This window comes from Lichenostomus cassidix, chromosome 1Aa (assembly GCF_008360975.1).
Source record: "Lichenostomus cassidix isolate B80296 chromosome 1Aa, HeHo_3.0, whole genome shotgun sequence".
Classification (NCBI taxonomy): Eukaryota; Metazoa; Chordata; class Aves; order Passeriformes; family Meliphagidae; genus Lichenostomus; species Lichenostomus cassidix.
Window position 1 is genome coordinate 29,993,284 of NC_139480.1, and position 72,089 is coordinate 30,065,372.

The window sequence follows — 72,089 nt, forward strand, 5'->3', positions numbered from 1 at the left end:
CTAAGATAGGAAGTAGAAAAGGTCGAAAGAAATAGTTTCTGAATAAGTCATGTCTCTCCAAATCCTGCTGTTTCAGTGGCAGAATTAACTTTTCCAGACACACCCTATCCTTCTTCTGTTGTGTGATTCTTATGCATATTGGGCTGGATTGCTGATATTTTGCCAAGAGATAAGACTCATTTGCAAAATAAATTAGAATAGAAAACAAAGAGGTCTGACAACAACTCTCCTTACTTGACATTTTCCCACCCTATCACCTAGTAAAATTCCCAGTTAGATGCTATGCTGGCTTCAGGCAGTAGGGTTTACATTACCACGGGAAGAGCTTAGGGCCAGTCCTGTCTCATGGGTCTGTAGGACTACATCAATAAATATACTTTGGTAAAATATCAGCAAGGAGGAGGTGCTGTCAGACACTGCTCCTGGCATGGTTTTGGCGCAGACGTGGTGCCTTATATTGTCCCAGGACAGTGTCAAATGGAGCTGGCAATGGCAGCCTGACTGCAGCCAGGCTACTGGGGAGGAAGTGAATTTGGCTGTCACATTGCAGTATCACCTAGCTGCACAGCAAACAACAGATTCCAGACTATATTTTGCAACATAACCATAACTCCCACCCCTGGTATGTGCCTGGAGTTTCAAACTGATAGTTCTGCCCAGCTCCCATTCAATCTTCTGAATCCTACTCAACACAAATGGGTATTTCTTATTCTTCACTACCACTCAAATGCAGCAAAGTGAATTTTGTCTTATTTTCACCTGAGGAGGTATACAGTTCTCAAAGAACAAAACAAAACCCAAAAAACCAATCCACTTTGGAAATGCTGTACTTGATTACGCTCCCTGGCCACGCAGAAAGGTAGATGGAAAGTACATTTCTTTCTCTTCCAGTGCTGGAAGCCCCTGTTGGGAGTTCTAACAACAGAATCATTATTGTGCAGCCAGCTCATATAATATCTACTATTTTTAAGGGTCCAGAAGACAGAACTTAGCATTGTCTCTTTTCTTAAAAAGATTTTTAAAAAAGGAAAATAATATTAGTTTTGCACTGACTAGCAGCTATCAGCTCAAGGGTAACTTCTCATTACTAGCTAATGTAACCTACTCTTTTAAAAAAATAATGTAGCCATCTAATTTTTGGGTCTGTAAAGTCTGCATTGGGTATTTAATGGCATTCTTTTCTCAGGCATACTCTTTATGTCAAAGAGGAAATACCTTATGTATTTTGTGGCTATGGAAATGTCTGTTATTCCTTAGTCATGTTTAGACTAGTCACATATCCCACATTAAAAATTTAATTCCCCCAGCACTGGCATAAACAAATGTGGAAAATGTATTCTGGGTGATATAAGGAGATATTCTTTTCAGGATTATTATCTTAAGAAGCTAATATTTGTTATATGAGACAGAAGAGGTTGTATGAAATGACTCATTTTCAGAGTTTGAAGGTTTAAAAATAAAGTTACCTGGGTATCCGCAGGCTTTGTGAATCAAGACAAATAACTTGTGAAGTAGCAAAGTTTCAGAAGAGGGACTCCATTAATTTAAAGATTTCAGCAAAGTGCAGTGAACAGACTTTCTTCACAATAAATAGAATTTATAAATTGTAACCTGACAAATACAGAAGCTAGAGGAAGATTTAAATATTACCTATAGAAGTAATGTCTATGTTAGAGTATCTTATCTTGTATGAGAGCAATAGCCCAACATTTACAGTTTTTAGGTAATGGAAGTTTATTAGGGAACACCTGGCATTCTCTTTTTCACATCTTCACTTGCTCCAACAGTGTTAAACAAGGAGCTTGTTTAGTACTGACACAGAGCAGCTAAAATAAATCAGAGAAAAAGACAGCATATACTTGGCTGGACAGGATTGTGATTTTGAATGAACATAGCTGATGCACATTGTGGGATTACAAGAATTAATAGTCACAATTTTAGACAGAGTCTTCCATTAGATCAATCCCTCTGTTATGTAATGGCTCTCAATTGCTTTTTTCAGTGGTTTATGTCATGATACACCAGAATAAATGCAGTCCAACCTGCATGCTGATTTAACTCACTGTAAGAGCAGCCAGCAAGTTGCACAGCAGGGATGGAGGGCTTCCTCCTCCCCTGCTGCCATCAGGCCTTCCATGGTGCTAGGCATTTCCTACCAGATGGGAAATAACCAAGGATCTCACTGTAAAAGTGCTATTTTTCTTGTTTTTCCCTTCACTCTGTGAGTGTGGGTGGTGATTTGCACACACTCAAGCAGGTTAAAATGAGATGGCTGTGTACTGTGCCTGTTTACTCACCAGCCCCTCTCGTGGTCATGCCACCTCTATGGCAACAAGTGAATTGTGTGTGTAGCTCTTGACTGTCAGCCCACACAACTAAAGCAAAGCTCCTCATGGGCTGTGTGAACATGCCATTCTGTAGGCTGAAATGGTTCAGGAGCTGCTCTGCATATGATGAAATATTTCTGCTGAAAGATAACTTAGTCTAATAGCTGCTGGACAGCTTGAAGCTTCCCAGCATTATCTGAAGTCCTTTAGAAATAAGTTCTCCTTCCTATTGATACTCACAGTATCAATATACAGTTGATATACAGTTGGCTACATTTGTTTAACAGTTTGACAGGTCTGGTGATCTGACTGGAAGAAGTTTGGTAGAGCATATAAGTTTTCTGGCTTCATTTCTCACATCTTACAAGAATGACATCCAAATATATTTTGTGTTGGCACAGCAATACATTACTTGAGAGCAAACCTGCTCCCACTGAGACCATTAAAAATTCTGAGTTGTGGGGAATAACTCAGGAATGACATTTACTCCTTCAATAGTATGCTAAAGAAATTGCAATATGAGGGTTGAAAATAACTTTCAAAAAGTCAAAGAAATGGCTGTGGAATTGCTTAGGTGTTTTTGGCCAATGTTGCAGATTCTCCAGATAGATAAAATACTGATTTGTTTTTAAATCTTACAAATAGTTCAGGGAAATAAGGTTTCGGTTTTAACAGCACACTATTTCAGAATAATTTCTGTAAGGTTCCCTTCACAATTATTTTTACAAAAATTAATTTTGACATGAAAATAATATACAGAGGCGGTGTTTCTGATATGTTTTGGGAGCTGTTTATTACACTGTGTAAAGTGAAAATTGCTCGTGAAGTAATCCGATAGCACCACATATAACAGCAACGCAAAAACACTTAAAATGGGCAAACTACATGTTGGTGAAGGGTAAGAGATACAAATCAGATCTGGTGACAAAGATGAGCCTACTCTCTTGGTTTGTGATCTGGTTTATTTTTATACCATTTATTGCTTGATCTATTTCTGCTCTTCCAAATTATTTTGTTTTAATTAAGCAGACCTGTTCTGTCAGATAGCAGAGGGTCCTTAGCCTGTCTCCCAAACCTCAGACCTAAAATAATTGTGTATATCATGAGGACAGCAGGATGCTTTTCTAAAAATACCCTTATGAATGACTTTCCTTCAGTGAAATTTTTCAATAATTACTATATTATAGCATTAATCATATGGAGATGTCTTAGTGAGAAATTTGCTCTTGTGAAGAAGACTTGAACAAATATATTTAGTTTCAGGTCTGGTCTGGGTGTGATGAATCATCTGACTGGAGAAAAGCTCCAGCCAGGGTGGGCAGTATGGAAAGATGACCTTTTTTTATTTTCACTTGTTCTGTAGTGAGAGGAGTCACACAGCACATGAAATCTCTAGACTACTCCCTGTTTCCTCTGAGGAAATTCAGTTAAATTCAATTTCCATATCTCATATGATCACTGAGCTATGATACACCCTGACACACAGGGCAGAGAAAGAGGTTCCTCATTTCTTTTATTAAATGCATCCCACTTTGAACAGAGTAATTGAAGCTTTATTAAATGAAAGGAGGAGAGAACAGTTAGACAACAACTAGGACATTGACCTGGAAACTATGAGAAATTATTTTCAATTCCTACCTCCCAGGACAGAAGAAAGATTTTAACTTCTTCTCTACACTCCAGCGATAAAAGGTTGTGTGTTTGTCTTTGTCATACCTTGTGGGAAAACTGTTACAGGAATCCAAGTCTGAAAGAGGCTCAGGGTGATGAAACCAAACCTTCAAATGGAGGAGAAGGGTCAAGAAGGGAGAAGTTTTCTTGGTCTTTTCTGTGGTTCCTGAGGCTTCCTACCAACCCTGTCTAGCCATCTGTCCTTTTCAAGGTGCTGAACAACAAACCCTGATTACAAAAAGACTGTAGTTTTTTCTGATGCTAGCAGAGAAGCCCAGTGAAGTGCTGTCTTTTTCTGGGTTGGTTCATGGCATCCATATGTTGATTAATTGAAACAGAATGTTTCTTCCCACCTGAAGAAACACAGTGATGGCTCTTAGTGTGGGAGACAAGCTCAGCACACAGCTTAGATTAAAGGCACATTGCCCCATGATGTATGTCAGCCGTTCTGCTGCTGTGCATTGTGTGAATTATGAGACGTATTTAAAAGATAGGCTTCACACTAGTCTGAGGCTTTTAAGACCGAATGCAATCAAATATGCTTTCAACTTTATCCCTTACTTAATTTCTCATCTTATGTTCTCATACAATAAACTCAATTATCTCAATGGTCTTTTTCAACCTAAATGCTTCTGTGATTCTATGCTCCCTGACAAAGTGAACCTATTATGTTAAATATCAAAATGTTGTGGTCAAAAAGATGTATGGAAAGACACTATAGGTGGCCATCAAGCTCACCAAACTTGCCAAGAGAGTTTAAATATCACCGATGAGAGCTCTGGTGAGACTAAAATCAGAGGTACTTAAGAGTTCATTGATGTACCTTAATAAAAACCAATATCTGGGAGTTAAGATGTAATCCAGCTAGAGCTTAAGTACTGCTAGAATGTAGGTAAGTCAATTCAGTGATGAACTGGAATTTGGAAACCACAATAAAAGTGCAGGCATTTCTCCCTTTCCTGCCATCTCCAGATCACATCCAGATGCCTTACTGTCATCTGCTCTGTCTGAATATAATTGCTGGTCTCAACACAGAAACAGGAAAGATAAATCAAGTTTCCTGTATATGGGATATCTCATGGGGTGATAGGAAAAACAAGAGCAGTCCTGAGCCACACAGCTGCAGCCTCAGTGGCTGAGATTTACTGGAATGATGTACAACCTTGAGAAGAAACTGTGAGAACCAACTCCAGCCAGGTGTGATGATGCACAACACAGAGACAGACTCAAGCCCTACAGCCAGCCTTGCTAAGGGAAAGTGGGCAGCTGCCTCTGGCTGCCTGGGTCAGAATGCCATACTTACACTGCTTCAGGGGTCAGGGTAGCACTTTTGGAAAGTATTCATGTACCTGGTGACAGGCTTCTTTAAAAAGGTCTTCAAATTCCCCCTATACTGCAAAAAAAAAAGATAAAACTAATCTTGAATTTAATTTATCACATGTAAACAGAGACTGGAAAACCATTTATGTAGCCATAAGTGAAAGTCATCTCATTATTTTTCATATTCAGTTGAAGACTAGATTTCACCCACAATCCCATAAGCATTTTTAGAGGTATGACAAGTAATGGTGAGCAAGGGGAGAAAGAAGCTGGATGTTTTTGCTATCAGCACAGTTTAGAACCCTTCTCCTCTCTTCACAATGGGTTCCAACCAATGGATGCACACAGAGCTTGCATTTTAACTAGGAGGGATGTATTCTTGTATATTTATACGTGATATTTTTTTCATGCGAGCTGCAGCGTATGCCTAAGAAATTAATCAAAAAGATGAAGTAGTTTTGGTATCCATTCAGGAAATCCTACATTAATCACATATTTTTATTTACACTACAAAAAGAAATTGTCTGAGACCTGACTTCAGGCATTCAGTCAGAATTTCATACATTTGTTGCCAAGAGTCTAATAAAAAGAACAAAATTGGTTCTTTTGTTTTGCTGTTATCCCACACCAGTCTATTTCTTCAAGGCAGTACCTGGCCTTGTATTTAAATCAATATTTTTGTTCCACTTACATTTGAAATGAAATATTCAGGGACTTGACCTATTATTCTGAGCAAAATGACTGCTTCAGATGCCTCTATTAAAATATTAATGAAAATATAACATTTTCTTATAACTTTTGTCTGCACTTTTGATTCTAATTAAAAACAGTAAATCTGTCAGAAAAATCTTATTGTATAACTCCAGAATCATCATAAAATGGGAACATTTCATACCTCAATATTGTTTTCCAGACATTCAGCTTTAAAATAGGAAATAAAATTGTTTTAAATGACATAATCATAAAGAATTCATGTTAGTCCTGTTCTTAAGAGTCCATTAATAGTAGTTTTGCATACTAAATCATCTATGGATTTTATTTGAAACTTTTTCCATTAAGTTTGTCCAATGAATTGAGGCAAAGTGGAAAAAAGCCCAATATGTTCACAGTAGCCACACTCATTGAGGTTTTAGATAACATTTTCAACAAAACTGTAAGTAAACTACCCATTTTAAACAGCTTCTCCTACAATGTCTGAGAGGAAGGGTGTTAGGAGGAATTAAAAATTATAGTTGCTTCTCCTGCTACCTTGTTTTGTATTCATATTAATTGTTGCTGCTATGTATTTATCATCTGTGACTGTCCGGAGAGCATCTTCAAAGCCAGATGGGGTTAATGTGGAGAAATATTTTCCAGAAACTTGAGACAGAATCATAGAATCATGGCATTATTAAGGTTGGAAAAGAGCTCCAAGATGATCAAGTCCAACCTTTGACAAACACCACCATGTCAACTAAACCATAGCACTAAGTGCCATATCCAATAATTTCTTGAATACCTCCAGGGACTGTTGTTTCACCACTTCCCTGGGCAGCCTTTTCCAATGCTTAATCACCTTTTCAGTGAAAAAAATTCTTCCTGATGAGTTCAAGTGTGTTATCTCTACTTTTGAGGCACATCCCACTTTTGAAGCACATCCACTTAGTGCAGCCTTACCATCCAGGCTACATCTCTTGAGTGTGGCTACAAGAAATTTTGCATTCTCCACATAAAGAAGTCTGGCTTCAAGAAGAAAAAATGGAATTGCATCATTCCTCCATTGATTTCTCCTGTTTCTTTCTGTCTTTAGTGCACATCTCTTATTGTGCATGAGCGCTGTAGCCCCTTGGCCTTATATGAAAGGTGACTGACAAAATAGAATTTTGCTATATTTTTTGAATGAAAGAGACTGTAATTCTGTGCTGTTGCTGTAAATCCAGGGAGGTCTAAGTACACTTACAGTAGTAAAGACATCTGCTCACTGTGCTATATTTGAGCTATATTGAGGCTCTCCCACACATTGAACATGGCTTTGATGCTGAGGTATTTTCTCTCTGATAATTTATGTCTATACACGAATTCCTACTGTGCCTACAAACACATTGGACAACCCCTACTCTTGTCTCCAGCATGTTTGAATTTTTCATCAACCCTCTCAATTCACTTTTTTCAGTGATAGATGAGGGAATCTACCCTGGGAACGTGGACTTTGTGCTAGAATACAAGTGGAGACTTCAGTGATTTCCCTAAGAAAATTATTTAACAGGTTTTCTAGCAGAGGATCACAATACCTAGTAGTTTGGGACTTGACCATCCAGATTGGAGGTCTGCCTGGAAGTTACTGTATGTTCCTTTCCTCCTGAATCTGGGTTTTATTTTCACATGAGGAAGGAGTGAGATGGGAAGGAAAGATCGTGATACACAAGTCAAAAAGCCAATATGCACACCAAGACACACAAGCACAGCTAATATTAAGGCAAGAGAATGTTCTGCAGATAACACCATGTTTTGTTTTTCTCAGTTTTAGCACAGGAATTACACATGATATGTGGCCCACTTGCTGGAGATTGCTCCTGTAGCAATCAATTCAGTATTTATGCAGTTATAAACTAGTTATGAAACTTGTTCCCAGCAGCTGAAGAGAGATCAAGTTCTGTATCTGTGTATTCTACCATATTCTTCCACATTTTCTTTGAAGCAGACAGTAATCCAATGATCTTATTAGGCCATTCAAAGTTGAATTTTCAGGGGCATTTAGGACCCTCTGCCTAGGATGTTCTAGGGCACTGGCTTGTGCTGTAAGGATGAGAAAGGTATTTGAACCAAGATTTTCCTTTTAGATGCTCATCCACTGTGCTCTTAGGGAGTGCATAGGGGCACCAAGTTTTCCCCTGAGGTATGGTTAAACTAAGGGATTAAACCCTGTTGGTATGGGAGATGTACCTCAAACTGGTTTCAGCATCAGCTAAGTGTTGTGCAGCTCTACCCTTCCCAGGTTTTGGTGGTCTGTGTGTACTCACTGAGAGGAACTTAAGCTATGAAAATTCAGTAGTGAAATTGATATGCTGATGACATTTTACCTCATAGGGTGGAAGAGAAGACAACCTGATAGAGTAATTTGGGTCCCAAATTCTCTTTGGGCTGTTGAACCTCCAAAAAGCCTCTCTTTCCATCATTATTTTACATGGAGAAGCCAAGAAGACTGAAGACTGTTTATATTTCCTCTGCTGATGAGAATACACATATATCATACCCTTCAAATCCCCAACATGCTGCCGGACTTGCTGAATGCAAATTGCAATAATTTCAATAATAAAACCACAGAATTATTAAACAAATTGCAAGACTCCAGCAGGAATATTGTAATTTTAATGCCTTAGGATAAAAAACCCTCTTAAATAAGAATGTCAAATAGCAAGAGTTGTGCTCATGAGTGCACATTGTTCAAGTCAAGAGTGTTGGACAGTTTGAAAAGGAAAAAGCCAGACTTTATTTTTACTTTAATTTGCATTCAAAGTCTGGAATTTTGGGCACACTGTAGTGTGTTTAGATTGTTTTATTGGTTTTGTTGCTGTGTTGCTGTTTTCATTATGTCAGTTTTTCTGCTGATGATTTTTAATTTACCTTTTTTTGGTCAAGAAAATATTTATTTGAAATTTTTATTTATTTATTCTGTTTATTTTTTATCTATTTCTTGAAGAAGATTCAGAAAAAAGTTACAGGCTACAAATGTAATTATGAGGCTGGCTGTCAGGTTATTCTGACTGGACATTCCTCTCTGTGTGTTTATTTTTCAAACCAGGTTTAAAGTTCGCTTTTCCAGCACAGCAGCCAATCAAATAGAAAGTCACAGCATACTTCTTGGCGTGACCACAAATGTTTAATCTCATCCTCCTCTTTTCTCTTTGGTGGAAGATTTTCTATAAAGCTATTCATTGCTTTGCTTTTCTTCCATTAATGTTCACACATAAAAGAGCATTATGAGAAAAAAAAAAACAGTGTTGCTCTAACCTTGTTTTCCTTTGTGTCATGAACAAGACTGAGGTGTGAAGTCCAAAGAAGCACCAAAGAATCATGAAAGATTCATATTTGTCATGTTTTCACATGGTGTATTTAACTGAGGAAAAGTGATATTAAAGCCAGAAGGAAAATACGTGTGTTGCATACGCTGTTGGAAAGTCTCAGCTGGTGAGGGGATTGGGTGACATAGCTCTGTGTCTGAAAGCAGGGTTTTCATTCATTCTTTGTGGTTAGGAAACACGCCTTTGCACAGGAAGAATTGCTGTGATTTCAGCAAGTAGTGGGGTGTAGAAAAAGTCAGATACAGAAGAAGAAGCACAGCCTGAGGGATGCTCTTTATGGCTCTTTCTGTGGACAACATGGAAGAACTACAGAAATTTAGGAAAGGCATTTTTCAGCCCCATGAAACTGACCTCCATTCTTGCAGCTTTCCATCAACCTATGCCTATTTTACAAAACAGTCATTCCTGTGGCCTGTCTCAATGAAGTGCATAATAACTCAAGCCAGTTGAAGAAAAGTCCTTCATGCAATAGAACTGCATTTGCTTCATTTGCCTTGAATGAAAAGCAGGGACTTCTGCAAATCAAACATCCATTGTTTTTGTCTGTGGTACACAATGACTCACAATAACAATTTCAGTTGGTATTATATGAAACGATTTTAATTTCTCCAAATGAAATCCATTTATATTCTTTCTTCCCCATTACTTTTATATTAAGACTGTAAAGACAGTTCAACATGGGATCTTTTCATACGGAAAATGCATAAAAAATAAGGAAATAGTGTGAATTAGATGATTTCTTTACAGTGCCCTCTTTTGCCTATTATGTTGCAGAATGTAAAAGCTCTGAAGAGCTATTCTGTTTTTTTATCTTCCTGAAAAAGAAGGGATGGAGATACAGATGCATGTAATTTTCTGTTATTATGGAGGCAGTAAATCATCTTGCTTCTCCCATTTTGCCTTCTCCCAGAAAGGACTAATCCTTCCTCTCCATTTACAGTGCCTTTTCTGTGAAGGCACTCCCGTGCACCCCAATTACACTAGCTCCACATCTTCCTGCTGAGTTGGCTCTTCCCTAAAACATTTTCTCTTTACTCTGTCCTCAGATGTTTTTCTTTTTTCTTTTTTCTTTTTGAATGTGGTGAATTTTTAGGAGACTTTGGCGGGCCAAGTCCCAAGCCAGAGCTGGCACAGCTTCAGGAGGCCCGGAGGAAGCCCCTTTCCTCCTGCCACAGTCTCCCCTGTGTTTCTCCTAGCAAGGTACTCACCCTCTCATGGCTGCTGTGTCTGAGAACTGCTGCTCTTGCTGCTTCGAGGCTTGATTTTAATTGCACAGCTCCAGCAACTCTCCAAAGGGCTACACTAAATGGAGCTGCTCTCAACCTGACTGACATGAGGAGATGTGCTGCGTTTGGCTCAGCTGGAAATGTTTTTTTCCATGTCTTTTAGGGTACTTTCACAAGGCTCATGGCTTGTTCATTAGGAAAGCGTTATGGCTCATAGGCACAGTTAATTAGTACTTATGCATAAAAGAAAAGTAGGAAGGAAAATTAGAGGAGTAAGAACAACAAAAATGATAGAAAAACAGTGAAGGTCTATGGGAACAAGGCACTCAAAAATGAATTAAAAAAAACCATTGATGTAGATTTTGCAGTGATTTTTCATTCCCAGTCTAACATGAAGCAAATACACACGTGGCATGTGGTCCACCTGAACAAGCACACGTGTCTGTGCATGTCTGTCTGTCAGACAGGTGCCTCTCTGGTGCCTAACAGCGAAAAAACAGAGTATTTCAATAGGGAGAACAGGGTAACTCTGCATGGCTGTCACCAATGCTATCATGAAACTTTTAAAACCCAGCTGAGGAAGGGCCTCTTGTTTCATTTTCCTTTGCTGCCCGTGGCTGCAACTCAGCTAGATTTTTTGAACTGTATTATAAAATGCTTAAAAGCATGAACTGTGCTGCAGATAGGTTGCCCTCTTCCATGTTTGGAAGATAAACACATTTCAAGTGTGGCTGCTAGAAGGTAAGAAATGGGAAAAGGCATGTAATTAAAGATTATACTATCATATGAAAAAATACACAGATGGGCAGAATAAAGCTAAGTATCACTTTGGGCATTATTGGCAATTTGAGCCCTTTGAGTACTTTACTTTGCCATTCTGCTTGTATTCTTTTAAGAAGAAGCATTGTTTCCATGACCGTGTTCAAACATGATTAATAGGCTCAGTACAGCCAATGCATCCTATTTGTTAATAAATCAATACACTTTACATTGAGAGAATGAATCGATGATCCGAAGAAATCTGCATCAGCTAGTGTGGCATCTTGAGGATTCTGGGATAAATCAGTGCAGAAAGAACAAGGAGGTCTGGCAAACTTTGCTCTTTCTGTCAGAGTAGAAAGCTGTGACTCTCTCCTGCCTTTTTTATTGACTTTGAATAGAGGCAGTGAGTAATTTCAGGGAAGAAAATCTTCCCTTGAGCCAACAGCTAGCCACTCCTGTCTCTTTCTATCTGTTTATCCTGGCATTCACACCCTCCCTGCACACCTAAGCCTCTTGCACTCCTCTTTTATAGCAACAGCTATATCCCAAGACATGTTACCCCTGGAAGACGTATTTCCAGTTTGTGCCCTAGCTGTCTGGTATCAGTTTCCCCTGATATTGGATATTCTGTGAATTCTGGCAATTCTGTGAAGTTTCAAAATTTCCTGTCATAAAATGTCTTGTTGGTAGGCTGTTGAGTAAGGACTTTTAGCATTTTAAATTTTTAGCATTATATAGAAGAGGAAAAAGCAACCATGATCCTATATGACAAATCAGATGATCCAGGACTGGGGGATAGGGAGCAAATTCCAGGATGGCACTGAAATAATTGAAGAGTCAGAGGTTTTCTTTGCTGGCAGAAATAATTCATTGAAGATAAAGGCCTTGTGCTCTCTTTCCCTGACACCATTTCCTTTCTCCCAAGCTGGGTCAGATTCGGAGCTTGTCAAATAAATTAAACAAATCAAATATAGTTCAGAGCTTTCCCTTCACAAAATTCACTTCATAGTCCATGGATTTTCTTGAATCATTATGCCAGCTGTATAATTAGGAAGCAGAAAGGGTATTTCTTGTAAATTTCATCAAACACAATCTTCAATGGGTAGCACTCTTAGCTGTAACATGAGCCCAAATGTTACACAGAGGTTTTTCCTTCTAATTCTCAGTTTCCATCTGACTTCTGACAGAATACTCCCCCACTGAGAGGTTCAGTGCATCTCCCTCTGCCCCAACTCCCCTGCAGACACAAAGCTGCTTCCCCATCAGAAGAAAACATTTTTGCCTTCTGCCATTGAGAAGAATCTCTACACTTGGACAGCAGCCTCCTAATTAACTCTGGAAGCCTCAGATGTTCCACCTCCAGTGCACAAGAAGACTCCAGCTGAGTTGCTCAGAGCATGGTGTTAATAATGCCAGGGTTTTGGACTCAATCCCCATATTGGCCATTTGCTTAAAAGCTGGACTTCATGATCTTTCTGGGTCCCTTCCCGGAAGGGACTATTCTGTGAATCTAAGATAAACTTCACATGTGACAATCTGCTTCTAACACAGCCATGACTGCACACAAGTACAGGTATGCTGACAAAAAAAAAATCCAAATCTTGAACTTACAGGACAACTAGTTTCTAGGTAGGAACTTGCCTGATGTATGAGGCTATGCACAAAAGTGTGTCTAGTCTCAGCATGAGGCAATTCCCTACAATCATGGAATGTAATGGTGGGGGGCCTGTTCTCATCACTCACTTCATTCCCTGTTTTCCCTTCTTTTCCCAAGCACTGATGAGTCCAAATCTGCCTGTGGCCTGTAATAAAACTGTACATCTGGACATAGCACTGCTCCCATAGGCTCTATAATGCAGCTGTTTTCTCCTGAAATTTAGAGGCACATAGACATTTAATTCTCACATATCTTTGGCAATGTCCCAACAGATGCTCATCAGTTTGGAAATATCTATCTTGTTAAGTTTTGAAATTTGTCAGGGTGCATTACTGTACATGGGGGAATCTTGCACATATGGATATTGAAAACATTGAGGTGCCTGAAAATACTCTTTGGGCTATTATTCTGATTTAATTCCACCCATTCAAAACATCCTCCGTACTCTGACAAACACACAGGCTATATTCAAGCAGGAACTGTCAATGACAGGGAACACAGGCAGGCTTAAGGATGGCAAATTACCAGCAAAGCAAACTAGCAGGGCAAATGAATGAAGATTAAAACAAACTCAGTTTCATGCATTAGACAACTGGGAATGATAAAAATACTGCCTTTATCAAACTTTTTAAGCTTGAGATCTAAAGATGAAGAGGACTATATTGTAACTCCAGGTAACTGAACAGGAACAAACAAGCCCCCTGATCAGCCCCTGAGCACAGCAACTGATCCCCATATTTTGCACTGCCATTACTGCCGTTGGAGGAAGAAGCCTTATGAAATGAGTCGAGACTGGAGCTCTGGCTGTGTGGTACCATGGCTTCCCATCTCTATCAGCACAAACCAGGTAAGAACACAGTCAAAGCCTGGGTGTTTTATATGCAGCATGTGGGCATTCTTATTGAGCCAAGTTTCTTTGAAGCAGCATAGCTCTTCTGATAAAGTCTGGTAATAGGAGCACTGACTGCAGGAACCTGTCCTCGGTACAGCCGGCTTTACATAAACCCAGTATGTGTCAGGCAAAAGCATGAAAGGATAAAGACCAGGACAAAATGTAATTCTGAGAGGAAAGCTAGTGGAAGTTACTGAAAAAAGGTTAGTGGAGTTTGTTCTCCTGTTCACAGCTTCTGCAAATCTTGTGTTAAAAATATTCATCAATTTTTAGATTTTACTGAAGTAGAGAGAAATATTGAGACTGCAATTCTGAAAGCTGTAAAAACATATACTGATCTTGAGTCTTGTGAAAAGGAAATTCACTTCTCCTTCAGCTGCCAGTCACTGAGCTCTTGGATTACCTGGGGCACTCCAGATCTGCATCCCAGATGATGTGATGTGTCAGATGATGGACTTGCCTCTGTGAGAGCTTGGAGAGATGTCCATTGTCCTGTCCCTCTCAGCTCAGGAGCTATCCCTCCCACTGCACTTCGGTGAAAACCATTGTGTTATATTAGATCACCAGCTGAAATGGTTTTACTGCAAAAGGGGAAGTGTCTCCTCAGTCTCTCTAGGCATTCAGTTCCACACCTCTCAAGAGCAGAAAGACTGCTACATGTTGTCTACTTAGACTGCAAATCCCTGGAGAAATTACTGACTGTGCCACCATAAGCCAGCGACCACAACCTGATCGTATGACTCCCTGTACCAGACCCACATGGTGTCCGCTCTGGGACAGCCAGGAAAACAGCCAGAAAGAGCAGCCCTAGGGCCTGCCAGGGCTCTGCATTTCAAATGACACAACACAGTTACAGTTTGAACAAGGCAAACAGTTGCAAAGCATTTGTTTCATTCAGATGGCACATTTGAAATTTAAGAGAGAAATGAAGTAGAGGCTGCTCCTCAAAAAGGCTCCTGCCCTGTGCTGTGGTCTGCACCTGATTTCAGGCAGCACTGAGCCACTCACAGCAGTTTCAAGTGCAACTTGCAGTGGGAAACCAGACAAGGGCCCTTGAGAGGCCAGAAAATCAAGGCAAAGCTTGACAGATACAAACCAGTGCAAAAAGTGAATTCATGTCTCTTTTTAAAGTCTACTGATAATAAAAATTGAAACAAAGATGATGTTCTCCTCAATACTCAATATTTGCAGATTTTTGGTGAGAGATGCCAGCTTTACTAATCAATCAGACAAGCTTGTACACAGAAGAACCAAACAGGAAACAGAAGAAAATTTGAAGAGATTGGCCAAATTCTTAAGTATTTATTTTCATGTCCTTCCTGTGCTACACAGACTGTACAGAAAATAGTGCTTAAAAAAATGTTTTTACCCACCTCTTGAAAAAACCACATACACTTTTACCTAAATAAGGCATTTAATAAGAGGTAAACCAGTGACAGCCTAGCTAATTTTCATAACCACCAGAATCTAATCACAAAACCCAAAAATCTTAACACGAAGGACAGAATTGGACTCCTCAAGGCTCATGTGCTACATAGTGTAACACACAGGCTTCAGTGTACAGCAGAAGCTCATTACTTCTTATTTCAAACATCTGAACTTCAGGCTATTTTATAAAGAGTCGGCAGCTTTTTCACTTACCAATGAAGGCTCTGGAGTACATTTTTCTCAAGTCAGCAAGATGTTACTAATTTTTCCAAAAGTGAGAGCAATTCATTACAAACCACTCTGTGTTTCACCACTGTAGATCATCCTCTAGTAGAGGGCTCAGGAATGAGTCTGGGGGCACTTCAGGGGTGTTTGATGGTTTCTGACACCTTCCTTTCACATCACTGTAGCTGAGCATAGTTGACCCCTGACAGAAGGGATGAATACCTTTGGGGGAGTTTTACACCTGAGCCAGCTGCATAAAGGAGGACATGAGCATGACAAAAAGCACCAGCCCAGCTTCACAGGATCTGTTTCTCACTGGTCTTTTCCCTTATCTGGCTCAAAATCCAGCCTGTTGCTTAACAAAGGTTGGTTTATCCTGATCATCCTCTGGTAATAGATGGCACTCTCTGTCTGTTGTAGATCAGAGATTTCCCCACCACACACAAAAACCTCTTCCCCAAAGCGGACTTTGGTTGGGGGATGCAAGCCTGGCCTCAGCAATGCACCCTTGAAATGGCCAATTGTTTGAGCCATTAACCAGTAACATTTCAGTCTCTCACAGGGGTTTTGTGGATCTCCTCACTTAGACCAACTGGCTGCTCAGTTCATTGTGGAAGACCTGTCTAATTAAGTGGCCACAAAATAGGACTTTAATAGTTTATACAGAGCATTAATCTATCTTATTAGGCATCAGGACCAGGAAGACTTCTGTATATTCAGTTGTTGGTTAACGTAACGATATTTATGCTTAATGGTACATTTCTTGCTTTAAAAACCGGGTAAACTCACTTGGTATAAAGGGACAAGGAAGCAAGTCTATCTTTTATGCTGTCATCTTAAACTTCATTAATGCAACAACTGTCAGAAGAGAGAGTGGAAGGTCTAAAGTTTGAAGAAAACACTACTTTCTGCTACTATTAAGAAAGCGAAAGAGTCTGAAGTATTTGACCACAACGGAACTCAGCAAACACTTGAAGAGAAAGCAAAAGAAAAAAGGAATTTGCTTGGCTTTTATGCTGTATTTGCTTCAGTTTATATAGACTTTAGAGTGGAATATTTCTACAAAATGGAGCCTGAAATAGCAAGGTTATTAGCAGGTGCTTTCAGAAACAAAGAGCTTTGAGCAGAAATATTTAAAAACTAGAAGAGGCCTTCAAATGCCACATTCAGAAGCTGAGGTGCTTGCAGTTAATGACTGCAGTTAATGACAGAGGGAAGGCAGTGGAGAGAGAATGCAGTGTTTTGAACAGAAAGGACACAGTGAAAATGAAGACAAATTCAGAGGGAATCAGCACATAGTGACAGATGTGAAAAGAAGGATCTGATACAAATGGTTTATGTGAAATAATACAAAGAAAAAGTGACAGATGCATAAAACTCATACAACTTTACTGTTGCAATCAGTCTGATCCGCATGCTCAAGAGAAGACACAACAGTGAAAAACACACTTTCACCTTTTATTCCAACAAGCCGCATTTTATTCCCTAAGCCTAACCAGCAAAGCAAATATAATCAGTAGTGCAATTCCAGGTCATTTGACAGACTTGCATGAAGGCTAGATTACAGTTTAGAATATGTTCCTTAGAGGTCAGGCTAGTTTCCTGCTCTCTCAAGGACAATCACTAACAAAGGATTTTGCAGGGCAATACTGTCCTCTGAATAACACAACCCTTAGAAAAACACCTTAAGGAAGTTAGAAAAGCATCATGCAAAAGCATCAGGGATAGAATGCAGTTCAAAACATTAACTGCTCTCCAGGACATGAGAAAGAAAAAGAGTGGATTGACAGCTGGTACAAAAGAGAAGCTACAGGGTGAATCTTACCTGGGGAGAAGTAAGAGTTGATAAATGTGCAGCCCTATGCTTTTATTAAGGTCATTCTTGCTATTCCTAGAAAAGTACCGATTTACTGAAAACAAACAAACAAAACCTAGTGGCAGAAGAGACTGGCAGACTCCTTGCCTTACAGTTGCTCCCAGATGGGACACAGGTGAAGGAGAAAAAAAAGAGGATGTACACTTAATACTCCACACTCTTGGATTCTAATACTGACAGTAGAGCAATCCCAAACTGCCTTGACAACACAGCACCTAAACACAACTTTGAAAGCTTCATTTACTTCATCTTCTACTTCCTCTGTTGTAACACTGCTCATTAAGGTTTCATGGGAGGAAAATATAAGGGCTGAAAGGGATAAACCAAAGTTGGCAGTTACCAAATAAACAACATCAGGACAAGCAGCTCCAATTATGGCAATGGAAAGAAAGAATATCAAGTGTGAAAAGGGATGAACCTGAACAACAAAGAATTCTTCAATGATCTCAAAACAAAAAAGCATGGAAATGAGGGCAGAATGTTTAATAATTAAGTAAAAATACTGAGAAAACACAGAACCAAAAGAGGAAAACAAAATAAGCAGTAGTTGACAGGAGTAAGAAGAGACTGCACTGTAAATGCACCAGCATTAAAAAAAAAACCAACAAAAAAAACCAACGCTGAACAATGGAAGTGTTAGTCATGCAAGATGGAAGAAAACAACTGACAGCTGATGACATTGGTAACGAAGTCTTCACTATCTGTTTCCATTTCAGTATTTCCTAGTGACGGCACCTACAAGCAACTGTATTCACATCACTGACAAAGAAAGATTTCTGCCTAGGAAAAGAGAAGAATGAGTTAGAACCTACGTTTCTTGAAACTAATGTTCTCAATTCTCAAGTTCTCTGGACTCCAAAGACTTATACACTAAATATTAATTGGTAAGCTGAATATCTATTTTTAAACAGAACAACAGGGAAGAAGAGAAGCAGCAAGAACTTCTTGAGCAGTGCCACAACAATTAATTTTCAATCCTAAAACATCACTTGGAACAAGTGTTCAAACTATATTCATTTATGCTTTCCAGAGTAACTGATCAAGTAGTGTCAAGCACAAGCTATGTTAAAACACTTTTTTCAACAGCAGTGTAATGAAAAGGCAGTAAATTAAGTGTCTTTATCTTGATGTGTGACTGTCACCAGACACCCTTATAAGCAAGAAAAACACAGCTCATATTAAACAATTTCTTTATGAATGCAGAGCTACCCAGTTACTAGAAAGCAAAAAAAACCCAAATAAAACAGTCTACCATCAAAAGGGAAAGCTGTAAGGATGTTCTGCAGAATTATGTCCTAGGATAAGTTCCCTCAATATTCTAACAGCATGGAGTATGAGATCAATACACAATATGGAGTTTCAGTGTCTTGGAGATCTACTGCACGACAATATTCAAATTAAAAAATTATCTTGATGAATTAAAAAGTTGTCTGGAAAAACATAATACTGGTAAGTAAAATATCATTCAAAACTCAAGTCTGAATCCATCACTGCAGCAAACATGACTTCAGATTTTTGACATCTTGAATGCTGCAACATAGCAAAGCGCTATAAAGTATTCTACGGTTTAACCACCTCGCACTGTGTAACTTTTCCCCTAACACAATAGGGATATAGCCACTGTAGAGTGTGTTGGATTAAAAAAAAAATATAAAAAAAGATAGAAAAAAATAGAATAGAAAAAAAATAGAAAAAATTCTCCTCTCCCCAGAAAGGATTTTTTACTTGCTTCACATCTATGAATCTTCTCCTTGTTTCATTAAATGCTACATTTCAGAAATCTGGCAGTCTTTAACAATTTAGAAGGGAAAGACACTGCCATCTCCTGGACCAGGTGAAGCTGGCAAATCTCTGAATATCTGCATTCTGTTCTCCATCTTGCATTGTTTTCTATGCACTGAAAAGTAACTGCAGGAACTTAACAACTCACCATCAGCCATTGCATTTAAAAATAAAAGCAAAAGTCTACAGTAGCAAATCCTCTGCAAGATAAATCTTGGTTGCCTAAGTTCAGTACCAACATAAAATCAGGTCTACACATCCACATCACCAAATTCTAAGTGCCTGGAAAACTTCCTTTTCATCAGCCCTCCTCAAGACGCACAAATCCTGAACAGAAATCCCTGTGAAAGTAGCAGTGTGAACAAAAACCAACCATGACAGCTTATTTTCATTAATAGCACACTAGAGCTGTAGGTGTCTCTTGGCCTAGTTTTCAAATCTTTCTGCCATCTTGCTTTCACTTTTGAAGGTCCCTATTCCAATCACCTGATTTCATACAACAGCTTTTGAGAATGTACCAAGTGCTCTATTAGTATAACCTAGTCAAGCAAACACCTCTGCTCTACAGTGAACAACTTATAACATTCCATAGAAAGGTACACTCTATATACAAAATCTGTACCTGTCTAATTACTCCAGTAACTACTCCATCCCCCACCATTTATTAGTTACAGCAGCAGTCCCAATGCCTTATCCGAAGTGCTTTACAATAAGAGGAATAAATACCCACTTATCAGTAACTTGGGACACACCTTGTAATAACAATTCTTACTGTAGGTAGCCTGCAAGCAGTGTTAAATAAATGCTCTTCCACTCCCCCAGTAACACCATCTCCTCTAGTGCTCAACTCCAGGGCTAACTGGAAGCTATCTTAGGGATCCAGTGCTAATGCCATTCCTGTCAGTTGATACCAAGTCCAAGGATCTAGCTCAACTAGTATTTTTTAAACTGGATTATATGTGAACTAGGACGTAACACAGCTGCACATGTTTTAAAATTAGTTTTCTAATACTGACTACATAGAAGACAGTATTTAAGTCTTTTCCTACTAATCCATGTTGGTAGTTTGAAGTCTTTTTGAATGCTATAGCGGTTTAATCATTCCTCTGAAAAGCCAGCACAACTACTAAACCAAAACATTCAGAGAAGCATCAGTACAGTACAAGGGCTGAATCAGAGTGAAAGCAAACTGGCAGGATATTAGCATTTGCAGGATGGAAGAGCCAGCAGTTAAGCTTAAGAGACGCAAGCAAATTTTTAGACACTACCAACTGAACACCACAGTTAACTTTTAGAGTATACTTGACAAGCACTGTTACTTCCTCCTGGTCACGTGAACAGTACAGGTAATTTATTATGCCTAATGCTCACTCTTATCTAAAAATTTCAGTTAGTTTCATGCTTTTGCCTTCTTCTACTGTTGAGGTATTTTGCTTAGCCTCCTGAGATGTCTTAAGGGGTTTACATAGTCAGGAAGAACTGACCCACAAGGTAAGTTTCATCAGATTATTTTAAAAGTACTCTTGAAAGAAGACAAAGTGTTTTACTTTAAACTTTTAGTTTAATTCTACAGTATTTGTCTTCCTTCTATTCTGCAATTAGAGTTGAACTTCACAGGAATAGGTTCAGAGGTTGTCAGCTACCAATGCTAAAACTATGCTTTCAGATGACCTAAATATTCTGGAATCTTCTGGTCATCATACCTCAGGTTCACTTTGCACAGTACAAGTTCTGATGTGATGGATATTTACAGAAGAGTGATTTAGGCACCTTAATAAAAAGATCCTTAAAAATATAGTATCTTCAATTCAACATTCAGTTTATTTTCTAAAATAAAAAACCCATGCATAATTCTAATATACAGCATTTGATTCTTACTAAAGACATGTTTATAAATATTCTTTTCCTTTTAATAAGGATCTCTATCCACAGTCCAAATCCTGAATGCCAATCTGCCCAATTGTTTTTTAGGCAAACAGATTCATTGAAGAAAATGTAGATCCATATTGTTTCAGGTAATGGAAAGCAAGTGTACTGCAGAACTAAATAATGATCTCTTCAGGCACTTGCCATTTGGTTAACCCAAGTTTAACAGTTTAATTATTTATACAAAGCAACAAAATTCCAGTCTTTATAGCCTTCTTAGCTGATTTCCTCATGAAAAAAAGTGCAAACCCAGAAATTTGTGTCAGCCATCTTGCTAGGAGAAGATGCCGTATTTCTTCTCCAATTCTTCAACAGAAGCATCTTTTAACCCCATGTGGTTCACATGATTGAATAATACCTGTGTAACTGAAAACAGAAAATCCCAACATGAACTATTATTTTTGTGATTCACAAACTTAAGGTAAATTAGTCAAACTTCTTTCCTTGGTGACAGTAAAGGGTCTATGGATTATACAGTTGAAATATTAATATATTTTTAGAACTACTGGGAGGATGAACAAAAGTAGCAAAGCAAAACTCTTCATTTTGTTTTGATGCCCAGGAGCTGCCTAACATTTCCTTAAACAGGTGTATAATCCAGGCAACAGACAGCTTCTAGTTTTTTCACTATCTTGACACTATGCCACTACATGCAGAAGACAAAAGTTAATGCCAGATTGGCAGATAAAGCTTACATTAGGTAAAGGGGTGAATGCTATTTGCAGGAGGCATTGCACTTTCAGTAAATCAAGTTATTTTAAGTAGATTCACGTTTCAAAATGTTTCAAGTATAATGGTTACTAGTGAAACCCAGCTGTATATAGTAAATTTAACTTTACAAGGTCCCAGAGGAATGCTTTGCTTTTAAGTGTCTCACTATGACATAGTCTGTCTGGCGTGCTAAATAAAGAATAAGTTTGAAACAAAATCCACTTTTATAAACCATGAATTCAAGCCAATGTCAACCCAAACTCCAAACTGCTGTAACTGATGCCTCCAGAACAGGACAGACAACCAGGCTGAGGCTTTAGAAATGTCAGCATTCTTTTCCCAACAGAAAAGTCAAGGATTTGTCAAGAAATAGTTGTAAATTGTGGAAACTGTATAACCTGGATACCTTGGATCTCCATTGTAGGATTTCATACAAATTCATAAATTTGTAACATTACAAGCTACAAACTGACATGCTAGCAAAGCTTACTTTATCAGAATAATATGCAGTGGTATTACTGATTAAAATAAGAGGATTTGATTTAGCTGTAGTTTTCTAGACTAAACAGTAAATAAGGAATCAAAAGATTAAGAAAAATTACATGACATTCATATTAACTTCTAAAATGATCAAAAAGCTAGACAACTACAGTGATTATTACATGGAATAAAAAAGCAGAGAGCTAAGTTTTACGTATTTTTGCTAGATTCTACAGTATCACAAGTTAAATTTACAAAGACACAACCAAATTACTTACTTTTTTTTTCTGAACCTGACATAAACATTACTGCCATATCAAATCTTTTTAATTCAGAGAGCCTCTGGAGGATTTCAAGGATAAGCGACGGCTCCTCTTTCCTGAAGAAGATTATTACAAATATAAAAAATAACTACTATTGATTAGAAAGATTCAGTAGCTGCAAACAATATTAAAGAATTCAGGAACAAGAAATTAAGAGGACCAACAGAGTTCCCTTCTCTGTCTTTCATATTCCCTATCTTTGTCTTTCTTTCCTGTTCATTCTTTCACAAAGCAGAAAGTAAATATCCAGAAACCTTTACCTAAGTATTATTGTTCCACTGAGCAAGAGTGAAGAAATACAGAAACCTAGACTGATGCAAACTGACTGCTGGTCATGTACAGAATACCTACTATATGATTTAATGCTTACACCTGGCCATAACATCACAATTTTTATACATATTGGGGTAGTGTGAAAGGAAGCAGCACCTGTGGCTGTAAGAAGCTCATCAAAAAGCTGAGCCAATTACAGTTGCCTTAATTTTTATCCATACAGGAAATTCCTAAACTGTGTTCATTTTACATTTTTCTGGTCAACTGTAAACAGGCACTGCCTTTGTTACAAATACTAACAAACAGTATTTTTCTTTTGTAACTTCAGATTTCTTTTGAAGGGAGAAAGGAATTTTACCTTACAGCAAACAATTTCAACTTGCTAGCCTTTTTATGTCATATCACCAAATGCAGGACTGCATCTCTAAGACAGCATTTTCAACCATATGATGGATATTTTACTTTTTTAGGAAACCAAAGGAAAGGAACACATTGATTTATGTTTGCTCTTCTCCATAAAACACCGAAAAATATCGAGTGTGTGCTTCTCAGACAAAATAATTTAGAAAAGCAGTACACTGCCTCTGACAAACAAAATGAACTTTAGGAGTCAAATGATAGCATAGATAGAAATTTCAAAAATTGTATGTCAGGTCCTATCTGATCAGAACCTCAGTTTCCAACACACATTTGCTACAGACAATGTAAAATGTTAGCAGGTAATTAAGTCTGAATGCATCACAATAGGCATGGCATAAAACTGAAACCCTCTGAATTTCTTAGCTTTAGAAAGTTAAAATAGAAGACAACGTGCAGTTGTATGTGGTCACAGAATACACACAGTAATATGAACAAAAGTTATTTCATATAGTCTAATGCTAGTTTCTGACGGTCCTTAGCACAGCACATTTCAACAATACTTAGTATTTATTTTTTCACTTCTTTTCTACCAGATTTTTCAAGCTGAGTTTCACTTCTTAATAAGGAACAATTGCATAATTCCAATGATTTCATTATGCTCATGAAATGCCGTGTGCTGGAAATAATTTTGTAAGCCTAAGTTTGGGACTAGAGACAATTTTAAAAACCCCCCAAACACGTAACAAAAAAAACAACCTACCCCCACCAAAAAAACCCCAAACCTTTCAGAACAGCAATACGCAAGTAAAACACAGGAGGAGTTAAACTCACTCAATGTAGAAGTCATGTAGAATTTTCAGGATCTGGTTAAACAAGTCTGGATCCAAGGATTTCTGAAACAGCTTTGCATAAAGCGAGGGTTCTATTTGCTACAGAAAAATCAAAAAAGTTATTTTTAGACAAAAAAAATACAACCGAGTCGTGAGAATTACATGTGCATTTTAGAATGTCATGGACAATGCTGAAAGTTCATGAAAGCAAAAAACCCAAATCACACTATTTGACATTAAACAACAATTTTTGCTTGTTCGGTTTTTTGGTGATGGTAATTTCTAACTTCTCTTAAAAGAATGCTAAGTGATTTTTTTTTCAAAATATATGTACGCAAAAGTACACATTACCTAAATTGCTGTGTTTCAAGCAGTTGCTCAGTTTGAAATTGTTGCTATGTCTAATTACCTTAGAGGCACTCATTTGAAAAATTAGAATTGAATAGTTATTAATGTTTTTAAGTCTTTAAAGAACAAAGGTCTCTATTTGAAAAAAAGAACGCAAAGACTGTACTTAAAGCAAAAAGGCACAAAAGAAGAAATACTCAAAAGTGCGTTAGACAACTTAGTGTTATGTGAAGACAAATAAAAAAGGACTATTGTACATTTAGGGCCCTCTAAACATAGTTACCCCTTCCACCTAAGTCTACTGTTCTTCAACTGATGTTGAAGAAACTGTCCAAACGCTGTTGATACTCTGTTTCATACCTTCAGGTACAAGTACATGTTTTCTGGGCAGTCTTTCAACTTCCGGAAGTCAGACTCAAGCTGGAAAGAATTTGCAGGAATGGGAGGAACTGGAGAAGCAGACATAAATGACATTCTGATTTCTTTTTCTCTCTGTTTGCTTGCAGGAGAAGATGGATGCAATGTTGACGATATTCCTTTCACATTAACAGGAACCCTGCAAAGGTATTTTGAAGCACATAATCAAATCAACATTTAAGGAAATTCTACAATGAGACTTAACCAGATGTCTTTCCATTCATTAAAAGCTAAAACACTGATTTTTTTTTAAATGTAGTTAAGTTTAAGCAGGTATTTTAAAATCCCTTCAAATTACAGAAGCTTTATATTTGATTCACCTTTTCTAAAAAAACACATCTGCAAGTACTTATATTTACTCAGCCTCTCTTTACTTTCTGGAAACAACTGCATTTTATAGTAGGTTTCTCCCATATTTACCTGCAAAAAAGAATTTAAATTTTCTGCAATTTCTTAATGCGAAACAATAAAAATGTCAAATGAATAAACTAGTTTCAAGACTGATAGTAGTAGATCTATTTTTTGTCCTATAATTTGTCACTTAAATCCATTTATTTTTTAGAAATTCTAAAATGGCTAAGAGTAGACTTTTCAACACAGTAAATCCATCTAACTGAGTTAGAAAAGGTGGGTGGGGGCAGTGTTTCTCATAGCAATTCTTCTATCATGATTCCTTAAAAAGTATTTACTATTAACAGAATGAGACAGTGCTGGTGCAGTAAACAAGCAGCGTTTTAACATTGAGCGAGGATAAAGCTTCTGTACTTCAGCCTAGTTTCAGCAGGACAGATTTGAATTAACTATCACAATGTGACTTAGAAACTGAGCACATCAGAAGCTATCAGCTGCCTGCTCAGCAGAGGAAAGGGTGATGACACACTCATCTGCTTCTCTTCTCTCACACAACTGGGATGCAAAGAATGCTTGACCTCTGTTCAGAGTCTATTCTAAAACACAAATAAAAGTCACAGCCAGGGAAGGTGGAGTGCCCAAGCTGAAAAGAGTACAGCATGCAGGAAAATATTATTAATTTCTTTGTATTTGCAATGTAAGAACAAGTTTTTCATCTGACACTAAATGGATTATCTTTGTCTCAACCACTGCGTAGTTGAAAAGGCAAATGTGCAAGAACTGCAGCTTGTTTCAACATTTCCTTTTTAATTCAGATTCTCCTAAATATCTTCAATACCTCACCACATGTAGACATCTGGAAATGAAGATCACATTTCAACTATATTTACATTTTTAAAAGAGGATAAGAATTATTATACTTACTGTAATGGTGATGTATCACTGATTTCTTCTATTTTCAAGTGCTTTGCTTTCGGAATGTCTGCTGTAATCAACAGATCATCCTGATCTAGAGTCTCTGTTCTTTCAACACTCACTGAATTCTTCCAGTTATTGACTAAAGAAGCAGTGCTGGGCAAGTCACCATCTGATGTATCATCATCATCATCAACTTCTTCAATGTCTATTCTTTGCAACGGCTTCTAAACAGAACAGAGACCTCATGTCATGTGTGGACTCAATGTAAGTGTGTATACCGACCCCAGGAACAGCTGTGCATAACTTAATATAACCTTATGATAACCAGTTACATCTGCAGTGGTGCACAGATAAGACACTTTGAATAAAGGTAAATGGCATAAAAGGAAACCGTAAAATTCTACATGAAGCCTGGCATGACAATTTTATTGCTTTACCCTCATAAATCAGTATATACTCTAGAGGATCTCAATATGCAGCCTGTTTTCCCCATCCTAATTAAAACTGTACACTTTTTTCCCACTAAGGTTGAACAGGTGAGATCTATCACATGCTTAGTCCCATTACGTGGTCAAGCTTTGTAATTCAGCAAAACGAAAAAAAATCCAGCAGCATAGACCTTGGCCCACAACTTAAAATTTTGATGTAATAAATATCTGTAACTCAACTCTGCTGATTGTCCAAATTACATACATCATAAGGTACTTAATTCCACCACTAAAGAACATGCTAAAATGCTTCAGCTTGTTTAATCTCTGCTCGATCTCCACTATTTTTGACCATCACCTAAGTGCCACCTTCACAGGTCCTACCAAAAACCTCTCATCACTTCTTACTTTAGCATTTCATTTCCTTAACATGAACATAGTGTATTTTGCTCTAGAAACACAGATGCAAATGCACATAATTGAACATACTCAAAAATTTAGACTTCTAGCAAATGGTAGTAATAAAAGTGCAGATGTTTCATCTATACTTATTCTAACAACAGAGTAACAAGAGGAATACAACTAACCTAATATCTTCACTTAATTTAGCAGCCAAAGTGAACACGTAGTAAATATAATTGTCTATAGTATTCCAGCTACTTCACAATAAATGTATATGTTCTTGAAAAATATCAGAAAGAGTAAATTTATACATTTTTGGTTTTCCACAGGCAAGGTGTATCTCTCAGGAGTTAGTCTACAAATATACAAGACAAATTTTAACTTTAAGCTCTGTTTTTCTGATCATTATAAAAAGCAACTAACAAACAACTTACTGTTGATTTAATCTGTAATGGATTATCAATCACTTTCACTATGTTTTTTATTTCTGTTTCTTTTATCAATACTGCAGGATATTCTTGTTGAGTCTGCTGCTCTTTCTCAGTTAATTCCTGAAAAAAATGGCAAGTTGTCCAAAAGGTGTTTAATGAATAAATACAAGGCATGTTAAAAAATACTGTAATAAAGAATAAAAACCTTCTAAAAATAAAAAATAAAAATAAAATAAATATAAAAAAATAAAATAAATAAATAAATAAATAAAAACCTTCTAGCACTACAAAAAGCTCCCAAACAAACAAAACCCCATTATACCCAAACAAGGATACATACATTCCTTATTTTAGTGAGTTCATTTATTGCTTGTTTATTTCCAGGTTCCAGCTTCAGAACAGCTTCAAAATCTGAGTGAAAAATAACATAACCTGTAGATATTTCAAGTTACAATGTACCCATGGCAGATTTTTAAACCTTCTATTTTCCTTTCATAGCTCTAAAAATAATTAAAGGTAGGTAAGTTACAGAATGGACAAGGTTGGAAGGGACCACAGGGGGTCATCTGGTCCAACCTCCCTGCTCAAGTCAGGGTCATCCTGGAGCACATTGCAGGATTGTGTCCAGACAGTTCTTGAGTATCTTCAGTGAGGGAGTCTCCACAGTCCCTCTGGGCAATCTGTTCCAGTGCTTGGTCACCTGCACAGTAAAGAAGTTCTTCCTCATATTCAGGTAGAACTTCATGTGCACCAGTTTGTACCCACTGCTTCTCTCCTACTACTTGGAACTAGAGCCTGATCCTCATTTTGACACGTTCCCTTGAGATACTTGGAGACATTGATGAGGTCACCTCTCAGTTATCTCTTTTCAAGACTGAAGAGGCCCAACTCTTAGCTTTTCCTCCTAAGAGAGACGCTCCAGCCCCTTCATCATCTTTGTCACCATCTGATGGATCCTCTCCAGGAGCTCCACGTCTACTTGTGCTGAGCAGCCCAGAACTGGGCACAGCAGTCCAGATGTGCCTCACCAGGGCTGAGTAGAGGGGCAGGACCACCTCCCTGACCTGCTGGCAATGCTCTTCCTAATGCACCCCAGGATTCCATCGCCCTTCTTGACCTCAAGGGCACTGGTGGACCATGGACAGTTTGTTGTCCACCAGGCGTCCCAGGTCCTTCTCCACAGAGCTGCTTCCCGGCCTGTGCTAGTGCCTGGGGTAATTCTGTCCCAGGTGCAGTATCCTGCATTTGCTTTCTGAATTTCAGAAGGTTCTTCTCTGTCCATCTCCCCAGCCTCAAGGTCGTTCTGCAGGATTCACAGCCCTCTGGGGTATCAGCCACTCCTCTCAGCATTGTGCCATCAGTGAACTTGCTGAGGAGGCATCTCCCCCTTCACCAAGTCATTGATGAACAAGATAAACAGTACTGGGCACAGTATTGAATCTTGGGGGACACTACTAGCAACAGGCCTCCAACTAGACCCCATGCCACTGATTAAGACCCGCTAGGATCTATTGTTCAGACAGTTCTCAATCTACTTCACTGTCCACTTGTAAGTCATCCTAACGCCTGTATCATGACCTATTTTTTAAATAAACTTTTCAAAGTATTTCTTACTTCTTATTATAAAGAGCAACAGCTGTAATTTCACACAAAACTGTCTTCCGATTATGTGGATACTGACACAAGAGTTTTTATATGCATTCAGTGAAATCCAACAGAAACTCCTTAATTCTTAACTTTTGCATGGATAATCTCAATAAGCCAGAAGAAAAATATCAGGATGTCCCTATATTGAGCTCTTACCTATCACGTTCAAGCTAATTTAAAGTAATACCTTGAATAGCTTCCTTTAGCTTTCCAAGAGCAACTCTGGCAGCTCCTCTTCTGGCAAAAGCTTTAGAATATGAAGCATCTAAGAGCAGAGCTTGTGTGCAGTCATCTTCTGCCTCTTTGTACCTCAGCAAAAACATAGTACAAAATTAATAGTCAGCTTCAAGAGGCAGTTTCCAATGAAAAGACAGCTACCTAAACCAATTAAAATATAAAGGTAGATCTTCATTACCTACGTACATAAACACATCACTAAGCTAAAATGAAAAATAAAAAAACCCTATAAAACAGGATTTCTCAGCACCTTGAAATTTCAGCCATATCTTCCATTACAAACAAACAAAGAAAAAGTACAAGAAAGAAGTAAGCATGCCTGAGAATAAATTTCTCTACATTTGGAATTCTGTAACATGTCCTCAACTAATTCAGAATGAGAATTCAGTGTCCCCTTACATTAGTATTTTTATTCATTCCTCTTCCCCACTTTCAAACTACCATTAAATTTATGCAAATTAGTTCTTAGCTGCAGTTCTTATCAGTACTAGCAGTTTGTAAGAAGACCAATGCACTTTTGTTGCACTTTATGTTTGGTCCTCTGAAATGTGAAGACCCATAGTACAAGATTTATCATAGACAATCAATTTTCTTCCTTGGTCATTCAATTAAAGTATCACTTCCTCTGAATCTCACAGAATACTATTTACATTATAATGTCCTTTAAATTACAAATATTGTGTCAGAAATACCATCCATGCAACCTATCTTATAATATCCTAATTTGAGATCAGTGTACTGTCTCTACAGACACATCACGTTAAAACAGATGACCAACCCCCAGTTCTCTGCTTCTCATGCTACCAGCTTAGAAGTTTTAAAATCCCATATCAACACAGAGTCAAAAGAGGTTCAGACCTAAAAAAGGGCCATATGGAACTTATCTAATTTGCTAGAAAGTGTGAATTTCATACTGTTTCTGGGTTATTTGGATAAAACTTCAAAATAGACAAACAACACATACATGCCTCCATCAGTGAAGTTAAAAAATATTTTAAAAGGTAACAATTTCCACAAAAAGCTTATATTCATTCCCTCTAAAGTCAGAAGTTATTCTTTTTACAGTGGAACATTTAGTAGCTGACTGGGTTTCATAGTCAAAGCTTTGGGCAGTTCCTTTCAGAAAGGTATCTGAATTTTGTACACATAAAAGAACAAAAAAACAACTTCAGAAACCATAATTTTATACTGGAGCTACTTTATTCTCTCAGAACTTGTTTCCTACAAATTTGCATTGCAAGATCACACACAGAGATTTGTTCCCTCTCCTTTACTGCTTGCAACATGATTTATTCTACACTGAATTCCAACAAAAATTAGGAGGAGTGACAATAGCTCAACTTGACTGAAAATCTACTGGATCGTTATTCCTCCTGATTTACAACAAGCAAACAACATAGCATATGCAATTCCTCTTACTTCTCAATCTTTAGGTAGGCCATGGCTCTGTTCGCTGGCAGTAGTGCATTGGTGCCATCTGCTGCGATACCACGGGTATAACATTCTATTGCAGCCTCATACTTTCCTTCTTTGAAATAACCGTTACCCTGGAATATTTAGGTCAGGAAATGAAACAGAATTGAGAAAATGTAGTGCAGTGAACTTTTTATTATCCTTTTTAGCAGAGAGGGTCACAGCATTATCAAGATGAATCACAAAGAACAACCACATCAAGGCAGACAGTTACGGTATATTTGCTCCTATCTAAGTTTGGAGGCAAAACACGAAAAGTATCTTAATACTATCTAATACCTCAAGGATAAAAACTTTGCTACATGCATAGTTTAAATGCAGACTTGTAAGTCTACAACTCGTTATTTGACTTCAACCTTGATGTGCAGGTTAACCTACTTTGTACCTCCTGAATTTAAACACACACTGAACCTTTCTAATTCCCATTTCATGGTTTTTTGGGCTGCACAAATTCACCTTTATCCTGCTCCATAAAACTTACCCTCAAATGTTACTTGGGTCCAAATGTTGTTGTTTTCTAATTAAAAAATGCTCCATACAAGAAAATGACATTCCTTGGTTGTTTCTGGGGGACTAAAATTACCTTTCCCTTCTCAACACTAACCTGAAGCGGCAGATCTCTGCTAATACTCTACTGACTGACAAAAAAAAAAAGAAAGGCCACAGTTCACACTTGACAGGATCCATGATGTCATGAACAAGCCTGCAGTGAGTCAACTCTGCTGCCAATGAAGTATTACAATACACTGAAACTTCTCTAACCTATTCAAACTCTTGTTCCTTAATGCAAGCTTTCATCCTTTTCTGAATAATAACCTCTTACAACCACTACAGCAAACCTGAATATTGATAACAAGTCAAAAGTTACATAACTAGGTAAGCGAACAGAAAAATTTTGGTTTAGTTGGGAATGTTATTTATTTACTGAAAGAGTGTTGAGAGGGAGAAATCAATAAGCCAACTGTAAGTCAAGACTATGCACCCAGATATACATTTTTATTGTCATCATTGCCAGTATCCCTGAAGTCCTGTAACTACTATTCATCATGTAATCAGAGGTTTGAAAACAAGAAAGAGTCTACAACTCCACTTGGACAAGCAAGGGTGTACAAGATGCTTATAATAAAGAAGAAATGGGATCTTCATGTAAGATCTACTTGTCTTACCATGTATTTGGAATTTAGCAATTTGGGCTGCAAGAGCTAACTTTTATAATTATTCTTCCAGACAAATCCAAACAAAACTCACTGTTCCACTCACCTTCCTAGAGCCCAAAAAGCGAAAAAATTAAGGTTACACCAACGACATTGCATTTATGATATTCAAGGCAGTATCAAGTTTAATTTATTCATCTGCACAGCTAACAGCACAACATGACCCTTTTCTTTGCTAGGTCTCTCCTGTTCCACCAGAACCTGTGACTTACCAGATCTTTTTGTGCAATAGCCTTCTGCTTGAGCTGCTGGTCTTCAATGCGCTGCTTCTCTTCATCTGTTAATCCTGCTCTGACCCCATCTTCAGACTCTTTCTGTTCTGAGCTTTCTTTGGATGACAGAGCCTGCAAAGATGTAATTTTTCCCCCTCAGTAAGTATTCCCCAGTTAAACTTTTCAGAACCATGAATTACAGTAATTTCTAAACTTTTAAGATACAAAGATCTGCCAAGCTTTTTAACAGAAGTGCCTGTATTGTAAATTGAATGCAAATTGAAAAGACAGTTTTAAATTGTTTCTTGAAAATATATTTCTATGAGGGACTGCAAGTCAGAATAATGCTTGGTAAATAAAAAGTATCTAACTTCTGAAGCATGATGTAAAATAACTCGTGGAACCTGTTTATATATACTGCAATCCACATATCATTTATTTCTTCAATTACTGGAGACTTTGCAACTCCACTCTGAAAATAAATTTTTCAAGCACTTTCAAAAATACAGTTGAAGAGGTGTAAGCACATTCATAAAGTAATGACAAGTGAACTTGTATTTACTAAGGTCACCATAATAAACATGCTCCTCCCCGTCATGAAAGGGATCTGACTTGCACAAAAGTATTTTGTTCTGCTAGGCTTAGAACAACTTTCTGGTTTGGTTGATCACAACAATCAGCGGGACTACAAGCAGACCAGCATGGGAGGCCAAGAGAACACTAAGGTTCTCTCATGAGTTGTGCTTCCTCATACCAAAATACTGAGCATGACTGTAATAAGCATTAACACAGGAGGTAGAAAATGACGGAAAATTAAAAAACAAACCCACCAACCAAACAACCCACCAAAACCCAATCAACAACAAGAAACCCCAGATGGTGCTAACATACGGTCTTAGTCTGCCAATCCACTATTACACAGATTTTTGCACAAGTGTTTCTCCAGAAGAAACTCCATTAAAGATTTTGACCTCAGTGAACTTCAACTGCCAGAAAAAGCATTTGAAAATTTGTTGAATCAATTCTTGTTATAAATATAATTTGATACAGACATAAATTGAATAGAGTGTATTAATTTATGTTAGGGCCTAATAATCTTATTACCTGATTAATTTTCTTAAGTTCATTTTTTGCTTCTAAGTTGTTTGCATCCAGCTCCAAAACCTTTTCATAATCTATCAGAAGATCAAAAAATATGTTTCAGGTAGGAAGCACATACAAGTAAGCAGAGCATTTTAAGATAACCCTTTTTTGTAGTTACTCAAGAAGCCTGAAATATTTCAAGGAATACATAATCTAAAAATAGCTAAAGTTGAATTCTAGAACTACTAACGTCTACAGCTACCACTTGGAATTGCTACTTGAATTTTACCTTGCCAGAAGGATATGCAACATAGTATTTCATTTATTTATAGAAAATGGCAATTAAATTCCTACATCAAAGAAGCAGACCACACAAGTTTGTAGGCATTTTAAGAAAAGAATTTAAAATAGTCCTACCTTCTTTAGCACCTTGAAGATTTTTCAAAGCAAAGCGAGCAGCCCCTCTTCTGGCATAGGCCTTTATGTAATTTTTATCTAAAGCAAGTGCTAAATTGCAGTCAGATTCCGCAACAGAAAACCTATAAAAAAAAATGAATTAACAGTTTGGACACATCTAGGTAACAAACACCAAAACTTCAGCAGTTTCTCTTACTCTGAGTCCTTCCAGGTTCTTGGTAACATGGAAATCTTACATGCTTCAGAATGGACACAAAACAAGCATTTACACATTTCTTGACTCAGAATACATTAAAACAACAAAGGCAAACAGTGGTCAAGAATCTCTATCGCCACAGAAACAATAACCAACTCCCCTGTATCCTTTCTTCACCCAAAACAAATCAAAGAAAATTTAGAAATAAAGCTCACTGAATATCAAAGGCAACTCAACCTTCTCTTCCTCTTTTTCCTTCAAGTCTTACACTGTAACACAGAAGATAGCCAGCAGAGGAAAAACTGATGAGGGAGACTGCTAGATTGCTTCTCCCAGCAATTCCTATTTTACTTTGAAACTGGAAGGCAGGTTGCAACAACTGCCTTACACATACATCACAGCACATGTATAATCATGAATTAAAACTACACAAAAAATCTGAAGGTAGCATCTCAAGCTAGAAAATATTACAGATTTAACAATGCAAGTCTTACTTTTTCATTCTATAAAAAGCCGATGCTCTGTTTGTGGGCAATACTGGATTGTATGGATCAGAATGCATCCCTCTAGTATAGCATTTTATAGCTTCATCAAAGTTTCCTTGTTTAAAGTAGTTATTACCCTGTGAATAGAAAAAAGCCCTTTCAGCAAGTTACGGTACACTGGCGGACACACTGCTAATGAAAAAAATCAAAGTTTGTATTTTAGAATGCTTTAATACTTTTGTTCAACATTTCTCATGAAGTATTGCTTTACTATCAAATACGTTTCTCAACTAATACATTCTAAGTTCCCCATATGAAATAATTCCCATGATATATGCTATTACATGGGTCTATAAAATATTGATTTCAAGTATCTGTAGGTCATTTCAGAAACTTGTAACAAGCACATAAATAACTACTTAAACTACTGAATTACTGAAGTGGTTGTTTAAGTTTTTAGTAACTAGATTTGGCATCTTTGCTTTTCAAGTCAATATTCTCCTTTCTGCCTCTTTTGGGACACAACTTTTATTTCATGAACCCTCAACCACTTCACTGCAGCCAAGATGATAATGGCCAAAGACCTCAATTTCTCAGTGCAGTGCAGACTGCAGAATGCACGTCAAGGAATTTCCATAGCAGCTGGGACAGAACACAAATATCACCTTAACTTAAAATTAACAGACCAAACCAAAGCTAAAACTCTACTCAAGTCAAGTATGGACTGACAGATGGGTTAGGTGACTGCTTACAAAGAAATTTCTCAAAAACACGGAAGCTGCTACACAACTTAAAACTATTTCTCATGACAATGAAGCCTGAGATAGATCTCTCTCTATATCCTATCTTATTAGGTAAAACTGAACCAGTATGAACCTGCCATTACTAAATCTTGCACGTTTAGTTTGGGGCATTCAGATGTTGTGTTCAGATAAAAACCAGTTTGATCTATATAGCAATTCTATACAGCCATTCAGCTTCCCAAAGCAAAAAATCATGAATACATTTATCATCGTATGCATACATTAAATAGAATCTGACAGGCTTGCTGCTACAGATAAATGCGAAGGAATAGAACTGCAGTGAGAATTTTCTGTTTTGGAATAATGGACAGGAAAACAGACAGAAAGATTTCCAAATAGGCAGTTCTTTTACCCGATGTGTGGTCTCAGTAGGTGATCTTTTAGAGGAAAATTGCAAATGCTCCTATATCTAAATTGTTACTTTGCCAATACTAAACATCTATAATTCTATAACCTTTTCCTTCTCTGCAAGAGCTTTTTCTGTATCTATACGAATTCCATCTTCTTCAGAGTCTGATTCTGGAGATACAGAATCATGAGTACTATCTTCTTTATCAAGTTCTTCAAGTATTTTATCCTGAAATCAGAAAAAAAAAACCCTATTATCTTTATTATAATTCAACAGAGCAAAATAATACAAGTAAGATTTTGGGAGAATTATTAATGTGCCCTCCAATACTGACAGTTGTGTTTAGTCTTATATTCTACTACAACTATGACCTTTTAATAGACCTGTTGTTAAAAAAGGTTTCTTCCCCTTAAACTCAAATCTGCTGGATGAAAGCACAGTCAGTAACAAACCAAGTATTTATCAATATCCAAAATATTAAACACATAACCTTTTTGAGCAAAGCGACATTTTATGTTCATACAGTACCCAGCACAGTAAGATACTGACTGGTGGACTAACCTCTCAGTACTGTAACAAAATCTTATTTAATACAGAATCAACTGGGGACAAAGCAAATATGACTCACCACATCAAGTTTTCCCCATGCTTCATAATCATAAGACTTGATCTTGTTTTTCTTGTTTTCCTCAGAGGTTATCTTTGAAGGGACTTTACTTTTGCTTTTCTTCTTTTTCTTAAAAGCCTTGTTTCGAATTGGTGGCAAATTCTAAATTGAATTAAGTAATTTATTATAAAACAGACGTGTGAAAATCACTTACACTGAATAATCAACTCTACCTGTATCTAGACAGTGTATCTATCTAGTGGCTAGTTTTATTTTAGAAATCCATCCAGCAAGCTGTTCTCATGAACTCTACAAAACCACTAAGAACACCAAGTATAAATCTTTCAGCACATACTAGCAAATATTACATGTATCATATGAAGCTGAGTTTTAAAACACAGCTCTTTCGGAGTATCACTGAAGAGTAACTTCAATATACTAAATGTCAGCAGTAAATTAGCAATACGGGATGCTGCAAACCGGAATATTCTCATAGATCAACCCAGAACCGATACAAAATTTACTGGCCTCATCACCTCCAGAGGCTACTGCCCTTAGCTCTGCTGGTGGAACAGTTTACAGAGGAATTTTTGGTTTATTTCAGATGAAGAACACGTCATGGGTTAGTTCATGCCTTCTATTCAGATATTTTAAGTAAAAAAATATAATTTTGTTTAAGCAGAATGTAATTACTATAAACACTATCACAGTATGAATAGCTGAGTTGACACTAGTTTTGTGTTTTTTACCTCTTCTGGGACCCCACTCTGTTTCCTGAGTTCCAAATCCACTTCTTTAATATCTTTTTCCCAGCTCTCCAATTCTCTCATAAAATCCTGCAGTTCTTCAGCATTTTGCTTCACTTGCAGCTGCAGTTCTATCGCCTTATTTGGTGCACTCATTGTAATCTGCCAAAATTCAAAGAAAAAAGCTTTTTAAAAGGAAGTTGGAAGTATGTAGTGAGGGCAGCTAGCTACTACAAAATTAAAAAGTCTGACTTAGGTGCCAGTCAGGCTTCCCAATAGCATAATAGAAACATTAAACACAAAGAGCCTAAGAAGATACACAATTTAAATGTCTTTGAAAAATGAAGGGAAGCTATGTTACTCAGACAAAACAAAGTATGTCCTAACAAACAGCTAGTTATGTTTTCCTAACTAAATGTAAGGTAAAGCACCCAATAACTCAATGATAATCCTGAAAGTGCAAGCAAGTCCCTAAAACACTGTTTAATAATTATTACCACTTGATTGTCTTCGTAAATTTTATTATGTCAATTTGATTGTCTTAAGTGAAAGAAGTTTTCTTATTACAAAAATATCAAGTCATGATCAAAAAGTAAGCTTAAAAAATCTTTGTTACAATTCAGAAAGAAACCCCACCCCACATTTGTACAGTTCATAGCAGGAAAATCTGAAAGGATGAAGCAAACATTTTGAAAACATTAATGATTAACTCATGAGGAACTCAATACAAACGTAGACAACGAGAGTTACGAATGGTTGCTAACTATAAACTCTTGATGGCAAGCTTCAGGATCTGTTACAAGCCACATGGAAGCATAAACAAGCTATTTATAGAGATACCACACAAAAAGTTTTTAAGGAAGAAAAAGGTCTAAATTATTTAACATTATTTTTCACACCTGGTAAGGCAATAGCCTAATAGGATAACAATAAAAAAATCTGTGAACTAAAAAAAGCTAATGATTTCTTCAGTACAACGTGCTATCCATAACTACACACAAGGGCCTCAAAGAGATGGAAAAACACACTGCATCATTACTACTGAACTAATGCTACCAAAGCAGAAATGTTTTCACATGATCAAGAGAAAGCAGCTGAGTAGATACCCTACTGCAGCAGTTGTGCTTCTCCCTGGCTCATAAATAGGTGGTGACATGCTTACCCTGAGCAACAATACTATGTCTATTTGAAACAAACTTTCAGTGAAGCCAAAAATACATAGCTTTCATCACATTTCCAATTAAGGAGCTTCCTACGTTGTTTTCCACCTTCAACTGTTGTCCCACACTGGACTGCCTCTGCAATATTCAGTTTGTTAATTCAGTGCAACCTGGGTATGGACACATCAAATATTCCATACAGCTGAGCACTTCTAGGGAACTCGAACCACATACCTAAAGAGATGCAAGAAAATACCTTGTGACCTGCTAAACTTTTCTTTTTCCAATCACTGACTAAAATAGTATTCTCATGCATGTGAAAATCTAACATGAAATTTGGCTGTTTTTTCTGGCATTCTAAAGCACCTTGCTCAAGTGCATAAAGTCAGCTTGCTCCGTTACTCCATTAAATTGTAATTGCACACAATTTAGCAACTACCTTAATCCACGCACTGACAGCAGCCTGTTAGCGGCACAGCTCTTTCACCCTTCAGGGCCCTTTACTCGAGTCTCAACGCTCGGCCCTTCCCAGCCCCCGAGGGCTGCTGGCTCCTGCGATCCCCCGGGCAGTGGCCAGCAGCACAGCCCGCCCGGGAGCGAGTCCCGAGGAGGCACGGCAGGAGGCCCCGAGGCACAGCAACCCCTTGGAGCCTCAGCACCGCCTCTGCACCGCTCGCAAGCTACGAGCGAGGCCTTGGCTCCATCAGGGTGAGCTCTCCCTCGCCTCGCCTCCTCACCCCGCGCGGCCAAGCCGCCCGTGGAGCACAGGGATGGTGATGCGGCTGCGGTGTGGCACGGCACGGCACCGCCACGGGGCTCAGGCATCACACAGCACGCTGCTCCGATCCCGTCCCGTCCCGCTCCGCTGCAGCCTCACCTGCCCCGCGCCGCAGCTCCTCCCGCCGCTCCCGCTCCCAGGGTGCAGCGCGGCCCCGCTCCAGCCCGCTCCCGGCGGCCCGCGGCGGCACGAGCCCACAGCGCCTGCGCGCGGCCCGCGCCCACGTGCCGGGAGCGGAGCCGGCGATTGGCGGGCGCGATCGCGGCCCGTGTGTGCGGGCAGGCGCGGGGCGCAGCGCCGGCATGGAGCAGGGGCCGGCTGAGGCGCCGCCGGCGGCTGACAGGAGGGGAGCGGAGGAGGAGGAGGATGATTTCGGCTACCGGCTCTTCCCGGACCGGAATAAGAAGCCGCAGAGCTTCCTGGTCCGCAGCCTCTTCACTTTCCACAACAAGTGCCAGCTGATGCTGAGGATGACCCTGGAAACGAGTAAGCGCTTCCCCGTTCCCCGGCCCGGCCCGGCGCAGCCAGGGTGCTGAGGCGGAGCCCGGGCCTCCCGTGCCGCTGGCGGCGGTGACCTTGTGCCGCTGGTCCGGGGAGGCCCTGCGCTCTGGGCGCAACGAGCGGGTGGCGGGTGGGGCTGTTGCTTTAGGGAGACGCTGATTTTTGTTAAGACAAAACACGAATTTGAAAGTGGCTGAGAGGGTTTTGTTTGGGTTTTTTGGGGTTTTTTTTTTGCACGCTAGAAGCCTCTTCGCTACTTTTTTTCCTGAGGAATTAAGATCATGTGCCAGTTTCTGTGCTTTCGTGCCCTTTTCACCGCTTGATGTGGACTGTGTTAACAAATGATGGTCACAACAGACCACTCTATTTACGTCTATTAATAATAAAATAATGTCAGGGTTGACTTGATTCTTGAATAGCTTTGACTGTATCCTGGGCTGCATCAAAAGGACCGTGGCCAGCAGGTCGAGGGAGGTGATTCCCCCCTCTATTCTGCCCTTGTGAGATCCACCTGTGATGATATGTATTTATAGTCACACACCTGCAGTACCACATCCAGCTGTGGTGCGTCCAACATAAGAACATGGAAGCGTTGGAGTGAGTCCAGAGCAGTGCCACCAAGCTGCGAGGGGGGCTGGAGCACCTCATATGAAGAAAGGCTGAGAAAGTTGGGTTTGTTCAGCCTGGAGAAGAGAAGGCTGCGTGAAGACCTCATCTGAAGGGGGCGTACGGGAAATCCAGACAGGGACTCCTCATCCGGAATTGCAGTGATAGGATAAGGAGTAAGGGGTTGAAACAGAAACAGGAAAAATTTAGGCTAGATAAACAGAAGAAATTTTTTACTGTGAGGGTGGTGAGGCACTGGAACAGTTTGCCGAGTGAAGCTGAGGTTGCCCCACCCCTGGGAGTGTTCCAAGGCCAGATTAGATGGGGCTCTGAGGAATCTGGTCTAGTGGAAGGTGTCCTTGCCTAAGGCCAGGGGGTTGGAACTGGACTATCTTTAGGGTCCCTTTCAACTCAAACCAATCTATGATTCTGTATCACCTAACATAGTCTGAGCTGTAAACAGATGACAGTTGCATTGCATTAGGATTAAATACTGCAAAGTATGAATTTGCATGTGTAGTGCTTTTCTTGTTTGTTTTTTTACCTTGACTGTCTTTATATTTCATTTATAGATGATTTTCAAAACTTTTGTCTAGAGAAATTGATTGCAGCAATGTTTTTCTAGATCCATATGCTCGACTTCTTCTTGAGGCTCTGAAGCAATCTGGTTGGTATGTAAACTAATTTGTCTTGTTTTGTGTAGTAACATCACTATGATAAGTAGTTACTGAAGTTTTCCAAATTCTTTTTTATAACTTTGTTTGTTTGGGCCTTTCAGCACTGTCTTCAATGACCGGCACTTTTCTTGTGAAAACTGTGATGGCTGTGTCAGTGGAGGTTTTGATGCTGCCACATCTCAGGTAGGTGCTGGACTTAGTGCCCTTTCAAAGGAATGCAATTTTTTCAGTGTTTTGTTGCTAGAATTAAATCAACCAATACTGTTACCGGAGTTGGTCATGAAAACAAGACAAATGAAAGATGTTCCAGGATATTGGAAGTAGTACACTGCAGAATGTTGTGTAATGCTGTTAATGTTGAAAACCACCACTCTAAAGCACTAAATGTTGTCAGTCGTGTGCTGTGTCTCTGAGAAGTAAGGGAGGTGTTAAACTTGCTGAAAAAACTACCTGTATCTCTTCTTTTGCAGATTGTTCTGTGTCAGAACAACATTCGCCAACAATCCCATATGAACCGGGTGGTCACACATGAATTGATTCATGCATTTGACCACTGCCGTGCGCATGTTGACTGGTTTAAAAATGTCAAACACTTAGCCTGTTCAGAGGTAAGTGAAAATGCTTCTAAGTTGTCATTTCATTATCAATTACTTCTGTTTATTAAGGTTGCTTTGTGTTATATTGTCTGTAACATGCAATTAATTTGTTTGAATCCTGTTAATATGTTTTGTCTTTTCTGTCAGGTCAACCTAAATAGTTTTATTCTGGAAACAAATACTTAGTTTTCACAAATATTAGTAAGTTACTGTCATGCTAAGTAGAATGTGATCACTGTGAGTGTAAGAAGTGGTTATTGACAAATGAGAGAGTAGTTAGGAGTAAAAACACATTCATTAATCAAATGCTTTTAGAATTCTTTTTATCCCATGCAAGTCTTGGCATGTCGGCTAGTTATCACAGTAGTACAGTAACCTTAATTTTGTTTAGATTTTTTTGATAAACAGCAAACTTGCCTTTTCTTGTAACATTCATTTTTTGGGTAATTGTGGTATTGTTGCTGGTACACTGTACCAGCATGACTCCATGTACATTGGATGTGGCTCTGAGCAACCTGGTTTAGTGGAAGGTGTCCCTGCCCATGGCAGGGAGATTGGAACTAGATGATCTTTAAGGCCCCTTACAACCCAAACCATTCTATGATTCTGTGGTTTCAGACATTTGCTGTATTAAAGGCCTTAATAATAGATGCTTTAGGAGGTGAAATTAAATGGAGCACAGGCTGGGAAGGATTCCTCTCGTCTACAAGACACAGGTGTATTCAAATGCTTTTATTTTATTTCTGACGTAATGTGTATCATTTATTCACAGGAAAGCTTATCCATGTGATTATTATTATAAAAGTGCATACTTGTGACTGTGAATTAGGCGTTTTTTAACTGTTTTTTAAAAATATACAATATTATTTTGGCTTTGTTTGTGTTTTTGTTTGTTTGTTTTTGGTCATGAGTTGGTGGATTTGTATGTTTTTAATGAGAATGTATTCAATTCCAGTACTTAGATGTTCACAAGGTTCACCTGTAAACAGTATGTGAGATAACCCAAATTAGGAGTTCAGTACTGACCAAGGCAGATTTCATAAAAATTAATTGTAATTGTAATTCATAAATTGAATTCATATTTTCTGTGGAGAAAAGCCACAGTCACTTTTTTTTTTTTTATAGATAAAACCTAATGAAGTAACCTTTTGTGGTATCAGTAAAACCATTCTGAATGGCTGCCAAGAACCCCCCAAGCCCCTTGGTGTCTGTGGGGCTCTTTCCTTCACATTTTCCTCACTCCTCTGTCTTGCAGCTGCCCTGGAGTGTTTTTTATCCTTTCTTAAACGCAGTCACAGAGATACAACCAGCGCCACTAATGGGCTCAACTTTGACTGGTGGTGGGTCTGTTTTGAGACCAGTTAAAACTGGCTCTGTCTGACATGGGCACAGCCAAGTGTCCAGTCTCACAGAAGCCACCTGGCAGGCCCCTCACTGCCAACATTTTGCCATGTACAATACAGTAATCCGGAATTATTAACTACCATCTCTTTTTTTTTTTCCAAGCATTTACACAGTGCAGAATAAAGCATGTAAGCCTCAAACATAAGTTTTAGGTTAAACAAGATGGTGCCTGTACTTGCTCTTGTTGGGATTGTTTACCTCAAGTCTTTTGATTACTTAATTATATGGTATTTACATTTTTCATTGACAGTGTTTTCATTCTTACCTTCTCATAATTTCCATGCATTTATTTTCACTCTGCTTCTTAATTATAGGAAATCACTGTTTATTTACATTTCCTGATGGACTGGGTAGGGTATGGAACATTTAGCAAACAAAAGAAATTCTAGCATACCGGACAAGACAGTTAACGAGCTAAAACATATATTCTCACTTAAATGTGGTTTTTTGCAAAACAGACGTGTTACTGCTCTTCTGGGTATTGCAGCTGTAGTCTTTGAAAGATATATGCCTTTCTTCCTGACTCTTGTAACAGATTCTGATATAGATGGGGGAGAACATTACTTTCCATGTTCTTCTAGCAGTTCACATATATACATACACACATACATCTAACCTCTATTGCTCATTTATGTAAGCTTTAGGGTTATATGAGATGTTCCTGGAGAAACTTGAAGGTTGTAGTAATACTTTGGAGTTCACTGAGGCTGAGGTGGTAGTAACAGGTACTTAAGAAATTAAAGTGGCCTTGGGAATATTCTCTACCAGCAGTCACTAGCAATGTACTGAACAAAACCATTTCTTACAACTTTTTTGACTTTGTATTTTCACATGTTTCTCTGATCTTGCAACTTTTTATTTTTCTCAATAGATTCGAGCTGCTAATCTCAGTGGAGACTGTACATTGATGAATGAAATAGCCAGGTTTAAATTTGGATTGAAAGGGCACCATCAGGTAAAGACTGCAGATATTAAAATCTAATCATTTGTTATGAGCCATCTTTACCTTCTTGGTCTCAGCTTTCTGCAGTTCTGAGCTGAAAACTTTAGAAAAAGAAATAGATGCCATGGACTTGCTGTTTCGCCTTAACTGACGTTGAATGATCGATATGAGGGTTTTTCTCCCACCTTGTTATTGCAGTGAAATTCCAGTGAATACTTGGTCATGTTTTAAAGCATTTCTGTCATCCACTATCAGTGGTTGGCTAATAAAACCAAACAAAAAGCAGGGTTTGCAGGAAATGTAGTGGAAATCCCTGATCCACTATAAATGGTTGACACTCTTTTTAAAAGTCTTTGAAAACTGAAGGAAGCAGAATGACAAGATTTCTAAAGAACCATATGTGTTAAGTCTTGTAGGAACTAATTTTTGTAAATAGTAATGAAGTCTACACATTGAGAACCAAGTAGTTGCTCATGTTAGAGTGGCAGTTAGCTTGTAGGTGGGGTTTACATATTTTTTTATCTTTTGATAAACAAACTGTAAGAAAAAGTTACCTTAAAGAGAGGTATTGAAATGAAGACCAGTAGAGAAGTCATTCCTTTGTTTTACAAAGGAATTTCAAAATTTCAGTTTGAAAATAACCTAACAGGTATTTGTATCTGGTCATTCTGACGTATTTTTTCTTGTGTCAAGGTCAAGTTTTACAAATACTTGATACCTACAACAAATGGCAAGTTGTATTTTAATACCTCTTCTAAGGTAGAACGTCTGTTAATCATCTCACGGTTTATATGTCCGTGGAAAACTAAAGCATGTAGTTTACACAAGATGGAACTAAAATGTACTTTAGTGCTTATTGCAGGCACTGTTTGCCTATATAATAGGAGTTAATATTTGACAAAATCTGGATAAAAAAATTATGCTAATAATGACCAATTTTTCTTTATTTATTTTTCACTTCAGACTTGTGTACGAGACAGAGCAATTCGTTCCATTCTGGCTGTTAGAAAAGTTAGCAAAGAAACAGCGGAAAAAGCTGTGGATGAAGTTTTTGATGCCTGCTTCAATGATCTGGAACCTTTTGGAAGAATCCCACACAGCAAAGCAGATGCAAAACGTGCTTACAGAGACTTTCAGAACAGAGATCGCTATCATGCTAATTTGTAAAGGGGAGGAGGAAATAACATGAGAAATTACATTAATACCTGATTGTTCTGTAACATCTGGAGTTACAGTCTATGCCCTCAGAAAGGGCAATTCTATCAAATGTATCGATGTTTTAGACCTTTTTTGTGAGCCAACTTCTGTGGAAGTAAGTGGGGTAAATGAACAAGACTAAAAACTCTTTCCTCAACTGTTACTCTGGAAAGATAATTTAGTATGCCAAATGACTTGTCAAATAATGATCTGCAGATTTCAGTGTGCATTTAATTTTGAGCAGTCTGACTGTCTAGGACTTGGTTTCTGAAAGTTTTGCTGTCACTGAATAAATCTTTTCATAAAATCTTTACATTTTCACTATCTTTGATACACAGTCATGAACTTCATGATCTTCATCACTATTTTAAAAGATGGGCACCTGAACTACAGCTCCAGGGTCTAGATTTAAATAACTATGGCTAAACCTAAAATTCAGTAACTGCCATATTTGGTTTTGAGCAACTCCTGAAATTCTTGGGACGTTTTGTTAGTGGTGGGAAGGCTTTTGTGACTTGGGTCCTTTACGCACTGAATTACTGCTCGTGTCCTAATTGTCTCTGGTGATGGAGGACTGGCTATGATGATCAGTTACCTTCTCCTGTTTTGTGTCCCAATATATTTTGTGACAACAGAGCTGTCAGTGTATGAAGCTTTTTCAAGCAATACGTAACCCTGATTTGGCTATGGTGGAGCAACAGACTAGTGAGATTTGAGCAGGAGTGAGGCACTGAACTGCTGAGGTAGGGAAAGTCAGCACATTCACAAATTTCACAAAGTGCCTGACGTGCTACAGCTGAAAGTGGGAGGTACTCCCAAGTACCTCCAGAATTTGACAGCCTTTGACAGGGCACTTGTTTGACTGCGGCTTTGGGCTCCTTCAGTCGACCTATTTGTTTCACATGCCTACAAGGTTTTGGAGCTGACCATAATTCTGTAATTTCCTCCTGAGAAGTATTCAGTCGTGTGGTAAGTCTCCAGCCTGGTGGTCCTGCTTCCAAAGTGTCACTTGGGAACAAGATGCCTGAAGACCAGCAGTGTGCTGCCTTTTCCTGATCAGCAGCAAACACTTTGAGAAGATTCAAACCTAAGCACAGTCCTCACAAAGGACAAAGCAGAACACACACAAAGTGCCTGAGAGAGCAGATCAAGCCTCAATAGCCTGAGTTCTGTTTGTGTTGGACTATGTGTGGGTTGCATTTATTTCCAGGTGTATCATAATTCATGCATACAGGAACCATTCTTTCTGGGGCTAAGCATTAATGTAGATCCCTCAGAAAGTCATCCCAGTTGTATTTGAGGAATCTTAGTCAAGATATAACTTCCTCCAACCTGCGCTTTCAATAGTTTTACAGAATTTCAAATGGAGATTTCATAACCTTATTGTCCTGGGGTAGTTCATCAGGGACATAATTGCATGGCTGAATATCTGAACAGAAAAAAAAAGGGTATAATAGCCTAGATGCTTATGGAGAAAATTACACCTTGAAATCTAAGCTTCCCATATTCCATCTAGTCTCTATAGACCTGGGGTTTCCAAAATCCTTTGACGATCGATCAGAGATGCCTTGAAACAGCATAATAGTGTGTGTTAATATTCCCTTAACCTTTACTGCTCTTCAAATCACTGTTTAGTCACTATGATGTGCAATGCTGGGATTTTCATACTTCTGACACATATTCTGGCAGATAATTCTCTTCATTGTACCTTATTAACCAAAGTTCTGCTTTAATGAATGTGTGCATTTATGTTGTATTTTGACCAATACATAATTTGAGTACATACATTTGTTTTCTATCTGGGATAACCTTTATCAAGTCTACTTAGAAATTAAAAATATAGCAATAAAGATTAGAAAATGCAAACATACAAACTGCTTCTTTTTTTCCTTTAGCATTTTTGATCGATGAAAGTGATGAAAATCTTGGAAAGAATGTATTGCAGAGATACTACAAGAAATATTGGTAATAAAGATGAGATTGAGCTATATAAAGACATAATTATTAAAAAATATTTGTATGTCAGTACAAAACAGTTGGAGGCCATGTTGGGCACAGTTACAGAATATTTGATTTTGCAATTCATGGAAAAGTAAGGAGGGGACTCAAAAGAACTGGTACCTTGGACTTCCAGAGGGCAGACTTTGTCCTGTTCAGGAGCCTGGTTGGCAGGGTACCTTGGGAGGCAGTCCTGAAGGGCAAAGAGACCAGGAAGGCTGGATGTTGCAGTGAGCTCAGCCCAGATGAACTTGGAGGCTGATATACCTGAAGAAGCCCCCTGGGTCTGAAGAGACTTAGCTCAGGGTGACAGAAAGGTGTTCCCCCAAGACACCTTGCAACTAGCCTCCTCAAATATGCATCAGGGGACAAGAGCATTGGTTTTTGGGATTTCACCTCTTTATCCTTTTGGAGTTAATAGCTAGAAGGTTCTACTCTGTTCCTTCTACCCGCGGTTTATTATTTGTTTTCAAAGTTACGTACCCTCCCCCCTTGTACCCCCATTCCCTGGCTTCCCTGTCAATCCTGTATCCCCCGCGTCCCGGTTGGTTCTCCTCTGCAAACTCCTCCCATCCAGCACCCCCTCTTAACCCCATGTTCGCTTCTGTTCTGTGCTCTGTGCCTTCGGACCCAGCCCCGTTCCGCTCCCCTCTGACCCGCCCCGACTCCACGCATTCCGCGCCAACCCGCTGCACCCTAATAAACCTGGATTTCTAGAGCACAGAGACTACATCTCCTAATCGCCTCGTCTCCTGTTCTTCTCTGTCTCGGACACAATCCGCTCCTGCGTGCTCGCGGTGCCCTGGCTCCGCCTGGTCCGGACTCGCGTGGGAGGTTTGCAGTGGCGACCCTCTTTCGTGGGGTTTCTGGGGTCTTGCCGCTTTCCCCAGAGCGAGAAACCTCAGCTGGACATTCTTCAATAAGGAAATCTTCAAGGTCCTGGAGCAGGCTGGCTTGGCTGAACAGAGAGCTTTGGCTGGAACTCAGGAAGAAAAAGAGAGTTGGAAAAAGGGCCACGCAGCTCAGGAGAACTACAAGGATGTCAGGAGGTTTTGCAGGGAGAAAATTAGAAGGGCTGATACCCAATTAGAACTTAATCTGGCTACTGCATAAAATACAATAAAGGTGTCTCAATAAATACCTTTGGGACAAAAGGAGGGCTAAGTAGAAGTGCTGGGTCCTGCATTTGGGTCACAACAACTGTGCAGCACTGCAGGCTGGGGGGAGAGTGGAAAGCTGCACCTGGGGATGTTGGTTGAAAGTGGCTGAACATGAGCCAGTGTGTGCTCAGGTGGCCAAGAAGGCCAATCGCATCCTGGTCTGTATCAGAAATAGTGTGGCCATCAGGACCAGGGCAATGATTGTTCCCCTGCACTCAGCACTGGTCAGGCCATGCCTTTTGCCACTGAACTGTGTTCAGGTTTGGGTCCCTCACTTCAAGAAGGCCATTGTAGTGCTGGAGCATGTTCAGAAAAGGGAGACTGAGCTGCTGAAGCATCTAGAGCACAAGTCATAGAAGTTGATGAAATTGGAGTTTTTTATCTTGAAGAAAAGGGGGCTGGGGGGAGACCTTGTCTCTTTCTTCAACTATCTGAAAGGAGGTTGTAGCCAGGTGGGGGTTTGCCTCTTTTCCCAAATAACAAGTGACAGGATAAGAGGAAACAACCTCAAGTTGTGCCAGGAGAGGTTTAGATTGGATATTAGGAGATATTTCTTCATGGAAAGGATTGTCAAGCACTGGAGCAGGCTGCCCAGGCCAATGGTTTAGTCAACATTCCTGAAAGTATTTAGAAGACACATGGGTGTAGGTTTAGTGGTGGACTTGGCTTTGTTAGGTTAACAGTAGGACTTCATGAGCTTTCCAACCTAAATGATTCTTTGATTCTTTGTAATAATTTCTGTGAAATATAATTACAGATCCAGAAAAAGTCAGTTTAAGCAACAGATACATTTCAGTTATACCAAGTCAAATTATAATGGCAGAATATATGCACAGTAAATCGCCAGAAAACAATCAGGACAGTCTGACGGGCTTCTTGTCATTCCTTGAGAAAAGGAGGGACAATAATTACATGGAACTTTGCACACATTGTTTATCATTTCGAGCAATCATTTCATTGCTTCAGGTGCAATTTTAATCTGCATCCTTTTTTCTCATCAAAAGAGAGGGTAAAAAAACCGAGTAAAAAATCCATGCAAATATGAGACATTTGTGAATCCATTAAGCAGCAGAGGGAGCTAAAGGACTGTGGAAGAGCATTCTGCTGAGGGAAGTCAGCTGCAGACTATACACAGCTACTCCTCAGTCTGCAGTTCAGCCTTGGTTCAAATTTTTTTTAATCAAACCTGCAAGCTTTACTATGAAAAGAGGTTAAAAATTAAACCATATTTCAATCACTTTCGTTTGTTTGTTTCTGCAGAATATTTGCTCTTTCCAAGTGCAAAGTGTAGCCCTTAGGGGCTCCTTACCTACTCCCCAGAGTGTTTCACAGTTGAATTATTTTCTTTCATCTCCATTTCTTGTCCCGCTGTTTTCTCCTTGTTTGAGGGAATTACTTCTCCATGAACACATTACACCTGTTCCTCTTTCCTACTCAAATTCTTCTATGCATGTGTGTCATGAAAAAGTGTTTTAAGATTGCTTGAAGAATCACCAGCAAAGATACCAGCAAAGACAGGTTAAATATAAAAGTGACAGCACGACAAAGTTTGTTGGAAAGGCTTACTCTACTACCTACTAGATGGTTAAGGCAAACGGAGGAAAAGCAACAAATGTAAATCAATCAATCCAAACCCTAAAGGGTCCAATAGCGCTTAAGAGCATTTAAATGTGATGGTACTTAACAACATTTAACTTAACTTACATTATAACTTAAATTAAACAATTTGGCAAAGGATTCATATAGGATTTACTATACCACAACAGCAATTTACTTACAGGCCTCACACTCTAAAGTACTTAAGATTCTAGGAGAGCAGCATTTCTCCCACATTTGATATATGTACTTGCATGCACACAGACATAAAGAGTCTGTATAAGATACCTGTGAAAAATTACCCTCAAAGGTAGTGAAATACTCACTTCAGATGCCTTTTCGTCTTCTCAAAGGGCGAAGGGTCAAGCCTTGATGAGTGGGGGTGCAAGATCTGTAGTCGTTTGTCAATCCTCTCAGTACAGCAAACCTGAGAGTTTGCTGGCTCTGAGGGGTGTTCCACTCACAGGGAGGTGGCTGGTCACAGCCTGCTGTGGTCCAGGAGAGCTCAAAGGGTCTCATTTTAAACCACTATTTGTAGGGCCGCAAGAGAGCCAGCTTTAGTCATAGTAATATTGATTCTTGGCTGCACTTCAGGTTGGAAACTTTCTTTGAAAGTGTGAGAACAAAAATATCATTCCACTCGAGTTTTTATTCATGCAAAAAAAAAAGTTTCCAAGTTTTAAAAACAATGGGAGGAACTTGTTAGGCAGCACAAGTTCCTGGGAGAAGAGAGTGTTTCTGATAAGTTCAAGTGTTGCTTAGCCCAGGTGCTGTTGGTCAGGGCTGAGGCTTGACAAGCATTTTTCTGATCATAGTGCAGTCTGGAGGTCGGAGATGCACCAGTACAATTTGTGCATGCAAGTAAAGGATGGCCTTTCTTCTCTTCCTTTTGTTACTAGTTACCTCCTTCTCCCAGTGTGTATCTCCAACACACAATAGGGAGACAATAAATGAAATTTCATCTGGGAACCAATCTGCTGTGCTACATGTGTGAGAATGAGGCGTATTTCTGCCCAGTGTCCTCTTTTAATTTCTACCTCCTAATGCCACAGAACTGAATTTTACTCTCAGAGCTTCAATCTGGTCTGGTGGGAGCCAGCTGGGAGTTCCCAGGAACAGACTGTGAATGAGTAGTTGAATACCCTTCCCCAGGTCCTATTTTACAGAGCTTTCTTCTCACCTCTGATCATATGGCCATGAATAAACCTAGATACATGAAGGCATCTTGACCATGTCTCCCCCACTGCTCCTGTGCTCCAGCTCCTGCTGCTGTCCTCCTCTGCTCTCACACTCCCTGCATCCATGCCAAACTGTTGTTGGTGCCAGCTGGTTGCTCACCACGTTTTAGTCTCTTGATTTGACACTTTACTGGAATGCACTTGGGAAACCATTGGGGAATATGTTTCTTTAACCATAGGAACCACGGCAGGGGATGGGTATTACCTGTCAGACCTCATGCTGATACTGAATTGAATTTCTGGCAGGGCTGAGTATTCATTCATGGGAACTGAAGCATTCCTGGGTATCACAGAATATATATTACCCTCAGGTTTCACACCTTTTGCCTTAGACCTTCTGGTAGGAGGAGTAGGAGACTAATTACTTGTAGGACTGGGAATACAAGAAAAGAAGGTCACAGGCACACATTTCCATCTTGATGCATTTTTCTGACTGCTGGGTAAATGCAGACTTAAAAGGACAGCTCTAATATAACAATCCTTTCCTGCTCTTTATGTGCCTCCAATAGAGTGAATTTGTCTGCCAGCCACTAACTGAAGTGGACTGGATATTATGTCAACTCCTTCTGGTTCCTGATCACATAACATTGCCCAAGAGGTGAGAACTCTAGGTTCAAACATTTAAGACTTTTGCTCAGAGAGAGAGAGATGCTCTGTGTTTCAGACACGTGGGCTCAGGAAGCCTTCCTGCCTTTAATCAATGAATCCTGGATAGCTGAGTCTTTGATGCAGTCAGGCTTTTAGAAAAAATGCACTTTTCTGAAGATATTTCCCAGAATTCTGCTAACCCCATTCAGTGAGGCTGGGCATGTAACTTCTATACTGCATGTATCACCATGAAGTAAGGTATCTACTGCATGTGCAGTGCTGAGCACATGCAGTAGATTTTAAAACCATGTCTTAACATGGGGAAAAACCGTGTCTTAGCATGGGGAAAAAAAAATGATAAGGCTTCCTTTAACATTCCTTTTAGATTTCGCTTTAGGTAGTATTATGTTTAGGAAGTAGTATTAGTATTAGTATTAGTATTTATTAGTATTAGTTTAGGCTGCTTTTGTCTTGGCACATTTTCCTTTGTAGTCATTTTTTGAGACACATAACTGTCACCATTCACAACATGTTTAATGCAATCAATCTGGCTGCAATCCAAATGCTGACATAAAAGGCAGCAGATCTGGTCCCAGAGATTGGGTGTCTGAGAATAGACGGTCCCATGTTGTCCAAGAGTGACTGAAGCACCTATTGATCAACTTTAGGAAAACATGAGGATAATATATTTTTCTATTCAAAATAACCCTTCCCTGTGGTGACCCTCTTTCGTGCTTCTTCAAGACTCTTGGACATGCTTCTTAGTCTTCTGAGAGTCTCATCAAACTGCTGTCTGCTTTCTCCATCCCCTTCATCTGCAGTGGCTGCAGCAGGTATCCATCTTCAGGCACATTTGCCTCCACCTGAGAAATTCTTAAAGCAGTGCTTTGTGTAAGCCTCCCTATTGTACTGTTTGTTGCAGCCCTGGAGATATCTGTAGAAACCAGCATCTCTACAGTATGTTAACAGCTGTCTAGAAGTCTTTTAGAGATCTACATTTTGTCTAAATTTCTTCTGATATATTTTAAGGGGGTTTTTTTTGTTTGTTTTGTTTGTTCTGTTTTTTTGTATTTTTTGTTGGTTTTTTTTTTACAACACAGCCCTTGTTCTCTTCAGCTCATAGAGCAAATTCCAAAGGAAGGGAATTTGTGAGAGAAGGGATCTGGGGAGAAATTACTTATTTCTGACCATGTAAACTGTGTCACTGAAAAAACCCAAACATTTTCACTGCGTCTATTTCTCTCCTTCAGGAATCCTGCTTTCAAGATATGAATGTCAGACTCTCAGGGACACAGACTCCTTTATACAGCTCTAGAAGCTCTGATCAGTAAAGCACTTGAGAACTTACTTACATTTAATCATGTCATTTTTACAGACTTACCATTTGTTGCCTTGTGAACCACAGTACTCAGCACCTTGGAGAACAGTGCTCTAAGTGCATCAAGTGCACTTGAACTTGATCAGACAGCTATTGCATGTATGGTCCTCACAAAGCACAAAAGGAAGGTCATTAAATTGATGTGACACACTTCCTAAGTAGTATGTTAACTTCAGTGGTCTCTTTGCATTTCCATTTAAAGTGTTATTGTCTGCCTGCTGAGACTCTTCCTGCTTTATAGTAGACATATCTTGTATTAAAGTGAACTAGACTTTGCAGTGTATTGTTAAAAACCTTTCACAACAGAGGCTTCTGGTATTCAATGGTGAACGGTAAGATTCATGTGTGTAATTTGTCAAGTTTTAAAGCATTTGTGCGTTCTTTGGCATGAAAACCACTCTACAAATGTAAGATCTTGTGACTGCAACTTGTCTCCTTGGAGAGAGAAAAACGTGACTAGTCTGAAAAATTTCAGCAGCATCCTCATCCTATTAAAGTCTTACATTTTGTTCATTTGAGTAAAAAATTTCTCAGAAGTGGAAATAACAGGATATTGATAGCAAATTGTTTTTTTCCATATCATGATTATAAACAAGTTACCTAAGCCAATTTTTCTTATCCAATTTCAGTTTAATAAAAGTTTACACCTAAGTTCAATGCAAAGAATGATGCAGAGTAAGAGCAACTATTATTCCTTATAACTGTTCTTTGATTAGCACTTAGTTCCCATAACTTAAAATAACAAACATTTCACACAGCTTCAGAGCTGCAAAGAAGGCAGGTACATAACTTTAAATTGTAAAACCATCAAGGGCAGAAAGGAGATCTCTAGTAGGGAAAGAGCCATGCTTATAGTAAGGCAATGTATTTGTAGAAATGCTTTTGTCTTCGAAAGAAGGTTTTGTTTCTGATATATATTCACACTGCTCCTTGTGTTCTCCTTTCTTGTTTTCTTTTTCCTGTAAATTTAAAATTTACAATGCTGTATTTGTGAAGATAGAATTTTATGAAGCAAGAGAGATTACAATTGTGTAAAATTAGGTCAGTTACTGAAAGAACTGAAGTAATAAAATGTGCTTTAGGTGGCTAGACCACACTGCATCCCAGAAGCCAAACTTTGTTTGCACAAAGCATTTCTTGAAGAATTTCAAACAGAAAACTACTTTCTGCTTACTAAAGTACATATTTTATCACTTGTGAACAGAGAGCACTTCTTACTTATGTGCAAGTATTGGTGAGGTGCTGCAGTCTCTGGTCTTGCAATGAAGTACTCAGAGCAATACGCTGCTTATTGCTATGGACCAAGGACAGGGTAGATCTTCAGGAGGTACTCACCACATTTGTTGTCAGTGTTCTGCTCTCCCTGTTATTTCACATTCCTTCCATAAAGGGTAGAATGGGTGACACATTTGATTCTTCACCTGAATATTTTATTATTTATAACTGTTTTGTGAGATTGAGGTAAATAAGTTAGCTGAGGATTTGGCCTAGGATTTGGTAGAGCGTGTGTAGCTACTATCACAATTCCCTCCTGAAAAGCACATTACACATTACATATTTGTTGTTATGTAGTAGAGTTTATAACACAGATAAAAACTGCCTGGAAATCTATTTTACTTCTCTTTAAGACAATGTTTGTAAGGCATATTTTTTCCTTTTTCTTTACTGATCCTGCATCTGAATGGTTAAAACAGTTTTAAAATTCTCCCAACTCCTACACATCAGTAAGATCAAAGCAATAGCGTGATGAAACACAAATTGAGAACAAAAAAAAATGTACTAATGAAAAATATACCTTATCTTTATATATTTTCTAAAATCAAAATTATACATCAGTGATGTGTCTAATTGAATGTCACAATATCAGTAATTGTGCTGCCTATGAAAGAAATTTGTTCCAAAGTCAAAGTGTCACCTTGCTGTCAAATAATCCCATAGATTACCATAAACAGAGCTAGTGAAATTGTACTGTGAGTGAAAATATATGTGATGTGAATCCCAGTCATTACCAAAGACATGACTTCCATTGTAATTATCTGCCTACCACAATAGCTTCCTTCTGCCAGCCTTTGCTTACCTGCTGCCACACAAACTCATTAACATTTCTGTTGATGCAGTACCATTTGTACAGTTAACCTTTGTGCAAAATGGGGGCATTTCTTCATTATGATGGATCCTGTAATACCACAACAACTTGCATTGAGGATTATATTTCTCTTTTCTTCATTTATGGTTAAATTAGAAATTAGTCTAACACCTGGGTTCCATTATACTGAGTTGCCTTGTCATCTGTGGAAAATGCAATTTAGTTTACAGGTAGCTTCAGTGTTCCCCATCTAAGAAGGGATTACTGCTGTTGCTCAAAGTGACTTTTAAAGGCAGATAAAGTCTTGCACATTTAAACCAGTTTTTGATGAAAAAGAAATATTTTTCAAAGTAAATTAAAGAATTATTTTTTCACTTTTAGATATCAGACCTTAGAAACTACAAAACTCTTGCTATATCTAGACATTTTAACCAAAAGGTTACAATCGCTTTTCTAGATGATGTTATGTTAAAGATTGACTTTATATCAATATTTCAAATTCGTAGTAATAATCTTAAGTTTTTGGCTTCTTTTTCATGTTCTGTATGCATAACCTTTTTTTGCATATGTTGGACCATTGTAAACTACAAATGTTTTTTGCAATACCTATAGAACATTTTCCACAAGTAGTTACTTGATCCTTGTAAATTTAGATTAGAATTATTATTGCCTGACTGTTTTAAGATAGCAAGTAAATATATTTTTTAAATTCACCAGTGCTGAGAAATATATAGAGTGGTTTAGTGCTAGACAGAAGAAATGTATCATACTTCAGGTCGTGGGTGGATCTGTAGAGCTTGTTGCATTTAGTTTAGGTGATATATCCTACATTTCATCTAGCAATTTAATGAAGATTATTAGTCATCTGGTATTTGAATTATCTCTATACTTCTCACAGTTATGTGGTTTGTGAAGCTGAAGGTGAACATGCTGCTAATTTGACATTTGTGAGTTCTCTGCCTCACATGTAACAGACACTGAGCTGCTTTCTTGCTGATCACATGTCCTTCCCAAGAGCCCAGACTCTTTGCCACCTCCTATTCTTCCCACTATCCCATTCCTAAAACCTGCTTAATCCCATTTCCTGTCCTATTTCTCTCTCACATCAGTTCCTTTTTAATTCTTTCCCAAGGTTGCCTGGATTATCTGTCTTCCCTTTACTGTGCAAATTTCTAGTCCCAGCTGATGCAGCAGCAGGGAGGCAGGTCTCTCACAGGCTGCATATTGGAGATAGAAGAGGACTCCAGGCAGCAACTGTGTTTGGTCAGGTGTGTTAGGTCAGGATGTGTTCTGCACACTGATCAGAAGAGCTCAGTTAAAATCCAGACTCTGAAAATTTGCCAGATGATAATTCTGCAGGGGAATTAGATACAATGCAGAGTGATCTGAAGAAACCACCACCACACAAAATGAAAATGAGTTCTGGTGGGTTCTCATGAGATATGGTATTGTTACAAAACGCGTTTAACTCTGTGACTTTGAAGACCTGCAATAAGTATTGGCATTGTTTGTGTCTGGCTACAGACTTTGGACTGAGTTTTCAAGGCCCAGAACAGAGGTGTGTCAGGCTTGCCCTCTCTGAACTGTTTTTGTTTTACTAGGATTGGCGTTAACACTTTTTAATTTTTCTATTGTCTAGATGGTTGTCACTAATACCTTCTACTTTCCTTTAACTTTTCAAACTATTGTCATAGTTTTATTGAGATAACAATAATAAGCAGCAGTTCTATGTAGAATGATACATTTATGGCCACCATAAATATGTAGTATACACAAATACCAGCCTGGTAAGATAGCAGAAGCATCAAGAAATGGAAAGGCAAATGCAGAACAGAGGAGGGCAGAGGTGATGATAAATGGGCACAAGCTGACCCTGGGGCTGTTTATGACCCCAGGACTGTAAACAACTCACCAGTGGTCAACTAAAGGAAGGAACATCTGAAACTGCTTTTATAGGTATCTGCTTTTTTTTTAGGGACAACAAAGAGAACAGATAAATAGTATATTATACAGTGAAAGGCATTGTATATAGTGAATTTGCTTGTAATGTGGAGCTTCAAATCATTGGAGAAAAAAGAAAGGGTAAAAACACATTAGCAAACACATAAAAATGTTCTCAGGTATATGACATATTAAGGTATATGACATAAGAAGACACCACCAACATGAACACCATATTCATACTGGGGAAGCTCTCCAGATACTGACACTAACCATGGTACCCATCGCTGCTGCCAGGCTGAATCTGCTGACCTCAGGATCTGCAGAAGTGGGGAGAGGGTGTGTAACACTAGGAAAAGGGGTAGAAACCAAGTGTATGCAAAGATTGCTATTATTATTGTTATTATTAATATTGTTACTATTTTTACTACAAAGACTTTTCCCCATAAAAAGCAGTCTTTATCTGCAATAATTAGAACTGAACCATAAAATATTTCTTGGATTACACTGTTGTAGTTTAGAGCAAATTCCTGACACTCATATAAGATGTATTTTCCCTTTGCTTGTTGACAAAATCTGGAACATAGCAACAGTAATTGTTGGAAATGGAAAAAGATCATCAGCAGAATCCAAGTAAAGAGGTTTTGTCCCCTTATTCCTTTAGCTTGCTTAACAGTCACAAGCCAATCCACAGATCAGCTTCAAGTGGAGGGACAGAGTATTTTTCCTGTGGGCTGGTCACTGGAAAAGATTGCCCAAATAAAATGTCATATCCCATCCCTGGATGTGTTGAATGATAGGTTGGTTGGGATTTGAGCAACCTGGTCTAATGGAAGATGTGCCTGCACATGGCAGGGAGTTGGAACTAGGTGATGTCTAAGGTCTCTTCCAACACAAACCATTCCATGATTCTATGATTTTCTGTGGAACTCTACATTATCATTAACCTGTACTGTATCAATCGACCATAACTTCACCGTGGCCATATATCTTCATTCAAAACCGTACTCATGTGAACACCTGTAATCCAAGGAAATTGCCTGACTTTAGGTTTCTTAAAATCAGGTCTGTTATATTAACTCAGGTTATTCATACTCCCAGGAAAGGAGAATTTTGTCTTTTGTGTGACAGGGTGAATGTCTCAAGTGTGTGGTTGCTCTCAGCCAAAAAATGACTACAGACTAATGCAACTGCAGGTAATTCTTCAATATGGGCCTTAGTATATCTTTGAAACACTGTATAAGGGATACATTAATTTTAGAACTTTGAAATAAATGAGACAGAAACAGAAGAAGGAATATTCTGTGTGCTATATTTATACCAAAACAAGAAATGTATCTTATTTCTTGTGTAATAAGATTTGTAATGTGGAAGGCCTTCAAGATCTTCCTGAACATTTGCTCATAGAGAGGGGATTAGACATTTTGTGCCTGAAAAATTCATCCTGAAATGTAAAGTAGTAACATTTCCCAGTGAAAAGAAACAAAAAAGGCTCATAGGTGAAAGGGAATCTTAATTGGTTCTGATTATGGAAAAAAAGTAAAGTAGATTAATCAAGATAAAGACATGAAAAAATTTTATTGCATAGAGAGTTTGAAACACTTTATGATTATGGGTGCAAGGGTTAAACCAGATGGCATACATTTTAAATAGGTACTACAGCAACATGTCAAATATGTCCATATTTGCATATACTTTGTGTTAAAAACATGCCAACACTGTCTTATATATTCAGAGCCTAGCAAGTGGAAGTCAAAGAGGTCACCTGTACAGCTGGTGCAGGTAATGGAATTCCCATCAGGCAGATTTAGAAACTCTGAAGAAATGTGCTAAACACAATGCTCCATCTGCTTCTAACCTATTGAGACAAGCATGTAGTTTGCATGCTTTAAAAAATAGATATTGTAATTTTAGTATGTTATTTTGTGTGTGCTCCTATACATTTCAATATGTGTCATTTGTTTGGAGTACATACTAACATGCACATAAATACCTAAGCCGTGTATTCCAGTGTTTTGGAGTTTACCATCCTGGTTCTGCTCCTGACAAAAAAAATAGGAAGCATCATAATGATCTTAATGCCTAATGTAACAAAGCAAATGCTGAGAAATATTTTATGGCCATAATGCACCAGGTGGTTGCTACTGAGACCTGTCTAAGAGTGAACACTATGTAAAATGATAAAATCAATCTGAAAAGGAGAGACAATAAGCATGGAGATCGTAAGAAAAATACTTTATGGGCCAGATTGCTCTCTTAGACAGGCATGAAGACCTTTAGCTAGATACTATGTAATAATTTTGCCATAGAACAGAATTTATGGCAATGTTTCCAGTATCTACTTTAACTTTTTCTTTACAGCGACTGCCCTGGTAGCTTGAGACAATGGCTGAATACAGTAATTAGTGTATTCAAATTTTATAGTGTCCTGCCTGTAACTTTACGACGATCCTATCCAGTTTGCCTCAGAAGTGGATGAGGGAATACACACCTGCTAATGTTACTGCTTTTGGCAGTATCTGATTGCTTTTATGTCTCACCTCCTAGTCTCCTATCAGTGTTAGCCCTTTTCTTTGGGATTTCTGAGTGCCCAGCAGTCCCCTCAAACAGAAAGAGGACATATGACAGCTGTCTGTGTCCAGGTCATCTATATTTTGCATGCTTGATTACTCCAATCGACTGCCCTTGGGAAGGCACTTGCTTTCTGAACGTGCTGATGGCTGTGTAGGTGTTGCAGAGACTGTCTGCTCACACATTGCTGATCTGCTAAAACTGTCCCTAACCAGACTTGTTAGACATACGCTGATCAGCTGCACAGAGCACCCACACAGCTCTCAGGATGTCCCTGCATACTCAAGCCTTAAGTTGTGTAACAAATTGAAGAGAAAGTTTAAAAATTCATGCCATAATGATCTGATGGAATTTCATCCATTTTTGTACTTCAGTCTTTTCTCTGGCTAATGTGTTGAATAACAGAGTATTGCAATTAACATCAGATTTCATTGTGATGTGTTTATTTGAAAGATATTTTTCGGTCTATATAGACAAGAGAAGGGTTGCACCATCAGGTCTGCAAGATGCACACACCAAATTTTGAACCCTGAGTTTTCATTCAGGAGTGGTGCAGCTGAGAGCCTGGGCATGTTAAGGATGCTGGTGGAGGAGCTGTGAGTGAGCTCTGAGGTACAGCTGTTAACCTCTATTCTGTGGAAGTGGATGCCTGTAAAATATTGAGGGGGCAGCCCTATCCAACCTGGGTCACTAAGGAAATATGGCTTACAGGTCCATGATGCTAATGTGAGTGTCCATGGATCCATGCTATACATTTCCCATGCTCCCCAAACATGCAGGGGGAGAGAACTGAGAACACCAGAAGTGGATGAGAAGAATAAGTTTGGGTGGGTGACAGGTATCACACTAAAGGTCTGAGAGTGATGAAGTGGTGCTGATGGTAGAAGATGAAAAAGCTGAGTGTTGTGATGAAGGGAGCAGAGAGGTTTATGGAAAATGTGAAGAGATTTGGTTTTGTATATTCTAAATGACACGACAAATCTTTGGAAATAAGTCTTCAACCACTTTGTGCTTTACATTAATTATTTTCTTTCTTTACAGGCCTTTAAGCTTTATTGTTTATGCATACAGTGTTTTAGTTAAACAAAGGTTTAATAAAGTGGCAAGGACTTAGTCCCTGTCACTAGTATCTTGTGATCATACTTTGTTGATTTAATAACTAGGCGAGTAAATTTCTTGTTCCCAATGGTTATATACTCACACCAATTTTTATTTCTTCAAGGCATCAATAAAGTTATAGATAAAAAAATACTCTTAGGGACAAATATGTATTTGTTCAGGTTTATTAAAAATCTCTTCTTTCAAGAGTATCTTTTTAAGATTATCTGGAAGATTTGCCAGTAATTTACTATTGAGATAACTAGCATAAATGAAGAATATTTTAAATAATGTAATATTACCTGCCTTTTACATGGGTTTAGACACATTAAGGTGAGTAGAAATAATTTGGTTTAGCCATGTTACTTGATCCCAAACCCTGTAGCTCAAGGCACATAAAAACACAGTTTGTGTTGTGTTTAGTCTGTGCTTAGCTCACTTCTCACAAAATATTTATATCTGTTTTTATACCCTTAATAAAAGTGGATTATAAGTGTTACTTCATTGAGTTCACTGGATAAATTCGGAACAGTTTCTGAGATCTTCTTTACCTTAGGATGCCTTGGAATTCACTGATTATAATTGTTTCTTTTTTTTTCCTTAAAGCAAAAGTATGTAATAAAAAAATCAATAAAAGGAATCTTCTTATATACCAGTATATATTTCATCCTCTAAAAGTTGGTTCTTGGGAGCTAGAATGCTTTAGTGGTGAAGGGGTAAGGATGTGAGCTTGAGCTGCACTGCTCACGTGGCCCTGCCCTGTGGATGGGCTGTAGATCAAACTGGAAAAGAAACAGACTCTGGAAGTGTTCATTATTAGTAAAAGAAAGACATACCTCTAAAACTGGGTCTTCTTTCCCAAACCTGAAGTTTAATTAGTGAAAGAAGTTAACATTATTTTTACCTTTGTCAGTGATTTCTTGGAGAGTGGCTTTGGCATGGTTACTTTATTTGCAAAAGTTTTAATGAAGTAAGACAGATTTTATATAATTGGTGTAATAAGGCAAAATATTCCTGATATTCAGTTAAAGAATCTGTTAATTCCAGTTTACATAAGCTGGACATGAGGAAAGGCTACTACTTGTAATAGCTCTGTAGATCAGATGTACCAAAGGTAGAAAGGTCAAAGATGAAGAGATTACCTCATTCAAGTTAGAAATAAAAACTCTCAAGGACTTTAGCAAAGTCCAAGAGCTAACTTTAAATAAGAATAACAGTATGGCAATTTCACATCAGAAAATAATCACAGTTTTCATATATTAAAGTAATACGTAAGATAGCAAAAAAACAAGTAATTTAAAACACATACCCAACAGCCATATGTACTGATTTTTATATCCTCTATAAATCCATATCTTATTCTGAGGATAATTAATGTCTTTAATGTCTTTCACTCTCACTGTGCAAAACTCTTCTAAAATATAATTTGCAAATTGTGTTCCTACTACTACCTTCAAATATAATATTTTCCTTTGTTAAAAAAAAAAAGGATACCTTTCTAGGGGGAGAGGGAATATAATTAATATTTAAATTAAACATCTTGCTACTGCTATTGTCCTGTGTATATTTTTAGTCCAGAATAAAATATTGGCACTCCTCCAGTAAGAAAGGGATATTTATACAACAGATTTTCTTTTAGATTGTTACATAAATAGCACAGTGTCACTAGTTTGTAAACTGTCCTGTGCTCTATCATATGTACCTGTTATTTTATATGCAGGCATATGTGTGTGCACATATACCTTCTATCATCCTCCCACACATAAAAACCATAACTATACATGTCCATATAAGATCTTTAAAATGCTGAACTGGGACTTGGACTGAAGCTATAACTTCTAACACTAATGCTGCAAACTTTTAAACAGGTGCTTTTGAATTTTCAAATTTTGTGTTGAAATATTTTTTGATGATAGTTTTAATAGCATGGAAAAAAGGATGCTGTTTCTGTGTCTGCTGCATAGGATTCCGGGCTGAGTAAATAGTTAATATAAGCATCTGACTAAATACTCAGTGAGACTGACACCACCTCCTTGAAATCTGAATGTATTAAGGCTATATGCCTAGATCATTTGCCTTGGCTCCATCCCAGTTGTTGTCATATACTGTATCTAACTTAATTTTGCTTTTAGAGGAGAGTAATACAGGGAAATAAGCCAAATGCGCCTCAAAACTCTGCTGCTCTTCTTGGGTTTGACCTCTTTCTTCATGCAGAGAGAAAAGAAATCATCAACCATCAACACCTATCATCCATGATAGTAAAATGAAATATTAGTTGCAAAATACTTCCATAATTTTATTCCACTTACTCGTTTATTATCAGGGGACTTAACACTGTTGACCTAATTCTCAGTTGCCTAATTTATTCACTCTGGAATAGATAGATGAACAGTTGTAGTGTTGGGATTTTTGTGTTTGTTTTTTTTGTTTGATTTCCTGGAAACAAACAGGACTTATGCTGCATAGTAGCCTCATCTGCCACTGACACAAGAAAGCAAACACTCCAAGTAGTGGTGACTTTTTCTTCTTGATCTTAAAACCTCTGTTATGTGCAGAGGTGACACATAACTTTCACACCTAATTTATAATCCTTTAATCCTCAAATACTTTTCTCATTCTAGGAAATTGAATGTCAGATCAATCTCTAGTCTATATCTGCTCAAATATTGTTTAGTTGACCTTTATTTCACACTTTACTTATCCGAATATTATGCATGATGTATGTTCTTGACAAGGAGTAGCAACAGATACACTTATAATGGCCAGATATCCCAGACATCTTGTCATTTTCCACATAAAATGCAAAAAATAAGAAAAAAGCATTGAACCAGAGCTACTCTTTTTATTTTCCGTGTGATATTTCAAGGTCAAAAAAGATGTGTTAATGGGGCAATTTAGCATGTAATAAATAATGCATTTGCCATTGCATGAGTTATATTTCTTATACTATCTAGGTTTCTGTTTGCTGTATTTTCAATCCCACCTTTCTATGAATAGCAATGTTCAAGTCTTTAAAGTGAAGATGACTGTATAACTATATTTTCATTTCAAAACTACCAATCATGTAAAGTATAACATTACACTTCTCATACCAGTTTTTCTCTTTTTGCTACAATATCTGAAAACAGAATACATCAAGGGAACTTTTCACGCATTGAAAAACACTGTATATATTGACAATATTTGCAGATGTACAAATTTTGTGAGGCAGCTTTCCAGCTGGGTATATAGTGACCCCAGCTGGGCCCACAGTATATACTGGTGGTGCTTGGGGCTGTTCTTTCCCAGGTGAAGGATTTTGCACTTCACTGTGTTTAACTTCAGGAGGTTCCTGTGAGCCCACTTTTCCAGGCTGCTGAGGTCCCCCTGCATGTCAGGATGATCTGGCATATCAGCTTCTCCTCCCACTTTGATGCTGTCTGCAAATTTGCTCAGGGTACACTCTGCCCCATCCTGTTAAATAGAAGTGTTCCCTGGAATATATGATTACTGACTGGCCTCCAACTAGATTTTGTTCTGCTGATCACCACCCTCTGGACCAGGCCATTCAGCCAGTTTTCAGTCCACCTCACTGTCTGCTCATGCAAAATGTACATCCATAGCTTCCCTGAGGACCCTAAAGTACCTGGAAATGGTTTCTAGGATTACATGCTTCATCAAGCTCTAGAATTATGTCCTAATAACAAAACCTACTGGATCCAAACAAAAAATACCCTTCATTCTGCCTCTTTAAACGAAACTTCTGAGTAGACAGAAGTGAAAAAAATCCCAGGCCCTGAAATAGGTGAAAGAGGGCATATTTCTCAGTAAGGCATTTACAAATGCACTACAGGTGAAGCAGAACTGGAGTTCTGTTCCTTCTGTCTGGAACCAGGTTTAATTTTTTTCTATGATCAATGGTAAATATCACTCCTTTTAGGTGCTGAATTGTTCCATAGAGGTGACTAGCTCTAGATATTTATCATAAGAAACTTTTGGGATGCTCATTTCCTGAGCTGGCTCCAATAATTTATATGCCTGAGATAAGTGGGATGACTCTGGGTACAAGAATTTTGTTTGCAGTTTTGAAGCTTCAGCAAACTGCTTCTGATGTGACAACTTTCCCTGTTTTGAGCAGGTAATTACTAACAACATATTTAAAGTCCTTTTGATGTATCCCATCAGCTATTTGAAAAGTTGCATTTGTGGTTCTTTGTTCAGTTTTAGGAACGTGCCCTGTTCCTGCTGACTTCAGAAAACATGTGGACAAAGCTTTCCAGACCCCAGCACTGCAGACCTGAGTCTAGGTACCATCAGTGGAAGGGTGTGACATACTTTGGGTAGCACATGCATGAGAGACAGGCAGAGAACAATGTGCTCTTGCAAGCCCAGATGTCTTGGGGACTAGCTCTTGTCTCAGGACAAGACTGTCTTTTGTATCAATCTCTGGAGCATCTCATAATTCCCAGAGCATCTCCAAGTCAATATAAGGATGCACACATTTCTTTTTCCTTTAGCAAATACATTGTGAGTAGTTTATAATGTTTGCACATTTTTATTTTCTGACACAGCTTGCAATTTTATACCTGATGGTCACTCTGCCACGTTCCAGAATAATACTGAAGCTTATCTATGTAAGGAAATGTCTGGTCCAAAATTTGAACTGCAAAATGAAAAGTTACTCTTCACCACACTTACACATTACTTCTTGTCTTGCCTGAGATTTATTGCATTTACTGTTGGAAAGTCTTTTCAAAACACATTAGTTAAATGGAGCTGAAAATCATTCATGCATATTTTATGGAAAAAATTACAGATATATCTTCAGTCTTAAGTTATAAAACATGTTTTTGCCTGGGCTATTCAAATATTCTGCCCCATTTAAAATAAGCTACATAATGAAACTGATGTGCAGTAATAATTTTGCAATTCTTATTAACATATAGTATTTTAGCACAAAATGCATTTTGAAATTTTTTATGCATGAATTCTAGCACTTATGTGCAATTCTTCTCAGCAAATACAGAAATAAAGTTATACACAGTTATCTAAAACTGGGGAAAAATGAGAGAGAATTTTATTTTTTTTTAACATCCATGGAGACTTTGCCATATTTTCAAAAATTTAAGAGGATGAACTAAACACAGCTGGGCTGCCTGGAGTAGAGAGAAGCAAGACAAAATCACGCAATGAAAAATAGAACTTTCAAAGTCTACATAACAGAGATTTTTCAAATTTATATTATAGAGAGAAGGAAGATTTTAGTGCATTTAATGTGTCTTAAACTGCCAGCTTATGTGATGCAGAAAAGTTTGCTGACACTGAAGAGGAGCTGTTGATTATCAGGAAGAACTTGTTATCAGTTCTGTACTTTAATATGCAAAATCACTGGGAGATTTATGTGCCCTATTATCACCATTTGTAAGGCCCCTAAAAACTTCCTCAATTAGACTTTTAAAAGGGCTTACAGTTGTTCATGTATTCTGAATCATCTGTATGAGAAAAACACTGACAAGATGTTCTCAAGAGGTCAAAACAACAAAAAAATTTTGCTGTCAATTTTAGAAAATCAAAGCACTTTGGCAAAAGGTTTAGAGCAGCATTCAATCAACACTTCCCAAAGCATTAGGTTAGTCTATTCAACTTAGCAAGCTCTAAGCTTATTTGATTTTAAGTTACTCAAAAATTCCGAGAAAAGGGAATTGAAAGAAGAAAGAGAAAAACAGAAGAGGCACACTAAAGAACAAATGTAACCACCACTCCTGATTCCAGTGGTTCAGTGAATAGAAATTCCTGTGTGGCACTGAGAGACCCTGATCTTGGGACACTACTGCCAGCAACCCATTCCTGGCAGTGAGATTGATCAAAGTGATACTTGTGCTGAGGTCACACAGCTTGCATTTTGATACATCAGGTTTCTTTTGTAAAGGAGAAATAGCCTCTCTGAATTTTGTCTTCAAATGAATTGAAGGAAAAATTTGTTTTGTGTACATTGTGAGGGAACACTTGAGGAGTTGTCACTTATAAATAGAAGTTCAGTCCTGGACTTTTAATATTTCCCTAAAAATAAATGCTCTTATGTAAATAATAGTATCAAAACCCCCAAAATATTAGGGTTTCTGGTTCTGTTTTTTTTTTTTTTTTTAATTCAGTTGGGGGAAACCAAAGGTGAGGTGCAATAAGAAGAATAATAAGCATTGATGAAATAGCTGTGCAGAATATATCTAGGGGAGCTCACTTTAGCTGAGGAAGGTTCTCTGACACACCCAAGACCTGCAGGAAATGCAACAAATCTTGGGTTTGTTAATGTCTGCTGAATCCAGCCAATTCCAAGTAGCCTCCCCTAACCCACTGGTTAGTGCCTTGATTTGCTGAATCCCTTGTGTTCCTGCATTGAAGATGGAACCTTTTAAACCTTCTCATACTGTGTCCATAGAGCAGCTGTGCTGTGAAAGAGCTGTCTAGACACTAAATACTATTTTGCTTTAATCTTGTGCTGACTAGACTTGACGGATTTAATACTGAAATATCTGCATAGAAAATTGTCTACTAAAACTGGCATTGAACAGAGTTTGGAAAATAAGCGTTTTTTAATCATAAGAAGTTAAACTGTGTCTTTGGATTCTTTCCCAGCCTTGGTGGTTAATATGGCATGGAATTTTATAGTCTGAATTAAAAATAATTACTGAAATCCTGGAAATCATATGACTTCAAGTCATATGTCTTGCAAATCAAAGCCTAATTAATTATGCCATTAAACAATTGTTATTGTCTAGTGACCAGCAAATGTATATTTTGAAAACCAAAACAAAATGTGCTGTAAAATGAGCTTAAATTCTATTAGTTGAATTAAACAATGACTTATAAACTGGAAACTGATGTTTTGGCTAGTTACTGTGAATAGTACTCCAAAACAGGATTTATAAGCCAGCAGCTTGCTGGCTGGGGATGGTTGCCAGCAATAATTTTGAAACAAGAATTTGAAATAGATGTAAATAAGGTCCAAATGCTGTAGACTGCCTATTAAGGTGTGATAGAATAAGCTACAGCATGAAGCATAAAGTCCTTATCTACTGGGTTAGCTTTATTTTGTATAAACACACACAAATTGTTCACACACTTGAGACCTTTGTCAACATTAGAAGTTTCTCAGTACTCACTATTCTAAAAACAGACTATAGCAGTCAATCCTGACCACATGAAGAGACCATTATGAAGCCTTACCTAAACCTGCATCATTTTTAGCAGGTGGGAGTTTGCATGTCTAGTTTTCTAAAAATGATAAAATTTACTAAGCCTGTGGTTTATGAACCTGAACCTTCATTTCAAAGGACTTGGATACACATATACATGCACACAAAGGTAGCATGACATATTATGAATAAATGCTTCTGTAAAAAATGTCAGACTTGGAAAAACCCTGGCTCAGACTTACCTGTCTGAAAAAATTGGTGAGAAAGAACAATTGCTAACATGACAATTCAATACAATTTTTAAGAGAAAATTTTTTTCATAAGATTTTGTCTGACCTTCTATGTGACTTTCTTCCTCTGCCCAGTTGTCTGGGCAGTAAAGATAACCCTGTGATAATTGGGTAAGAAAGACCCGTTAACCCGTTTCAGTGTGGTCTTCAGAAATTCCATCTTCTGTATTTTCCTTATTATAAATTAGAGTGATTGGTAAAAAAACCAGGAGTGTAACTTAAGCTCTGACTGGAAATCCCCTTCCTTCTACTCCACGTATTATTAAAAAAAATTTAAATGTTTGCTTTGGATGGAGAGAATGAGGGTGGAGGAGATCTGACGTTACCACAAAATGAAGCAGTTTGGTGAGCAGTGTACTGTGTTGGTCTGTAACCAGGCGGGAGAAAACTAGGAAAGAGAAGGAACAGAAGTACTACCCAAAAGTTGGGGTACCCTATAGAAAAGAGATGTTTTCTGCAGAAATATGTAGTGTACATATGCATGCAGAGTTGCCGTCTGCTTGACACCTGCTGTGCTGGTGGGATGGTGAGGATATCTCACTGCCTGCCCTAGCTGCCTGCAGGAGCTTTTGTCCTGGTGTCATTCCCTTCTGTTAACCTAATAGGTACCTGACTGCTTGGAATGAGGAATTAAAAATATCCCAAACTGTTTGCTGGTCTTAGCCAGGTGGAACATGGCATTTATGGAGTTAAAACAGTAAAATGTCTCCTTCACAATCTCTGTCCAAAGCCCTAGTAGATCCATATTAGTTCCATGCATGGACCAAGAAAGAAAATATAACAGGTGCAGCTGCAGCCTTTCCTTCTCCATCTGCCAAGGGTTTATCTTGAACAGTTAAGCTGTAGTTTGATGCTCCTTTCTCATATTTTCCAAACAAATACGTTAAAGAATCTCTCAGATACAGCTGGGTATTAGGCCAGTAACTTCTTCATTGGGGTATAACCTGGTTACTGTGTTGAATCATTTACTGGGAGGCTCCACAGAGAGGTCACTGTTCAGCTGTTCCTCTAGCAGTGTTGTCTGATTTCTTTCTTTGCCTCTGGCAAAAAATTATCTCACAGGCAGAAAATACTTTATTCTTCACATCAGGATAATATGCACATGAATATGTATAAATATGCCATCCTCAGTGCTCAAACCATCTGTACAAGTGTCACCACAAGAGCTATTGGTAGCTTTTCCACATGTCTCTTTACTTATTTACAGTCTGAGTAAAGCATTAAACTCCAACGTGACTTCTAATTAGCAGAGCAGTGGTTACTCATGCTTGCTTTGCTCTGGCCTGTTATCAGCTTAGTCCTGAGACAGCAAAGCTGTCTGTGGATGTACCAACTTACCAGGTATTGCAATTTGCCAAGGTATTGCAAGGCATTGAAACTCTCTAAGGAGCTACCTTTGGGGAGCCTGCTCAAACTGAGCCCATCTTTGCTGGTTATCAACTTACAGGAAATGTTGACAGTGGGCAGTTTATAAAGGGCTGCCTTAATGAGAAGCAGAAAGATATCACACACAGCTCCCACAGGCATTTTTAAGCCTTGATCTGGCATGATTTATGCTGGGATTTCATTGTATTAAGTCTGTCTCATTTGGTTTTAGGTCATCTACTGAAACTATCCCTCACACATGAAATGTACTTCTGTCACAGACTGGGCTTTTCTTAATCACATTTTAAAATTTACCCATTTATTGTCTCTTTTTTGTCATCTGATGCATTCACAGCTCTTTTTTTCTCCCAGTTAATATTTTCCCCCTGAAAATGCTTACTTGAAGAGCAGAACACCAGCAATGATGGAATAACAGGCTGATTGACAAAGATCTCCACACTGACTCATCAATAAGTGCATGGCTAAAAAAAATCAAGAATTACAAAAGAAATAGTGGATATATAGCAGTTTATTTGACAGGAGAAAGACCACATCCATTTGAAGCTCTGCCATGTGGGATGTCTGTAGGCTTCCAAATGACTTTTGCAATTTCTTATCTTTATAAATTACTTGAATGGACTGTAAACAAATCAGATTGACTAGCAAGGCAATAATGAGAAGAGGAATGACTGTATGTCAAGTGTCAAGAAAGTTTCAGTATCAGCTCTGTATTATGGCTGATGCCTAGGAAATATAGATTATCCTACATAAACATTGAGCTTTATTAAAAAGAGGAAAAATAACAAGAATGAGAAAAAACCAAACAGAATAAAACTAAGGAAATAAAGCTTTCAAAAGAGGATCTGGGAGAAATGCAGTTTTTTTTAAGTAGCACTTCGATTATTGGGAAAGATAATTCCCTGATATGTCAACATCTTGTGTCTTGCATTAGATAAGCATCATGCTTTCACATCAGTTCTATTTCTCTTAAAATACACATCTAAGCTTTCTTTCCCCAAATTTGCATATTTTAACACGTTTCTGAAAACTAAAATAATTAAAAACATGCAGAAGCACCTGTGCTTTTTTGAAACCAATGCCTCTTTTGTAATTCAGCAGAACCATTCCCCAGAATCCCTGCCAGTAAAACCAATGTTTGCCCATTAACATTGCAGCTTTTTCCAACATACAAAACTTAATTCCTGGTAACTCCCTGTCTGGAAGAAAATAGGGGAGCTCAAGCAAATGATGAAAAGTTACCTCAACTGTCCAAATTCACAATACCTATAAACTAGACATTATCTATACAGTGTGTTTATATTAAATGTTTGAAATTGTAGGCTTTCCTGCAGAAATTTCAAATAGGATGGAAAAAAAATCACTCTGGTATATAAAATGAGACAAGAGGAAAAAAAAAATGTGTGGAGGCAATTGTGAGATTCCCTTTTGTCAATATAGGTGAACTTCATTCTGTTCCACTTTTTCAATAGAATAACTCCTGCTAGCACCTAAAGAACCAGGATTTCATCCCTGGACTCTGTATCTAATGGAAAGAAGTAGCAGAAGTATAAGTGAAAAATAAACAAATATATTCTTGTGCTAAAAATAACCTAACTTTCTACTAAGAAAAAGCAATGCTTATGTCAGTGAACACACAGATATTTCTTTATCCTTCTTTGGCACATCATATTTTAGAAGTTCAGTCATGTAAACCACCTTAGAGATGTACTTGTTTGCTTTCCCTTATTTCTGATATTTTACAGGAAAAATAAGCCATTAATAGCTGAAAAATATATGAAAAGCAGATATTTCAATTTCATGCTGATGGAATTAATAAAACATCTTTTCTATTGGCTAGTTGATGTCAAACATCTGGTAGGAGAGTTGCAAAACATGAGGATTCATGTGAAAACCAAAGAGAAATCTAGGTGTAGTGTAAAGAGTTTTCCAAAAACTAAGAGTACTTTTTTGAGAAAAAAGAATCAATCTCTTCATATGGAAGAGGGATGAGAAACAGGGATCATAAATTGAACCAGGACGTTATGACTTGACACAGTGGGGCAGGGGGCAGAGGGAATCACCGTGAGAGCCAGGGGGAGGGACAGGCTGCCCAGAGCAGAGGCTGGGCAACATCTTTCCCTGTAAGTTTTCAAGATACAGCTGGAGAAGCCCTGAGCAATGTGGTCTGACCTCAAATGTGACTCTGAGCAGGGGGTTGCACTACAGATCACCTGAGGGAGTGTTAATTTTAGGAGGTGGACAGTTTAGGTTTTGCAGTGAAAAAAAAATATTGGAAGACACAGGAAATTCAACAAAATATAACTGCTGAATATCAAGTTGGTTTAGGGAACAAATAATTTCCTTAATCTCTCAGTAACTGAAAGCATAATGTAATGCTGAAATCCTCTAAATGCTGTTCCAATGCAATCAGCAACTAGAACTTATATTCACATTTATTCCTGAAACCGCTTTAGATCTCAGCAAAGATTTTGATGTCTATGTATTTTAAATGAAGATTGGATATTTTAAGATATGTATTTTCATAGGAGGGCCTATCTACCCTGACTTCAGTGAGAAAAATATTTTTAAATGCTCCTGGGCTATATAAAAGACAGAATAAGGGCTAGTTTATCCAATGAGAAATGTGTCCTGTTAGGAAGGGAGCACTGTCATCATCCTAAATCCTCAAAGAAGGGGCTGAAACTAAGCTTTTCAAATAAATCATGAACAGCGGTCATGATCAAAACTGACTTGCTATTGGAAATTTCATTTTCTGTCCATTGAAATAAATAAATCAAAACATTTTTTTTCTTTTCCCCAGAAAGTGTTATTCAGTCAGATCGCTGCTCTCA

The 72,089-nt window shown here is 38.2% G+C and overlaps 2 protein-coding genes across 5 annotated transcripts; one reads left to right on the forward strand and one right to left on the reverse strand.

Annotated features, from left to right (window-relative positions):
* Positions 1-21,029: 21,029 nt before the first annotated feature.
* Positions 21,030-39,042, reverse strand: RPAP3 (RNA polymerase II associated protein 3). 4 transcript variants are annotated; one of them, XM_085043933.1, is made up of 17 exons: positions 38,932-39,042; positions 36,898-37,056; positions 36,170-36,310; positions 35,647-35,769; positions 34,399-34,526; positions 33,709-33,830; positions 33,313-33,383; positions 32,209-32,340; positions 30,729-30,856; positions 29,260-29,381; positions 27,766-27,836; positions 27,429-27,545; positions 26,171-26,388; positions 24,839-25,034; positions 24,132-24,229; positions 22,623-22,723; positions 21,030-21,519 (listed from the first exon to the last, which is right to left on the reverse strand). In XM_085043933.1, the coding sequence occupies exons 2-17, from the start codon at positions 37,048-37,050 to the stop codon at positions 21,428-21,430; spliced, it is 2,013 nt and encodes a 670-aa protein (XP_084900059.1). In that variant the 5' UTR covers positions 37,051-37,056; positions 38,932-39,042; the 3' UTR covers positions 21,030-21,427. The 4 variants fall into 4 exon arrangements, with proteins under 4 accessions (XP_084900059.1, XP_084900063.1, XP_084900071.1 ...); XM_085043937.1 differs by lacking the exon at positions 38,932-39,042 and adding an exon at positions 38,792-38,895; XM_085043945.1 differs by lacking the exon at positions 38,932-39,042 and adding an exon at positions 38,127-38,250.
* A 42-nt stretch (positions 39,043-39,084) lies between these two features.
* Positions 39,085-46,630, forward strand: ATP23 (ATP23 metallopeptidase and ATP synthase assembly factor homolog). Its single transcript, XM_085043954.1, has 6 exons — positions 39,085-39,318; positions 40,565-40,610; positions 40,718-40,799; positions 41,087-41,224; positions 43,488-43,571; positions 44,523-46,630. The coding sequence occupies exons 1-6, from the start codon at positions 39,135-39,137 to the stop codon at positions 44,724-44,726; spliced, it is 738 nt and encodes a 245-aa protein (XP_084900080.1). The 5' UTR covers positions 39,085-39,134; the 3' UTR covers positions 44,727-46,630.
* The last annotated feature ends 25,459 nt before the right edge of the window (positions 46,631-72,089 follow it).

Bases quoted from the DNA above. Each gene is read 5' to 3' on its own strand.
- RPAP3 (XM_085043933.1), bottom strand. From the start codon at position 37,050: ATGAGTGCACCAAATAAGGCGATAGAACTGCAGCTGCAAGTGAAGCAA. The intron at 32,341-33,312 runs GTAATAAGATTA...ACATCTTTGCAG, and splicing joins AACTTAAGAAAATTAATCAG to GCTCTGTCATCCAAAGAAAG. The intron at 27,546-27,765 runs GTATGTATCCTT...CATTTTTTTCAG, and splicing joins AACTCACTAAAATAAGGAAT to GAATTAACTGAGAAAGAGCA.
- ATP23 (XM_085043954.1), top strand. From the start codon at position 39,135: ATGGAGCAGGGGCCGGCTGAGGCGCCGCCGGCGGCTGACAGGAGGGGA. The intron at 39,319-40,564 runs GTAAGCGCTTCC...ATGTTTTTCTAG, and splicing joins GAGGATGACCCTGGAAACGA to ATCCATATGCTCGACTTCTT. The intron at 40,800-41,086 runs GTAGGTGCTGGA...CTTCTTTTGCAG, and splicing joins TTGATGCTGCCACATCTCAG to ATTGTTCTGTGTCAGAACAA.